This window comes from Ornithorhynchus anatinus, chromosome 4 (genome assembly GCF_004115215.2).
Source record: "Ornithorhynchus anatinus isolate Pmale09 chromosome 4, mOrnAna1.pri.v4, whole genome shotgun sequence".
Taxonomy (NCBI): Eukaryota; Metazoa; Chordata; class Mammalia; order Monotremata; family Ornithorhynchidae; genus Ornithorhynchus; species Ornithorhynchus anatinus.
In genome coordinates, this window is record NC_041731.1 from 105443922 (window position 1) to 105516010 (window position 72089).

Here is a 72089-nt window from a genome sequence, read left to right on the forward strand (position 1 = left end):
TCAAAGCTCCCAGGAGTAGACAAAAGAAAAAAAATGGAGACAAAATTTGTAACATTTTTCTTTTTCAATTTAATTTTAAAGAATTTTTTTTTTTGTTTGGGAAAGCTCTTCAAACTTAAATCATAGACTTGTGACCCTCATCCCTCCCAGTCCCCTCCCATCACCTTCAGTCATTCAAACTCTTGTTAGACCATTAGATCTTGATCAACTCTAGAGAGAACTATCTCTGGAAAAATATAGGTAAAAAGAAAACTTACCCTTGTCTACTAAGAGTTAAAAGTCAAAATTTGAAATCCTTACCATTTTACTGCCCATTTAATTGTTTTTCTTTTTAACATGCTGGCTTTTTCTCCTATGAAGATCAGATTTTACTGGAGATGAAGAACTCTGAACAATTTGTTTAGAGAATGGGTAATCCCTGGTCTGGTTCCACAGTGGATTGAAGCATTTTGTGCTACAGCATGTTAATCAGGTAAAATCCTTCAAGATGCTCCAAAAAATGAGCGTGTTTATATCTGCTCCTGATCAATTGTCTTCAAACTTCAAATTACAAAGTTGCCCAATCTTTCTGTGAAATTCCAGAGGAAGGGACCCAGGCCAATCATATCGGGTGTGGATATCAGGGAGCAGCGCCAACAATGAACTGAAGGTGAGGAGGGTAGAGAAAGTGCAGGCAGGTAAGATAATTTAAAAATATTTAAATTATGCCCTTCTCCCATTGAAATTATTTAAAAATTAATAGGAAGCTATCTCCTTACGATATAAATCAATTGTATTTATGGAGTGCTTACTCTTCACAGAGCACTAAGTGATCGGGAGAGTACAATATAACAGAGTTGGTGGACATGTTTACTACCCACAAGGAGATTACTTCCTAAATGGAGCGGGGTGGTGGGGCGGGGAGGGCTAGCAGTGTGGCTCAGTAGAAAGAGCACCATGGCTCAATGGAAAGAGCACAGGCTTTAGAGTCAGAGGTCATGAGTTCGAATCCCAGATCTGCCACTTGTCAGCTGTGTGATTGTGGGCAAGTCACTTAACTTCTCTGTGCCTCAGTTGCCTCATCTGTAAAATGGGGATTAAGACTGTAAGCCTCACGTGGGACAACCTGATTACCCTGTATCTCCCCCAGAGCTTAGAACAGTGCTCTGCACATAGTAAGCGCTTAACAAATACCAACATTATTATCTCTTACTGGACCCTTCTTCCAGATCTCAGCCCCATAGTGAGGGATAGGGAGATGGAGGCTCTGGTGCTCAAGGAGTGGACTGTCTGGTGGGACACATGTGTGTGATCCCTTTGGACTTGACTTGGGAGTGGATCTGGGAGGGGTTTTATGGGTGGAAGAAACAAAGAGGTCATTCCAGCTGGATCGAGGGGGGCAGAATGGGGGGAGGAGACAGAGTCTGTGGTGCACAGACTGACCGGGGGCAGGTACCTTACTGCTACGGGCTCTCGTTATATCCCGGCTAGACTACTGTGTCAGCCTTCTCTCTGACCTCCCTTCCTCCTTTCTCGCCCCGCTCCAGTCTATTCTTCACTCCGCTGCCTGGCTCATCTTCCTGCAGAAACTATCTGGGCATGTCACTCCCCTTCTTAAACAACTCCAGTGGTTGCCTATCAACCTCTGCTCCAAGCAAAAACTCCTCACTCTAGGCTTCAAGGCTCTACATCACCTTGCCGCTTCCTACCTCTCCTCCTTTCTCTCTTTCTACTGCCCACCCCGCACGCTCTGCTCCTCTGCTGCCCACCTCCTCACCGTCCCTTGGTCTCACCTATCCCGCCGTCGACCCCTGGGCCACGTCCTCCCACGGTCCCGGAATACCCTCCCTCCTCACCTCTGCCAAACTGATTCTCTTCCCCTCTTCAAAACTCTACTTAAAACTCACCTCCTCCAAGAGGCCTTCCCAGACTGAGCTCCTCTTCTCCCTCTACTCCCTCTACCACCCCCCTTCACCTCTCCACAGCTAAACCCTCTTTTCCCCCCTTTCCCTCTGCTCCTCCCCCTCTCCCTTCCCATCCCCTCAGCACTGTACTCGTCCGCTCAACTGTATATATTTTCATTACCCTATTTATTTTGTTAATGAAATGTATATAGCCTTGATTCTATTTAGTTGCCATTGTTTTTACGAGATGTTCTTCCCCTTGACTCTATTTATTGCCATTGTTCTTGTCTGTCCATCTCCCCCGATTGGACTGTAAACCTGTCAAACGGCAGGGACTGTATCTGTTGCCGACTTGTTCATTCCAAGTGCTTAGGTACAGTGCTCTGCACATAGTAAGCGCTCAATAAATACTATTGAATGAATGAAAGGTATCAGGGTGCTTCACATGACTGGAAGATGTCAACCATAAGGGATGTGGCCCCATGTTAGGACATAGTTCAACCCCTTCTACTAGGGTTTGGTAGATTTGGTAGGATGCCCAGACACACTCATAATCCAACCAAGCACTTCTTATGCAAATCACACCCCTCTTGCATATCCCCTGGTCTCAGTGTCACTGGGGAGAAAGTTACCAAAGATTTGAACATCCTATAATGCTAGAAGAAAAAAAATAGATAATAATAAAGATAATGGTATTTGTTAAGCACTTCTTATGTGCTAGGCACTGTCCTAAGCACTGGTGTGTATACGAGCAAATGGGGTTGGACACTGACCCTGTCCAATGTGGGGCTCACAGTCTCAATCTCCATTTTATAGATGAAGTACTGAAGGCATAGAGAAGTGAAGTGATTTGCCCAAGGACATGGCAGACAGTGGTGGAGCGAGGATTAGAACCTAAAACCTTCTAACTCCCGGGCCCATGTCCTATCCACTGCAACATACATACAGATAGTAGAAAAATGAAAGAAAGAACTGGACAGCATGATTTATATTAAATCAAGATAATTGTTGATCTTTAACTGCATTTCATTATAGACTGTAACAATGTAAATTATTTCCAATATTTAAAATATCTCTGTCTTCAAAAGTAAGGTGAGTGAGCAAAACAAATCCCAATTATAATGTGTAAGTTGGCTAAGATGAGGTTAAAAGAAGGCCCTTGGGCTGCAGAATCCAGGATCCCATCTCATTTCATTTTTTGAGCTCCACGACAAAGCATGTCAAGAAATTGCTGACAGCAGATTAACAGCAGTATAAATGAAGTGAGTGGCAATGAAGAGCTTATTGTGAATGAAAGAGGGCAAGGAGGAGTGAAAAAGTACTAATGTGCCCTTATCCACCCCTTACCACAGTTTTTTTATATCTCAACTTTCTGAAAACCATCTTCTAAAATAGCTTTTTCCTAACATAGATAGGGTTATCAAGAAGTGGATACTGATCCGTTTTCTCCAATTTCATGAGGAATAAATCAGATGAATGGAACTTAAATAAGCAAGAGTCAAAAGGGAAGGCTTCTTTACTGACACAGGCTGGAGGTAAATTAAGAGATTGTGCCTGTTCAATTTCTGAAGCATTTTTTTTTATTTTTAAGGGTCACCAACCATCTGCCTTGGATTATTTACAGAAGCAGAGGACATGGACCAGTTGACCCTTTAGGAACTGCCAGATTGAAGTTTCTATAAATCTAATAATAATAATACTAATAATAGTGGTTTTGCTAAGCTCTTACTATGCACCAAACAATGTGCTAAGCACTGGGGTGGATACAATACATGAGATCAGAGTCAGACTCTCTCTCATAGGTGGCTCACAGTCTAAGGAGAAAGGAGAACAGACTCCCCATTCTTTATGCTATTGATGCCTGTCTACTTGTTTAATTTTGTGGTCTGTCTCCCCCTTCTAGACTGTGAGCCCATTCATTGTTTGGTAGGGATTACCTCTGTTGCCGAATTGTACTTTCCAAGTGCTTAGTACAGTGCTCTGCACACAGGAAGCGCTCAATAAATATGATTGAATTAATTGATTGAATTAATTGAATGAATGAATGAATGAATATGAGGGAGCTGAGGCCCAGAGAGGTTGAGGAACTTGTCTGAAGCTGTGATTAGAATCTGGGTCTCCTGACTCCAAGTCCTGTGCTTTCTCCCATAGAATTCAAAAACAAAAATTATAAAAACCAGTGAGCCTGAATGGTTTTTCCAAAAACCTCTTAATTGTATTATATTACACAGTCTAAGGAAATTCTGTTCTACCTGTCTGGAGCTGTATAATGCCAATTAGGCAGAGAGGCAAATTCTGAGAAGCGTATTAGTGCTTCAGGTCAAATCCGAATGTGTGGCAAAACCAATAAAAAATATTTCTTTCTGGGAAATAAAAGAAAATATCTGAGTACTTTTCATTACTTAGACTGTGACTTACTTGTGGGATAGGGAGAGTAGCTACCAGATTATCTTGCATCTTCCTCAGTGCTTAGTACAGTGATATGAACAAAGTAAGCACTTGGAGAAGCAGCATGGCTTAGTGGAAAGAGTATGGGCCTGGGAGTCAGAAAGTCATGGATTCTAAGATGTTTAGCATTTGGGAACTAATCCTCACTCTGACTTTGCTATGTGACTTTGGGCAAGCCACTTAACATCTCTGTGCCTCAGTTACCTCAATCTGTAAAATGGGAATTAAAACTGTGAGCCTCCCCTTGGGAAAACCTGATTACCTTGTATCTACTCCAGCGCTTTGAACAGTGCTCAGCACATAGTAAATGCTTAACAAATACCATAATTATTATTATTAACAAGTACCATAAGATAATGCATTTAATGGCTATGATACATGTCCAATTACATAAGCAAGGTGGAGCAATCAATCAATTGATCATACACTGGGAATTTACGAAGCACTTACTCTATGCAGAACATGCTGGAGAAAGAATAAAGAGATGTGATCCCTGCTTTCAAGCAGTTTTCAATCAAGAGAGGAGCTTACGATATGGCCAGGGAAAATAAATTATAGGTAGGGGGAAGCAACAGAGTATAAAGATGCATATATAAGTGTTGTGAGGGTGGGATGAATACCTAGGTGATTAGGGAGGGAACAGAGTAAGAAGAGAAAATAGGGTGGAGGGGAGGAGAGTTTTTTTTATTGTATTTGTTGAGCACTTAGCAAGGTCACACAGCAGACAAAGTCAGGGCCAGTATTAGATCCCAAATCCTAAACAGTGTGGCTTAGTGGAAAGGGCATCGGCTTGGGAGTCAGATGACATGGGTTCTACTCCCACCTCTGCCATTTGTCTGCTGTGTGACCTTGAGCAAGCCACTTAACCTCTCTGTGCTTCAGTTATCTTATCTGTAAAATGGGGATTAAGACTGTGACCCCAATGTGGGACGACCTGATTATGTTGTATCTACCCCAGGGCTTAGAACAGTGCTTGGAACAGAGTAAGCACTTAACAAATACCATCATTATTATTATCATCTTCTAGGCCATGCTGCTTCTCAATTAGATTAGTTAGGGAAGGCTGATTGGAGGAAATGTAACTTAAATAGGGCTTAGAAGATGGGGAGAGTAAATGATATGTCAGATGGGTGCAACCTTATGGTAAAGAGCATGAGTCTGGGAATCAGAGGACCTCAGTTCCATTCTCAGCTTCTCCATTTGACTGTTTTGTGACCCAAGCAAGATTCTTAACTGTTCTGTGCCTCAGTTTCCTCATCTGTAAAATGGGCATTTAATATCAGATCTCCCTCCTATTTTATCGTGGACACCACGTGGGGCATGGACCGTAGAAGAAGGAGGAAGGGACAAGGGAAAAGGGAGAAGGGAGGAGAAAAGAAGAAGAAAGAAGGAGAAGTGAGGGGGAGTTCCATGCAAGACAGAGAGGTTTGGCAAAAAGAGATCATCTTTGCGAAGATGGGAGACCATTTCTGCTTTCTGCAGTGTGGGAAAGATAGCAAGGCAGGGCTAGGATCCAGTGGAAATTTCCTGGTCTTGGAAGAGGGTAATGGGAGTTAGAAAACAATAGCCAGACTAAAGTAAATGAATGGAGCTTATTCTCCTGAATGTTTTTCCTATCTCTGCTAGAGGGAATGGTGACCTGCATTCTATTGTTCTCAGGCGGCAGCTAACATGTGGAGTGCATCTGTGGCTTTCTGCAGTTCCACTGAAATGGAAAATCAGACCTCCCCATTTGCTTCCTAGCACAAGTTAAGTTTATTGCCCACCCCTTCCCTACCCTGGCTCCACTGCCTGGGTGACAAGTTACCACCATGGACCCTTCCTCCATCTCATAAAGGGCCAAGTTCCACAGGGGAAGTTCTCTTCATGTAGGGCTTTTGATTGGTCTTAAAATATGTGGCATGAAGAGGATCTTCTGATCACAACCGTCAAACCAAAAGACCTAGTAGCACCATCATGCTAGTAATTTCCAGATTCAGATCGATTTTAAAGTGCACCCCTCAGAATTTCTTCTATGCAGGGAGCTGGAAGTTGGCATAGAAACCTCTTTGTGAAGCATCCTCAAGTAGACCGGCTGTCTGAAATACCTTTTATGCTCTGCTGGCAGCTTTTCATTTTCATGGAAATGAAGCAAAAATCCTGAAGGTAAAACCCTTGGACAAAGGATCATACTCTTCATAAATCCCTTTTTGTCTTGGAAAGATGCTGCATTTGTGTCAACAATCCCTTAATGGTTGATGGTATCCGTTTTGCATTTGTTCAGTATTAGAAGTAAATCACACACATGCAACAGTACGATAGTTCTATTCCCAAGCACTATACCACATTGGTAGTTATTAAGCTCTTAGAAATAGAGTGCTTTTGAATCAACCTATTATTAACATCTCTATTCTTGATTCTATTTATTTGCTATTGTTTTAATGAGATGTTCATCCCCTTATTTCTATTTATTGTTATTGTTTTTGTCTGTCTGTCTCCCCCAATTAGACTGTATTGCCATCAAAGGGCAGGGACTGTCTCTATCTGTTACCAATTTGTACATTCTAAGTGCTTAGTAGAGTGCTCTGCACATAGTAAGCGCTCAATAAATACTATTGAATCTCTAAAGGAGAGCATCTAGAGAACAGGTAAATTATTTGGGAAATCATTTGGCATTTGATCATGGTATGCACACTAAAGTTTCATCATTGTTTACTAGAAAAGGAAGGAAAAAAGCATTATGGATAAAGGTGTCTTTTCCATTGCTTAGAACAGTGCTTGGCACATGGTAATCACTTAACAAATACCATTGTTATTATTGAATTTGAAGAAGACACCATTGATTGGAAATTCACCTGAGTCTATGAGTGCATATGTAGCTGAAAAGGCCAAAGCTGGACCCCAAAAGTACACAGTGTACACCAAAATAACTTGTTCATTGTTATGTTGTTAGATTTAATGCTTACAGCACTTGATGCTGTTATTACTTTTGTCTCCTAATCTTTTATTCTTTGTGAACTGTTTGGTCAAAGAGTCAAACCTCTTTTAGAAGTGCACCAGAACGGAGCTGACTTTGACTAGCCTGGGAATCTCCGCTTCTCAACCACCTCTCCCTACTAGTGCTGGAAGAAACACTAGTAGTAATAAATTTGTCTCTGACATACCCTTTTCAAACACAGTGATATTTTCATTACCCTATTTATTTTGTTAATGAAATGTACATCGCATTGATTCTGTTTAGTTGCCATTGTTTTTACGAGATGTTCTTCCCCTTGACTCTATTTATTGCCATTGTTCTTGTCTGTCTGTCTCCCCCAATTAGACTGTAAGCCCGTCAAACGGCAGGGACTGTCTCTATCTGTTGCCGACTTGTTCATTCCAAGCACTTAATATAGTGGTCTGCACATAGTAAGTGCTCAATAAATACCATTGAATGAATGAATGAATTCATTAAGTTTTTCTTCCACACTCATCACATACCCCTACTTTACTCCTCTGGCAATGGGTAAATAGATCAGGTAGAGCACCCTCGACTCTGACCCAGCCAGCTATGCTCAGAGAGGAAGTTGATGACCCAGCCAGCTATACCTTTTTTTTTAACAGTATTTGTTAAGTCCATACTATGTTCTAGGCACCATTCTAAGTGCTGGGGTTGACACTAAGTAATCAAGTTGGACACAATCCATGTCTTACATGGGACTCACGGCCATAATCCACATTTTATTCATTCATTCATTCAATAGTATTTATTGAGCGCTTACTATTTGCAGAGCACTGTACTAAGCGCTTGGGATGAACAAGTCGGCAACAGATAGAGACAGTCCCTGCCGTTTGACGGGCTTACAGTACTAAGGTACAGAGAAGTTAAGTGGTGTGCTCAAAGTCACAAAGCAGATCAATAGTGGAATTGGAATTCCAAACGTTTTTGACTCCCAGGTCCTTAGTCTATCCACTAAGTAACCTTCACGAAATAGTCTCAGGACTTAGAAGAAGTTCTTAGGGAAGTCACACTTGTTTAGTGATTTCCAGAAAGACTAACGTAACAAGGTCAAACAAATGAATAGCCCCTTGGTGAGGGGAAGGTATATTAGTAAGTGTCCTTAGGTTCCTACTTAATGATCCTTTCAAATGGAAGAGTGAGAAAATGAAAGAGTTCAACAATCCCTTTGCTCACTTCTCCTCTCTGAGCATCTGAAGGAGTACTCAAAGTGCTCAGGCTCAGGCTAAATGTTTCCAGGGCAGCCTATAATTATCAGTGGGGACTAAGGCCAGATTTAACTGACCATCAGTCTGCTGGCACCAGCATAAGATGTCAATATGTCTTTTCTTTAGGTAACAACATATTTCAGGCAGCCATTATAATCAACAGAATCATTGACTACATCAGCATGGGGAATACATCTTGGCAGGTGGCAAATGATGCACAGAATCCACTTGCATTTTATGAATCCTAATAATCATTCAAAAATATCCCTCCAGATTTGAGTTGTAATCAAATTAGGGAATCTTTTATCAACTTTGCTAAAATCCTCCCTTTTCTTTCCATCCAAACTGTTACCATTCTGATCCAAACACTTATTCTATCCTCCCTTGATTACCACATCAACCTCCTCACTGACCTCCCTGTGTCCTATCGCTCCACAATCCCATCCGTACTTCAACCTGCTGCATGGGTCATTTTTCAAAAAAAAAAAAAAAGTTCAGTCTATGTTTCCCCACTCTGGAAGAACCGCCACTTCTGCCTATCCACCTCTACATCAAACAGAAACTCCTTACCACTGGTTTTGGAGAATTCAATCACCTTGTTACCTCCTACCTTACCTCACTGATCTCCTACTGCAGTCCAGCCTGCATACTTCACTCCTCTAGCCCCAGCTTACACGGAGCCCCAATTTCATCTTTTTCACCACTGAATCCTTTTGCACATACTTCCCCTAGCCTGAAACTCCATCCTCCTCTGTATATTCCAAACCACCACTCTCCCCAACTTCAAAGACTTATTAAGGTCATATCTTCTCCAAAAAGCCTACTCCTATTAAGCCTTCTTTTCCCCAGCTCTCTCTCCCTTCTGTGTCATCTATGCATTTGGATCTGTGACCTTTGAGCATTTAATATTCACCCCACCCTCAAACCTACAGTACTTAGGTGCATATCTATAAGTTATGTATTTATATTAATGTCCTTTTCCCCCATTAGACTGTAAGCCCACTGTGGACAGGAACATGTCTACCAACTCTGTTGTACTGTACTCTCCCGAATGCTTAAAACAATGCTTTGTACAGAGTAAGCACTCAATAAATACCAATGATAATGGTGATGATGGCAATAGTAATAAAAATAGTAATATGTTTATTGAGTTCCCACTAGGTTCAAGACACTGCACTAGACATTTGGAAATTACAGTGGATATATCAGACATGCTTCCTGGCTATAAGGGCTTACACTATAATAGGAGAGACAAACACAAAATTTGCCAAAAGGGTAATCAAATAAATAATTGACTGTGCAATTGATTGATTAGCCATATACAAAGAAGTGCTAGGGAAGGATACAAACAATTAGGTAAGTGCTAAAAGTGCCTGGAAATGTGCAAATGGGATTCCATAGTGTTTGGTTTAATTTTATTTTCATAAACAATCACAAGATGAAAGTACACGACAAAACCTCCAAATTGCATATGACACCAAGTTCTTCCTGGTGTTGAAAGGCTATGTTGAGAGGAATAAACTGTAGGAGAATCTCAAAGAGTTAAACAGATGAACAAAAAAGGCAAATCAGTAAAAGCAATGGAAGGTAAAAGGCATGTAGGGAAACATAACCAAATAGTCTAAAGGATCGTTGATTGATCAGCTCCATCTTATTATTACGGTATTTGTCAAGCATTATGTGTTAAGCACTGTTCTAACCATGGGAGTACAAGCAAGCAGTGTAGTCTAGTGGACATAGCACAGACCTGGGAGTCAGTAGGACATGGGTTCTAATCTTGGCTCTTGGTACTGGTCTGCTACACGATCTTGAGCAAGTCACTTAACTTCTCTGTGCCTCAGGTATATTAAATGTAAAATAGAGATTAAGACTGTGTGAAATGGACTGTGGTGGGTTTATTTTTATGGTACATGTTAAGCACTTTCTATGTTCCATGCATGCTACTAAGCGCTGGGGTAGATATGAGATAATCGGATAGCAACAGTCCCTGTCCCACATGGAGCTCAGAGCCTAAATAGAAGTCAATAGGATTTAATCCCTATTTGAGGAAACCAAGGCACAGATACATTAAGTGTCTTGCCCAAGGGCACACAGCAGGTAACTGGCAGAGCTGGAATTAGAAACCAGATCCTCTGATTCTCAGGACCCTGCTCTAAACACTAGATTACACTGCTCCTCTTTGGAAATGGATTTAGCAGGAGACATTGTTGTAGTAGTAATATAAATGACAGTGATTATCTCTTTAGAGTGTAAACAACCTTTACTAAGTGTTGTGGAGGGAAATAAGAACATTGATTTAGACATGATCCCTGGCACTTGGACTAGAGAAAGAGCGTGAGCCTGGGAGTCAGAACTATCTATGAGGATAGATGCCAATCAATCAATAACATTTCAGTGGAGCTTGGGGGAGTTCAGCACAACAGTATAACAGATACGTTCCCTGCCCACACTGAGCGTACAATCTAGAGGGATCTTACAGACTAGTTGCCAAGACAGGCACAGACAGACATTCTTTGTAGACAAAATGCCCGCCTATGAATAAAGTACCATCTAGTAGGGAAGACAGACATTAAAATAAATTTCAAGTCAGAAGTAGCAACAGAGCTTAAAGATATGAATATAAATGCTATGGCAGGAGGGTGCGGAGTGAATACCCAGGGGTTTAGTTCAGTGCCCCGCACACGGTAGATGCTGAATATATTATTATAATTATTACATATTATATATTAGTATAATTTATTGTATATTATTGTAATATATAATATTATAATATAATATATTATTGAGAAGCAACGTGGCTTAGTGGAAAGGCCATGGGCTTGGGAGTCTGAGGTCATGGGTTCAAATCCCAGCTCTGCCACTTGTCAGCTGGTGACTGCGGGCAAGTCACTTAACTTCTCTGTGCCTGTTACCTCATCTGTAAAATGGGGATTAAGACTGAGAGCCTCACGGAGGACAACCTGATTACCCTGTATCTACCCCAGCACTTAGAACATGCTGTGTACATAGAAAGCGCTTAACAAATACCAACATTATTATTATTGATTTATTGATGCACATCCCAAGATGTTTAAAGACATGAATCTATCCAGGTTTTGAACCAATCTGGGAAATCTGATGTCAGTATTTATGCCTGTTAGAGAATTTCAGACTTTACCACTCCCTCATTCTTACCCTTCCCCAGCTACCACTTTGGGTGTCTTCAGGGGAGTCCCCAAATTTAAGAGTTGGGAAGGAGAGAGAGAAGGAACCAGAGCCTAAACGCCATTGTGCGGCAGCTGCCAACTGGATATACTCCCAAGCCCATTAGGAAACACACATGAGGCCGTTATATCACAGCCAAAAACTCTGACTGCACAAACTCAGCATAACATCTTTCAGGCCTATTGTGCTGAACGGTGGCAAGAAGAACCAGTTTGATGGCTACCCAGTCAGATACTGTTGGCTCTGTCAAGATACAGATGGAATCCATGAAACATTTTCAAGCTGTCATCAGGTTTGCTCATTCAGCTCTCTCCACGAGTGTAAGAAGGGAGGTATGTGTCAGTGTTCCATATGTTTCCAGAATTTCTGAAATCGTTTATCACCCAGAACCCTCTTTATGTAGGACTCTGCCCCACAACTTACATCCGGAGGCAAAAATCTCAGTCATTGTCTTGCCTTTATCCTACAAGAATTCCCAGAGTGGATTCTGCTTGAAACAAGTCGGGTGGTTGACATCCTCCTAAAGCATCAAAAGCTTTCTAAAAATCAAGATGTTAATCCAGTTAAGTGGAGATGGTGCTTTCCTCAAGGGAGTACGGCATGATGGCTAAGAATTTCGGTCCCAGTTAGACAATCCACTGGGTGCTGACTGTGTGGAGAGCACACAGTAGTGTGCTTTTGGTAGTTGGTAGTCACCAATAAACTATCAACAGAGTTGGTAGTCAAAATCCCTATTCACAACGAGTTTACAGGTTCAGCTGATGATCATCCCACAACCTAGGTGCATGGGTTCAATGCCAATCTCAAGAAGAAAACTGAGTTACCCCTTTCTATCCTGGGTGTAAATTTAGGTAAGTTTTTTATTGTCATTTGTATTTCAATGGCAGTGAAAACTTTACTTAACCGCTTTACTGCCACACTAGTCACGAAGCCTGGGGCCGGCAATAAAGATGTTAATTTAATGAATATTCATAATCAATAAATATTCATTAAACAACATTTACGTTCCAGGCATGCTGTTGCTCCTGGCAGGTTCCGCCTGCATGGCAGAGTGCACTTGTTAAATGAGTGTTGCTCATCGCAGAAACACCTTGTGGGATTTCACTAAAGAAGCTACATTCATCTGCAGAACACGCAGATGTACAAGTTTGAATCAAATTCTTTAGGAAAAAAAAATTCCCCTCATTACGATACTCATGCATGGGAATGCCAAATGGGTCATTGAATGAGTACTCAGGAAATACATGCATGAAACCACTATGCATCGAAAAGGCTCTAAGCAAATCTTCACGGGTCAAATACAGAAAAGAGAGAGGAGGGGTTTGGAGATTGAAAATGATAAATCTGTATATCTTATATCTCTTTATCCCTTTTTGTATGAGACAATGAACCTTTAAACATTTTAATCTGGGAGATTTCCAACATGGCCAGATAAAACAATTCTGCAAAAGCAGAAAATGTTCCCCGGAAACATTCCTCTTTCCTAGTATCAAGTGGGCCAGGGACACAGATCCACACAAAACACTGCCAATTGTTGCCTCTGCCCTGATTAAGGACTATAATTGTATAATGTCGAGTGAATCTCTCTGGTTTCAGAAAAGTCAAGCCCGTTCGTGAAAGCTGCACAAGAGAATGGGCTTTCATTTCTCTCTCCTTCTTTAAGACACTGAAAGCCAAGTATTGTCTTTTGTTGGTTTTACTGGCTGCTACAAAGAACAAATCCTGCTCTGTTGCTGCTGTCTTTCAGAGCAAAGGGAAAAGAGTTTCCAAGTTTGGCCATGGGATGCGATAACCTTAGCTACTCAAACGTGCCAGTTGTCCCATTCTCCCAGGCATATCTCTAATTGGACAGGCTTCTTCCAGTACCACGTTGAGCTGGAGAAAAAATACAAACTCCCATTACATCCCTGTTACCGGTCCCAGGCTGGCGAATGGAAGTTTAGCCTGATCAGAGGCTACATTAGTGAGAAGCTCTGGGCTCAATTTAGGAAGGAAGCCAGGCAGCTGGGAGAACAAGGCTTCAGGCTTCTCATGGCATGGCTTCTAGCAGTTTAAACATGGGTTTATTTATTTATTTATTTAGGTTGTGATGGGAAGGGAGTGGAGGCCCTCCATCCTAAGGCAGCGCAACCTGCCAAGCTGGATTTTTCAACACTCACACGTCTCCACCTCTCTTTTTTCAAATCTTTATTCTTTGATTAATACTTGCTTATTTCTGGTAAAGTACTGGGGATCATGATTCAATAAAGATGGCATTTACTGCCATCTGTCTTGACAGTCTTTGAATAGAAAATGTGAAAGGTGAAAGGTTTACTGGTCGGGCATACTGCCTCAAGCATACAAATGGAATATGAGGTATTAGATATGGTACACTGTAATCCGAAGGAAAAATGATCTTTTTCCGTTTTTCCATCTTTTTCTTCCCTGCTGAACCTTTCCTAAACTACTTGCTTTCGAGAACCCAAAAATACATCTACTGCAAGCCTGTAACTGCCGAAATAACTGCCTGTCAAAGCCGGGTCACTAATTAGCCATATCATATTGCTCACAAATTCAACCACTACTCCCGAGCTATTGGGCTATTGCAATTCAGCGGGAGGAAAATGAGAACACTCTAATGGTGACCCTATTACTTATGCAATTTTAATTGCATCATATAGTATTGCCGTGATTTTACTGGAGAATTACTTAAGGTTACCTTTGGAGAATAATTGTGCAAGCACAATAAATTCAGAGTACAGAAAACGAGTGCGAAGGAGAACTACAGTGAGAGAAAATGTCCAGCCAATTGCCCTCAAAAAATGTCACTAAAAATTGGGCTGGAGTTCCCTAAAGTTAATTTTCTTCATTTCCCACCACTTGAAGGTTAAAATATGTTTTGGCCATCAATCGACTCCATTCACAAATAGAAAGAAGTCGGAAGGACCCTGTATGGAGAGGGTACTTGGTTTGGTAAATGCCATGCCAGACTAACACACTGAGCTCTGGGTTGCTAGGCAGACTAGGTAAAAACTGCAGCACATTTCTGTACCTAATCACAAACTCTTGGGGTGGGGACAACTATCCTGCCCACAGATCTGGCACTGGAGACAGTATGATATGGGGACTTGCTACCTCTCCCCTCTCAAGGGGCAAATTGGAAGCTGGAGTCTTATCAGGATTTCTGGCCGTGGCTCAATCCTATCCCCGACTTCAAGCTCAGAATAAGTTCTGTCCAGCCCCAGCCTCAGCAGAGAGCAGGTTCCCCACAGAGCCCTGACTGACACCTGCAGGCTCCTCACAAAATTCTGACATCTGCAGCAGTCTGTACTAGGTACTTAGTATTATCATTAATTATTATTATCTCCCTTTCTAGCCTGTAAGCACACTATGGCAAGCGAAAGTGTCTGCTATAGTTTTGTGTTTTATTCTCGCATATGCTTAGTCAGTACCCTGCACAAAGTAAGCACTCACAAAATAAGATTGATTGATCATTATCATTATTATTGCATCTGTTAAGTGCTTATGGGTATGGAACTTACAGGCTAATTCTGTTGTATTTTAATAATAATAATTGTGGTATTTGTTAAGTGTTTACTATGTGCCAGGTACTGTACTAAACTCTGAATACAAGCAAATTGGGTCAGAAATAGTCCCTGTCTCATATGGGGCTCACAGTCTCAATCCCCATTTTACAGATAACTGAGGACTAGTGAAGTAAAATGACTTTCCCAAGGTCACACAGCAAAGTGGCAGATCTGGGATTAGAACCCCTGACCTTCTGACTCCCAGGCCCGTGCTCTATCTACTAGGCCATGCTGCTTCTCTATAATGAAAGTGGGGAATAGCTGTATGGGCCATTCATCCAGAAAGCTCTTTTACTCTCCCACGAGATTGGTACAGTTCTCTGCACATAGTAAGATCTCAATAAATACCACTGATTGATTGATTGATTACTCTTTTATTTATATTAATATCTATCTCCCCCTCTAGAATATAAGGTCCTTGTTGGCAGGGAATATGTCAGCTAATTCTGTTGTATTGTCCTCTCCCAAGTGCTTAGTACAGTCCTTCGAACATAGGAAACAACCAATAAATACCACTGATTGATTTATCAGTATGTGCTGTTTTCAGATCCTGCTGGGGTAGATATAAGTTATTCAAGTTGGATATAGTCCCTGTCCCACATGAGGCTCACAAGCTAAGTATGGAGAACAGGCATTGCATCCCCACTTTACAAATGCAGAAGCTGAGGCCCTGAGAAGTTAAGTAACTTGCCCAAAGTCACCCAGTAGGAAATTGTCAGAGCCAGCATTAGAAGCCAGGCCCTCTGACTCTCTGGCCAATGCTCTTTCCACTAGGCCACGCTGCCCAACAGTGGTTGGCACTGGATGATGTAGATTCCTAGGGGCTCTGCTATGAATAGCTGCAGTCACTATACTAATATCCCAGAAACTTTTCTAGCTCATGGCACCAACCAACTTCAAATGCAATTCTCCTCTCACATACCGCACAATCCAATTATAGGGAACATTAAGAGAAATATATCTAGGCCTATATTCTCTTGGTGATTCATTTGGTAATTCCTAAGGCCATATTGTTATGTTTAGGTTTCAGATCCAACAAAAAGGTCTATAAAATCATGCTGTCCAACTTCCTCTTCAGCTGAAAAACTCAGACTCTACACAGACCTCACACTTGAGCCCTTGAGCAGTTTCATTTTTGCCATATTACAGCTATATGCCACATTAAATGGCAAGGCAGGAGCACAAATGATGAAGTCTTAGAATAAAGTCAGTTTCTTAGTTTTGGTGATAGCTTCTCTTAGCACAGCCAAGCTGGCTGGGACACTCAAGATGATTGGATGACAGCAGGATACCCAAGGAATAGCTAAATGGTGAGCTTAAATTAGGAAACCAAAGTAAGCTTGTTGTGGCCAGGGAACATGTCTATCCAACTTGTGTTGTATTCACCCAAGCTCTTAGTTCAGTGTTCTGTCCGCAGTTAGTATTCAATAAATACCATTGATGATGATGATGAGAGAAGAAATATTTTAAGGAGGAAGTTAAAGCTTCAAACATTGTTGATAGATCAGTATGGTGTCATGCAATCAGAGACAGAGCAACACTTTTTGAGGAGAAATTTGTTTGCTTTTTTTTAGTGGTATTTGTTAAATACTCCCTATGGTCAAGTACTGTTCTAAGTGCTGGGACAGGTTAGTGAAGCTCAAATTAGAACTTAGTTCCTCTGATTCCCAGGTCCATGCTCTTTCCATTATGCCATGCTGATTCTCTTTCATAAGAGATGTTTAATGAAGATATTTGAAACAAGGAGGTTAACAGCACTAGGCACTGCAAAGAATTAACAAATGAGCAGAGCAATCTTTTGTGTGTACACAATGATGCCCTCACTATGGGTCAACATTAGCCTCTTCAGTCACACATGCACCCATAGGTGACTTCTACTATCAGTAGTACTTTTTTCAAGTATGACTGCTGGATATTCATATAAAATTAATTCACCCTGATTTCCACTTCCCAGCTCTGATACAGTCATGTCCTCCACAACTACAAGGGGAAAATCAGGGTCATTTCATTTTAGAAGTGAATAACAATATACTTAAAAAATATATTCTGTAATAAAATATAGTTACTTTTATCCTTCTATCCAAGGCCTGAAGTGTTTCATAAACATCACTTGAGTTTCTCTATGATTCTGATTCATTTAATAACTTTTGTCCCTTAAGTTAAACAGAGACTCAGAACCGCCAAAGCACAGAGTTTGGACTAGAGTGTTTACTATAGTAATTAAATAAATAAATAAATAAATGGTTCAAAGAGCAGCGAATTGTCACTAACTTTTTTTAAACCATCTAAGCACTTAAGGACTCACAGCCATCTGCAGCTCTGATGTATACGTTTTTATATTCTATTACTTCCAACTATCTATAATTTATTTTAGCTTCTGACTTCCCTACTAGATTGTAAGCTTCTTCAAGGCAGGGATCATTCTACTAACTCTATTATCTCCCAAGTGATTAGTATAATGCTCTACACATGGTAGGAATGTAATAAATATTACTGATCTTATACTCTCACTTTTAAAAGTGCTTAACCGTTTGTATACCTTCTTTGGAAGATGAGTTTCCATTGTGATGACTATCTTCATGAAGTCATTCATTTCCAGTGCTCCTGGTTGTGTCATTCCACCAGTCTCCTTTGGTACTTATATAGTGAATTAATTATATAATTATAATTATGATACTTATAATGCATCTATCCAATATTATTTTAATCAAAATAATAACAATAATAATAATAACTGTGACATTTGTTAAGCACTTACCAAGAGAAGCAATACAGCCTATTGGAAAGAGCATGGACCTGGGAGTCAGAAGGACCTGGGTTCTAATCCCCTTTCTGCCACTTGTCTGCTGTGTGATCTTGGGCAATTCATTTCACTTCTCTGAGCCTCCATTCCTTTGTCTGTATAATGGGGATTAATACTTTGAGCCCCATGTGGTACATGGACTGTGTCTAACCTGATTATCTTGTGTCTACCCCAATGTTAATCCAGTGCCTGGTACATATTAGGCCTTAGCAAATACCATTAAAAAAAAAAAGAAAGAAACACTGACCTAAGCTAAGAGACAAGATAATCAGGTTGGACAGAGTTCCTGTCTCAAATGAGGCATAGAAGTTTTCCATATTTTTGCTTTTACCAGTAACAGCTTTATTTTTCCACCAGATCCCCTGTGAATATATATAATTGTATTCTTGTATCTCCTATTAAATTACAAACTCCTCAAGGAGTAATTTTACTTCTAGTGCACTCAAGCAAGCCAACCAAGCACTATAACAGTACCTTAACCTCACCAGATTCTCTAGCAACACTACTGAATTGAATCGAGGGACTGGGGCCTTCAGGTGCTGCGGCCCCTTCGACTCCAGAGTCCCAGCAGTATGGGAGCTCCAGAGCAATTCTGCCTGTCCCGTTTCCCCTTGCTCTTAAAGAGTTTGTCAGGAAGATAATTCAGATGAGTATTTATTCACCACATCAGGCCATTTTGAGTGAGTCAGAATAATGCCAATCAACTTAGACTCCATCAGAAACAGAACATTTCAATCTTCTTTTCTGTAAGGTTTCTAGATCACTTTCTTTCCAAATCAGTTGTTTTGATTTAGGAAGCATAGTGCTTTAGTCATAACAATGCTCAAATTGAATGCACTTGAATTGATTGGACTATGAATGTTCCTTGTGGGCATTGATCCAATGGCTCCTACTCCATTCTGATCCTCCTTGACCTCTCTGCTGCCTTTGACACTGTCGACCATCCCCTCCTCCTCCATACCTTATCTCACCTTGGCTTCACGGACTCTGTCCTCTCCTGGTTCTCCTCTTACCTCTCTGGCCGATCATTCTCGGTCTCCTACGCTGGAGCCTCCTCCCCCTCCCATCCTTTAACTGTTGGAGTTCCTCAAGGGTCAGTTCTTGGCCCTCTTCTGTTCTCCATTTACACTCACTCCCTCGGTGAACTCATCCGCTCTCACGGCTTTGACTACCATCTCTACGCAGATGACACGCAGATCTACATCTCCGCCCCTGTCCTCTCCCCCTCCCTTCAGGCTCACATCTCCTCCTGCCTCCGGGACGTCTCCACCTGGATGTCGGCCCGCCACCTAAAACTCAACATGAGCAAGACTGAGCTCCTCATCTTCCCTCCCAAGCCCGGTCCGCTCCCAGACTTCTCCGTCACCGTGGATGGCACGACCACCCTTCCCGTCCCGCAGGCCCGCAATCTTGGTGTCATCCTTGACTCGTCCCTCTCGTTCACCCCACACATCCTATCCGTTACCAAGACCTGCCGGTTTCACCTCTACAATATCGCCAAGATCCGCCCTTTCCTCTCCACCCAAACGGCTACCTTATTATTACGGGCTCTCGTTATATCCCGGCTAGACTACTGTGTCAGCCTTCTCTCTGACCTCCCTTCCTCCTCTCTCGCCCCGCTCCGGTCTATTCTTCACTCCGCTGCCCGGCTCATCTTCCTGCAGAAACGATCTGGGCATGTCACTCCCCTTCTTAAACAACTCCAGTGGTTGCCTATCGACCTCCGCTCCAAACAAAAACTCCTCACTCTAGGCTTCAAGGCTCTCCATCACCTTGCCCCTTCCTACCTCTCCTCCCTTCTCTCTTTCTACCGCCCACCCCGCACGCTCCGCTCCTCTGCCGCCCACCTCCTCGCCGTCCCTCGGTCTCGCCTATCCCGCCGTCGACCCCTGGGTCACGTCCTCCCGCGGTCCTGGAACGCCCTCCCTCCTCACCTCCGCCAAACTGATTCTCTTTCCCTCTTCAAAACCTTACTTAAAAATCACCTCCTCCAAGAGGCGTTCCCAGACTGGGTTCCTCTTCCCCCTCTACTCCCTCTGCCATCCCCCCTTTACCTCTCCGCAGCTAAAGCCTCATTTTCCCCTTTTCCCTCTGCTCCTCCACCTCTCCCTTCCCATCCCCACCGCACTGTACTTGTCCGCTCAACTGTATATATTTTCGTTACCCTATTTATTTTGTTAATGAATTGTACATCGCCTTGATTCTATTTAGTTGCCATTGTTTTTACGAGATGTTCTTCCCCTTGACGCTGTTTAGTGCCATTGTTCTTGTCTGTCCGTCTCCCCCGATTAGACTGTAAGCCCGTCAAACGGCAGGGACTGTCTCTATCTGTTGCCGACTTGTTCATCCCAAGCGCTTAGTACAGTGCTCTGCACATAGTAAGCGCTCAATAAATACTATTGAATATCACTAGTCTATGTTGAAGCTTCCCAAGTTCCAAGTACAGTGCATTTCACCAAATAGGTGCTCGATCAATCCTGTTACTATGACTGGGTTGCTCCCGACTTCTCCAGGGAGCCCACTCCAATTAATTCACAACATCCCAAATCTTGTCAACTCAACAGCTACCTTTTACACTTATATGTTTTATGTTCATCTTCAAAACTAATTTAAGCATATATGAATATTCAACTACTTAGTCAAGTGTCTCATCCTGACATATTCTTCGATTCCCTCTTACATCCTTATTATTCCTCCTGATCTCAGTGGTATAAATACATCCGTCTGTCTGAATGTCTGACTTTCACTGTACGCTCCCTAAGCCCTTAGAGGAGCTCTTACTATGTGCCAAGCACTGTTCTAAGCACTGGTGTACATTCAAGCTAATCAGGTTGGACATAGTCCCTGTTCCACATGGGGTTCACAGTCTTAATCCCCATTTTATACATGAGGTAACCGAGGTACTGAGAAGTGAAGTGACTTGCCTAAGCTCACACAGCAGTCAGTGATTAGAACCCATGTCCAGTAGATCCTATTGATTGAGTGAGAAAAAGCCCGGGCTTGGGAGTCAGAGATCATGGATTCAAATCCCGGCTCTGCCACTTGTCAGCTGTGTGACTTTGGGCAAGTCACTTCACTTCTCTGTGCCTCAGTTGCCTCATCTATACAATGGGGATTAAGACTGTGAGCCTCATGTGGGACAACCTGATTACCCTGTATCTATGGAGAAGCAGCATGGCTCAGTGGAAAGAGCATGGGCTTTGGAGTCAGGGCTCATGAGTTCGAATCCCAGCTCTGCCACTTGTCGGCTGTGTGACTGTGGGCAAGTTACTTAACTTCTCTGTGCCTCAGTTCCCTCATCTGTAAAAATGGGGATTAAGTCTGTGAGCCCCACGTGGGACAACCTGATTCCCCTATGTCTACCCCAGCGCTTAGAACAGTGCTCGGCACATAGTAAGCGCTTAACAAATACCAACATTATTATTATTATTATTATTACCCCAGCACTTAGAACAATGCTTTGCATATAGTAAGTGCTTAACAAATGCCAACACTATTATTATTATTGATTGAATGTGTCTGCTGGTTTGAGGAGGTAGTGATGGTAGGATTTGCTTCAGATCTCCAAAATAGAGATCAAAGGACACTTTCTTGGAACAGATTGGGTGGAACTAAAAGCTGTTTGCTCTGAAATCGGGATGGGGCAAGGTGCCTGGGTTTATCTCAGTACCAAGAAATGCAACCCAACTGAATGGAGTCATACCCCTAAGATAGTTGACTAGTTAGGGAGACTATTTAAATTTCTTTTAGTCTCTGCGAGGAACTGGAAATCTGTCAGGAAATCTTTCCTGTAGAACTAGGTACTTCCTAATTGCTATCATTACAAATTTACTGATACAACACATGACTGCTATCAGCCTATTATGACTGTAGTGTATGTAATGAGAATACTTATCTGCCTCACCGGGAGCCTTCATTAATTAGTGATTCTCAGTTGCAAGGCATTACACAAACAATGTCCCCACACCTCTTTGAGATTTGTATGAGTCATATTATCTTGGTTTGGCTTACCAAAGCCACTGAGAGGAAGAGGTTAAATGATTCATTCAAGGACACAGAAGAGGCCAAAGAAAGAAGTCAAAATTTCCTGTCTATTACATCTGTCCTCAGACAGCTGTTTCTTTGCCACTGGGGCCAGTGAAAGCAAAAGACTAAAAGGTCCTAGGGACACACTGTACATCCGTGTTTATTAATCACAAGAAACAGATGTATAAAACCAGCTTGTAGTACACAGTCCGATATCCTCTGAACATCAGAATGCTTAAAAAAACAACAGGTTTCTTGCCTTTCCCCCACCCCAAATATAAATACATGTAGATAATCACAATACCAAGCTCTGGGAATTTTCTACCAAACCCAAAAATATTTTGGAAAGATGAACTGTGCATGTCAGTTTGCAAAACAGCATGAATATGTTAGCCTTTGCTCTCTTTATCTTGTGCCAAAAAATGTAGATCCGATAGCATCTGTTTCCACTACCCACGCTATCCCAATCATAAAAAGCTCTCAAGAGTTGGGAAGGAAGTTCTGAAAGCTTTCACAGGGCTGTCCTTACCAAGGAAACCACTTTCTTCAGCCTGCTTCCCTTTCTATGTGTCTGACACGGAAACAAAGTCAACTGGGAGGTGACACTGTGGGAAAGTCAAAGGTAAAGATCAGGAGGAAGTCCTTTAAAAAGATGCACGTTTTAAAAAAGAGTGATTTGAAGTTACTTCAAAATTCTGTTTAATCAAGGATTGGTCTTTAGAAAAAAACAAAGAAAAAGATTTTCCATTACTCTACCTCAGTTTGAAATTTCCAACCTATTAGGACTGACAGCTGGGAGTGGATTCAGGGAAAACTACCAGTGACAGTCTGAAGACCTTCATATCCAGCACAGGCAGAAAGAGGAGAAAGTAGCTCATTTCCTTCTAATTCTCTGTGAAAAATGACTTGTAATCTGCAAAAGCAATTATTTTCTCTATCTTTGCTACAATATGGAAAATAGTGACTAGGAAGGGTCTCTAATTTGGATGGACAAAATTTTAATTACTGAACCAAATCATATTTAGAGTAAATACATGCTGATCTGCTCCACACATCAGAATTTCTTCCTGCAACTTGAGGGGATATTTCTGAGCTACGATGATAGAGTGGATCTGATTCAGCAAATTATCAGTACCATTACAATAGGTAAGAAAAATGGTCCATTCTACCTAGTATAGAATATAGCTTGCTCACTGTAGGCAGGGAATGTTCTAACTGAATCTGTTATATTATACTCTCCCAAGCACTTACAGTGCTCTGCACATGGTGAGTGATCAATAAATATGATTGACTGATTGATTAGAGGAAGAGGGAATAATTTCCTTTCAAGGAATCCATCCTCATGGTTACATCATCTAATATCTCTAATTTTTCCTCTGTACCCTTCTCCTTGCCCTGTAATGAGCTATGGTAGAGTGAATGATTTATTTTGCCTATTTTAGTAGTCAAATAGCATCAATTATCTATATTTCTTAGGGGAAAGTGCTGTTTTGCCTGGACTATATTAACAGCTGAGGCTAAAATGTAGTTTTGAAATGAATTACATACATAATTTGTTGTGTTTAGTGTTTGTTTTCTAAGCCTGACACTCCAAGTCTGTCTCCTATTCCCACAAATATGACTCCAGACTCTGGGATGACCCACTGGATAGTAATCTACATTGAGAAGTTCCCCAAACTTTAACATAGTAAAGAGAAAAAGACATCCTGACCCATTTTTCTGTTTTAAAGAACCCTGTTGAAACAGTGTCCTTTCTTCAACTGCCTTCATTCAGGCGTTTGCTGTATAACAGAATAGTTCCATTCTGAATGTAGAAATGACAAAACAAACATGGTTCAGGTTTTCAGTATTTTCTCCTCTAAAGGGGAAGAGCTGGGATGTTCCAGCTGTTCTCCCAGACAACTGTCAGTCAGAAAGGCATGAAGCCAGTCAGGAGCTACATTCAAGAACACACTAGCAATGGTATTTATTGAGAGTTTACTGTGCGTGGAGCATGGACTAAATGTTTAATCTCACAGGACCTGCCCTCATCCGTGTCTGGAACATCTTAGCCCAGTGCCTCTCAGACTTCATATCACACTCATGATAAAAGTACTAGCAGTAAAACTCCTCCTTCAGTTTAGAATAAAGATGTCTACATTCCTGCCATCAAAAAACATTTGGATTCAGACTTTTTTAAAGGAGATAATTATTTTGCCTCCTTGTGATGTGGCCTCCAAATGCTGATATAAATAATAGCGAGCACCACATAGTGTAAAGGATGCTTGCTTTCAACCTTCCCTATTGGTTCAATTACTTTTCAAAAATGAAATAATATTATTCATTTTTCTGTAATTTAACTAATTGATTTGAAGGAATTAAAAACTATAATCATTTTTGATTTCATATTACGATCTGCCACAGAGGCGAGAAATTAATCCGCACCTTTAGCACAAACCTGTCAATAGGTTTAGCTGAAAGCTTGCTAGGGTTTAGCTAGAACACTGGCTAGCAAAAAATGCAAATCGTCCCAAGATTTGTTTTTGGTCATTTTCCCAACATAACTGATGGTATTTGTTAAATACCTATGGATGCAATGCACTGTATAGCATGGCTCAGTAGAGAAAGAGTGTGGCTCAGTAGAGAAGCAGCATGGCTCAGTGGAAAGAGCTTGGGAATCAGAGGTCATGGGTTCAAATCCCGGATCAGCCGCTTGTCAGCTGTGTGACTTTGGGCAAGTCACTTAACTTCTCTGTGCCTCAGTTACCTCATCTGTAAAATGGGGATTAAGACTGTGAGCCCCATGTGGGACAACCTGATCACCTTGTATCCTCTCCAGCGCTTAGAACAGTGCTTTGCACATAGTAACTGCTTAACAAATGCCATTATTATTATTATTATTACTAAGTACTGGGAAGGTACAAAGGATTTTGACACATTCCTTGCCCATGCAGAATTTACACTTTATCATCTTAACTATAAGAGACACCTATAACCACTTAGTCTGGTTCACTTACTTCCTAATCTATACATGACATCGCTTGGGAAATATGAGATTAGAAGTAGATTAATGAGGAGGAGACATTGGATGTTAAAAATACAGGAATTGAGGCTTAAATAGATTCAAGGATTTTCTTAAGTTTACCCTTAAAGGCAAATTTATATATGGTTTATCATCCTTTATACCACTGCTGGGTTGTTATGTATTCTGAATTGATTCTGCTGTTATTACTATACTTGCACTTTAGTTGTCTCATATTTACATTTTTGACATTAGAGAGTGGTCCAATCTAATATACAGGATGTTGCTTTATACTTATTATTCACAGCTCTTTCCCTTTGCTGCAAAACCTCAGTAATAAAATTCTTGTTATATGAGCACAATAACTTTGTGACATTAAGCCATCTGTCAAGCCTTATATGTTTAGACTCAATACCAGGCAATCAATGACTTGCTGGAGCAATTAGCAGGAGGTTTCTACCAGGAGTAGAAGGAAAGTTTTGCTTAATTGTAGTATTTTCAGTAGTTAACACCCATTAACCTCACAAACTGTACACATTCCCATTATTAGTTTCTCATAAATTGTACACATATCCGTCACTACTCTCTGTTTCACTGTCATAGCATTTTAACATACAACCTCAGTGACAGATAGTCTCTTTGGAAAATATATTCAGATTAACTAAATAAAGTATAGAGGATTGGGTGGAAAATCCATTGTATTCACATTGGGTGCAAAAGCACTTTTTAAATTCCTCCAATCTGTATATATTTAAAAGAAATTAATTTCCCTATCCTTTACACTCCTATTTGTAGCCCAGAATTTTATTCTCCTTTATTTCCCAGGGTTTCAACCACATAATGCTCCCAAAATTATAGTATGAATGTCTAGAGCCTTTCTCTGAAACCTAGTATGCTAATGGCTGAATGCTGAGAGAAGGGAAGAGTAAAACAGGTTTAGGTTTGAAAAGTGAAAAAGTGATTTCTCGTAATTCTCAAGGCTATCTCAATTCTCAAGAATTACCATAGCGAAAGGTGAAAAAGAGGGAGAAAATGTGACATAGTAATGAGGAAGCAAGAGGAACAGCTGCAAAGGAAAGGGTTCAAGAAGAAGAGGGTGGGAAATGTCAGTTTGGATCCATACCAGCAATATTATCTGGATAATTTAGGACTAAAAATACATTTTGGCCTGAATATTTCAGGCTGAAAATATCTGCTTCCCAGAAAATTCAAATGATTGAGGCTAAATCTAGACTTTCTGAATGATTTAGGTATAGCGTGGGTATGGCCCCGGGTTGAACTGTCATTGTAGAAGCGTTCATGGCAGGTGGAAGAGCACAGGTTGCTCTTCCTTTTCCTCAGATCCTAAACCTATTTCTTTTGTACTACTAATGATAGTAGTAAAGTGCTTACTCTGTGCCTTGTTCTGTACTAAGCTCTGAGGTAAATATAGGATAATCAGATAAATTAATATACCAATCATGTTTTTTGAGAACTTATTATATACAGAACACTGTACTAAGTGCTTGGGAGAGTAAAATACAATGGAATTGTTAGACACGTTCCCTGCTCACAAGGATCTTTCAGTCTGAAAGGGGAGACAGGCATTAAAATAAGTTACTGGTATGTATATGTGTTGTGGGTCTGAGGGTGGGGTACAAATCCAAGTGCTAAGGTGACCCAGAAGGGAGGGGGAAAAGGGGAAATGAAGGCTTAGTAGAGAAAGGACTTTGGGAGGAGATATGATTTTAATGAGGCTTTGAAGGTGTGGAGAGTTATCATCTGTTGATTATGAAGGGGATGGTAGTTCCAGGCCAGAGGCAGGACACAGGCGAGGTCACATCAATAAAATCTGCCCTTTCCTTTCCATTTGAAGTACTACCACGTTAATTCAATCACTTATCTTAACCCACCTTGATTACTGCATCAGCCTCCTTGCTGATTACCCAGCCTCCTGTCTCTCCCCACATTAGTCCATACTTCACTCTTCTGCCCAGATCATTTTTCTACAGAAACATTCAGGACATGTTTCCCCTCTCCTCAAGAAACTCCAGTGGTTGTTATCCACCTCCACATCAAACAAAAACTCTTCATCTTTGGCTTTAAACACTCAATCACCTTGCCCCCTCCTACCTCACCTTGTTACTCTCATCCTACAACCTAGCCCACACACTTCGCTCCTCTAATAGTAACTTTCTCACTGTACTTCAATCTCATCTATCTTGCCACTCACCCCTGGCCCTGGACTGCCTCTGGCCTGGAATGCCCTCCCTCTTCAAATCTGACTGAAAATTACTCTTCTCCCTTCAAATTCTTATTGAAGGCACATCTCCTCCAAGAGGCTTTCCCCGACTAAACCCTCCTTTCCTCTTCTTCCACATCCTTCTGTGTTACCCTGACTCGCTCCCTTTATTCTTCCCCCTACCTAATCCCACAACACCTATTACATATCTGAAATTTACTTATTTATATTTATCTGTCTCTCCCTCTAGACTGTAAGCTTGCTGTGGACAGGGAATGTGTCTGTTTATTGCTATATTGTACTCTCTGAAGCATTTAGTACAGTGCTCTGCACACAGTAACACTTAATAGATATAAGTGAATGAATGAATGGGTCAGCAGTGAGATAGATGAGAGTGAGGTGCAGTGAATAGCTTGGTGTTAGTAATGTGAAGCGAACATTTTGGGTTAAAGTAATAAATCAGTGAGTTGAAATAGGAGTGGGGCAAGGTAAGTGACAGCTTTATAGCAGATGGTAAGGAATTCTTTTTAATGCAGAGGTGGATAGGCAATAATTGGAGGTTCTTGAAAAGTGGGGAAAAATGGACTGAATGAGTTTGAAGAAAACTAATTCAGGCAGCAGAGTGAAGTATGGACCGTAGTGGCGAAAAACAGGAAGAAGGGAGGTCAGCAAGGAGGCTGACGCAATAAGCAAGACAGGTAGAGAAGCAGTGTGGTCTTGTGAAAAGAGCACGGGCCTGGGTTCTAATCTCAGCTCCATCACTTATCTGCTGTTTAACCTTGAGCAAGTTGTTTGACTTCTCAGTGCCTCAGTTATCTCATCTGTAAAATGGGGATTAAAGCTGTGAGTCCCAAATGAGACATGGACTATGTCTAACCTGATTATCTTGTATCAACCCCAGAGCTTAGTACACTGCCTGGCACACTATTATTGCTTAACGAATACCATTTTAAAAAAAAGTGCTTGAATTAGCTTGGAAGCAGTTAGGATAGAGAGGAAAGAGCAGATTTTATCAGTGTTGTGAAGGTAGCACCAACAGGATTTGGAGACATCAAATATGTGGGTTGAATGAGAGAGGATAATGCAGGTTACAGACTTGTAAGACAGGGAGGATGGTGGTGCTGTCTACAGTGATGAGAAAGTCATAGGGAGGACAGGATTTTGGTAGGAAGAGGAGGAATTCTGTTTTGGACTTATTAAGTGTGAGGTTTTGGACATGTTATAAGGTGTCAGTGGGACATCCAAGTAGAAATGTTCTGAAGGCAGGAGGAAATGTGAGACTGTAGAGAAGGAGAAAGATAAGGCTGGAGAAGTAGATTTGGGAATTATCCACATCAAGTTGGTATTTGAAGCCATAGGGAATGAGTTCTCCAATGGAGTGGATGTGAATGGAGAACATGACGGGATCCGGGAACTGAGCCTTGAGGGAAAAACAGGCTGAGAATGAGATAAGAGGAGAACCAGAATAGGACAGCATCAGTGAAGCTAAGGTTGGATACTATTTCCAGGAGAAAGGGGTGATCAAAAGTGTCAAAGGCAGCTGAAAGGTTGAGGAGAATTAGGATGGAGCAAGGCTGTTGAATTTGTTAAGAAGGACGGTCCTCCATTCGATAGTATTTATTGAGCGCTTACTTTGTGCAGAGCACTGTACTAAGCACTTGGAGACTGCAAGCTTATTGTGGGAAGAAATCTGTCTGTTATATTGCTATATTGTACTCCCCTGAAACAGCAGCTTAGAGAAGCAGCATGGCTTAGTGGAAAGAGCATGGGTTGGGGGGTCAGAGGACGTGGGTTCTAATCCCAGCTCTACCACTTCTCTGCTGTGTGACCTTGAGGAAGTCACTTAACCTCTCTGTGCTTCAGTTACCTCATCTGTAAAATGGGGTTTAAAAGTGTGAGCCCCACGTGGGGCAACCTGATTACCCTCTATCCACCCTAGCACTTAGAACAGTGCTTGACACATAGTAAGTGCTTAACAAATACCACAATCATAATTATTATTATTACTCTGCACAGAGTAAGCACTCAACAGATATGACTGCCTGATTGACTGACTGACTGTTATCCCTGCTGACCACTGAGAGGGCAGTTTCCATGAAGAGATTGGAGTGAGTCAAGGAGAAAATTGGTGGGGGAGGAAGTGGAGACAGTATTTAAGGAATTCACCCAAGGAATTTGTAGAGGTATCGGATCAGATATAGTCATTGCCGCATATGGAGGTCATCGGCTTACTATGGAGGATAATACCCATTGAGCCGTCGTTTTACAGATGAGGAAACCAAGACAGAAAAATCAAATGTCTTGTCCAAGGTCACACTGTGGACAGGTGAGAGAGCTGGGATTAGCACACAGGTCCCCTAACTCTCAGGCCCATGCTCTTTCCATTTGGCCACACTTCCTTATGTTTGTAGTGGGTTGAGAGTACATGCACTCCCCTCCATTTGTGTCCCTCTCTCTTACTCCTCCCACCCCCAAAAACCTTCAACTGAACTGGAATCATATGGAAGAAAAGAGACACCTTCATTCTTTGCCAGCTGCCCTGGGAGCTGCCCAGATATTTGCTTTCAGAATCATTTAAAGATATTCTCCAAACTCAGATCACTCAAAAACAGTTGAACTCTTGAGGTTGAAATTTTACATATGCCTGCCTTTTAATTGAGACATTTCATGGATAATTTTGAAAAATCACTATAGAGTGCTTGAAAATTGCTTTTAGATCTGATTGATACCAAATTTTGATGTCTGAAGTTATGTACCTGTTATAGGAGTTTTTTGCGATGAATAGTCATATAGATAAATGGTTGTGGTTTGGGGTTTCTTTGAATGTGAACACTGATAGATTTCATTTTAAAACATTTTTCTTCCTTTTTTTTAATCCAGAGAGAAAATGAAGGAGACATCAAAGAATGTACATGCAAAATACTCTAATATTGAATCTCATAACTAGAAAAAAAAAATAAAAAAACAAGGACTATCAAAAAAGTAGCATCATATATACCACATTCATAGAGAAAAAAAGCATAGTTTAAAATGTCTACAATAGACCTCTTAGCATGTACATTGTTGTGATAAGAACACAAGAATCTATAAGGATCTCAACTTTTTCATTTCCTGACTTCTGTGCTTTTACATTTGTAATCTTAATGTGGCATTAATGGAGTTTTAAAATTTTAATTTATAGGAGAAGACAGCAAAGGCAAGCAGCTGTTCCACTGTTAGTGATTATGTGCTCCAGCTTTACTGCATATTACAAATAGAAACGTCATGTTACACTTGGGGTCTCTGGGGCTGTGGTTAGGAAATAATGGGGACCTAAAATGCCATTGTGACAGCTTAGTTGCTGAACTCGTTTCTGACTAGTGCCAAAATGCACTGTTTTGCTTGGGAAATTGTTAAAATGGAAAGCGTTCCAAACTACTAAGGTTTTTCAATAATTTTCAAAAAATGAAACTGGATAGATTTTTACAAAATCTTCCCATGATTATTATTTTGGATTTTTTTCATGGAGAGGTGAAAAAAAGATGATAATAACAATAATAATAATAATAATTGTGGTATTTGTTACTATGGGCCAAACACTGTATAAAGCACAGGGGTATTGCATTCAATCAGATCATACACAGTCCCTGTCCCACACAGAGCACCAGAGTCCCAGTCTAAGATGGGTAGAACAGGTATTGAATCACTTTTTTACAGAAAGATGAGGAAACTGAGTCACAGAGACTTTAGTGACTTGCCCAAGATCACATAGCAGGAAAATGATTAAGCAGCATGGCCCAGTTGACAGAGCATGGGACTGGGAATCAGAAGGACCTGGGTTCTAATCTCTGCTCCACTACCTGTCTGCTGTGTGACCTTGGGTAAGTCACTTCACTTCTGTGCCTCAGTTCCCTCATCTGTAAAATGGGTATTAAGACTGTGAGCCCCATGTGGGACTTAGGACTTAGTACAGTGTCTGGCAAACAGTAAGCACTTAACAAATACCATTAAAATAAATGCAGGCATTGGAACCCACTCTCTTTATCTGGATGACTATGTAAATATGTGTGGTCCAGCTGCATTTATAAAAGTCTTTATAGAGGAAATTCCCCTTCCAACTGAAGTTGTAAGAGTCTTTAAAAAGTTTGTCAGTATTTGTCATGGAGAATGTATTCTGCACTTGCTGAGGCAAAAATCTTTTTTTTTTTTGGTGGTATTTGTTAAGTGCTGTATACCATGGGACTCACAGTCTAAATAGGAGGAAGAGCAGTTATCCCCATTTCACAGGTGAGGAAACAGGCACAGGGAAGTTTAGTGGCTTGCCCTAGGTCACACCGCAAGCGATTGGCAGAGTCGGGATTAGGCCCAGGTCCGTCTGACTCCCATGCCTATGCTTTCTCCAATATGCCACACTATTTCCCCCTTCTCCCCTTTTCCCACCCAAGCATTTAGGTACATAGTTTTGAAATCAGTTGCTTTCTCCTCCTGTAATTTATTTTAGTGTCTATTTCTCCCGCTAGATTAAGAACCCTCCGAACAGGTATTGTGTCTGCTCATGGTTTAGTGGATAGAGCACAGGCTTGGGAGACAGAAGGACTTGGGTTTTTTTCCAAGTGCTGCCACAGGTCTGCTATCTGACTTTTGGCAAGTCACTTGACTTCTCTGGGCCTCAGTTACCTTATCTGTAAAATGGGGCTTAAAGAGCGTGAGTTCCATGTGGGACAGGGACTGTGTCCAGCCTGATTAACTTATATCTACTCCAGCTCTTAGAACAGTGCTTGGCACATAGTAAGTGCTTAACAAGTACCATAAGTATTAACTGTACTCTCCAAAGTGATTAGTATAGTGTTCTGGAGAAAGTGCTCAATAAATATTATTGATTTAAAGATTATAAACCCTTAAATGGTACAAATTTACAACTCCATCATGTTTTGTAGCAAATAAAATCAGGGGAAAAGAATTATTTTGTCACCCTGGGAAGCTGGTGAAATCTTGTTACAAAAACATCTAGTTTAAGCTGGCCATACGACAGCAGCAAGGTGATAATTTTTTCTACATTTTCATGGAAAGTCTTCTGCCTCTTCCACCTGTCACACCCATTTGGTAGTTGTGTGAATGGATACGTGCAAACCATCCAAACACATATACATATTTAGTCAACTTTGCCTTCTTAAGTTTAAAATTAACAGAAAGATGGTTTATGCTGAACCAAATTGCTCTGAACTAGGACCAAAGAAACGACAACTGGGTAGCTAATAGAGGCACATTATTCTTCCTTAAACTTTGTTAAAATGACAGACACCAAAATGACTTATGCGTGTGAGTCTCTCTCTGTGTGTCTCCCAAGATGATGTAGTAGTCTCAGAGATAGCGTGCGATGTGGTAGTTGCTATAGTAACAAGATGTTTTTCATTGAAGAGCAAGTTAAAATGGTGGCGTATAAATAACATATGTACAATACACTGTCTTTGAGTGGGTGACCTCTGCCCTGGCACTGTAAGAACATGTTTTCTTTTTTGCAGATTCTTGTATATTCTGGATGTGCATATGTATCTAATAGAATGGTGATCAAACTTCCCTCTTTGAAGCTGCACAGGGCACAGACCTATGGTGAGGAAATGAGAGGTGACTCAAAACTATACATATGGTTTCAAAGAGTTAATGGATCGGCAACAAAAGTACTCCTATTAAAACATAAATGCTGAAAACTGAATTTCACACTTTATAAGCATGGCTCTCAATCAATTAAAACGTGTTTGACTGCATATGTCTTTTGATAAATAAGGTAGGGGAGGTTTTCGCTCAGCTTTTCTCAATCAAAATAAGAAATGTGTGGTGACAAAAGGCATAGAATACAGGAAATCTTCAGCTCTAAAAAAAAAAAGTATGTATTTTTTATATATGGGAATGGGACACTTTCCCCCAAGGCTTTGTTGGACTATTTTACAGATTTCATAGAAGCTGAAGGAGAATTGAGCAGCCCTAGAACCACAGGCAACCACCTACCAGCTGCTTAGCACCGTAAGAGTCCTCGGTTCCACAAACGTTTGCACTCTGATGTAAAATAAAAATGATATTTAAACAGTAAAAAATATGCATAAATCTTTTACATATTTTCATGATTTGCTAGGGAAAATGTTAGCACCTAGTTCTTCTGTGGCAGAGGTGAGGTAAAGTAATTGCTCCCTTCATTCACTGACTACAAAAGAAATATTTCTCTATGGTAAAGCTACCACAACTCCTGATTTCCCTAGGACTGTCCTAGATTAAAATTCCATTTCTCATTTCAGGTGGGTCACACCCTGAATATTGGGCTTCACTGCAATGGAAGTGAGTTGTGTGAACTAATTTATTTTTTTTGATCATACATGCTTGAAGTTAGGGCCCCTTGAGTGTGACAAGTAATGTAGGCAAGCAGCACTACCTAGCGTAAAGAGCATGCGACTGGGAGTCAGAAGACTAGGGTTCTAGTCCCAGCTCTGCTACTTGTCTGATGTATGACCTTGGGCAAGTCATGCAATCTCTGTGGGCCTCAGCTTCCACATCTGTAAAATGGGGAAAAGTGAGATTGTTGGTCCTTTATGAGATTTCTATTTCTATTCTACCTTAGCACTGTTTCTAATCTACCTTACCACATAGCACCCAAAAAACATTTAATAAATGTTATAAATTATATATATACTGGGATGAGACAAATAGAATAGCCTCTTTCTGAAAGGATGGTGATAGATATCTGTAACTCTACTTTTGGCCCAAGAATACTCTTATAAATAGGCAGTAAATTTCTTGAAGACAGGCATTGTGCCTGCCAAGTATTTTGCAGTGCTCTCTTCCAAGTTCTTATTAGATATTAGTGCCTGTCTCCCCCTCTAAACTGTAAGTTCTTTGTGGGCAGGGAAAATTTCAACCAACTCTGTTGTACTGTATTCTCTCAAGTGTTTGATATAGTGATCTGTACACTGTAAGTACTTAATAAATACCATTACTAATGATGAAACTCTGAGAACAATAAGCATTCAATAAGTGTCATTGGTTGATTGATTCATATTTGATGTTAGAATCACACCATGAAAGAAGGAAAAGCCAAAAAAGGTCACCATGCTTGTGTTTTGTCACTTCCTAGTCCTCAACACATTTTGGGGGTTCCTCTGGGACCCTGTCCTCTTCCTCAACATTACTTGCAAATTGATTTTTTATGGTATTTGTTAAACACTTACTATGTACCAGGAACTCTACTAAGTGTTGGGTAGATACAAGATAGACTGGACACAGTCCACGTCCCATATGGAGCTCACAGCTTAATCCCCATTTTATAGATGAGGTAACTGAGGCACAGAGACTTGAAGTGATTTTCCCAAGGAAAGTAGAACAGTAGTAGAGCTGGGATTAGAACGCTTGTCCTCTGATTCCCAGCCCCATGCTGTTTCCACTAGGCCACGCTGTTTTTCCAGTGGCAGTTGACACTGACTGAATAAGTGACTGCTGGAGGAGTCATCAGAGTCCTGGTCCCCTGTGCTGCAGTGTTCTCTCCCTCCCATCCTCTTTTGGGCTTGCTAGAAAACTGGATTGTAAACAGACATCATTTAACTGAAATATTTTGACATGCCACCCAATAAATTTATTCCACTTCCACACTTCTCTACAGTCTTAAAGATAGCAAGTGACAAGCAGTAGTCCCACAGCCAGCATGCAAACATCCCAGAAGTACAGAACTCTCCCAACCACCCAAAAATCCAGCATGCTTTGCCATAAAATGTTGCACAACTCTGACCAGAGGCCATCGCTGTTACTTTCCTCTGGAAGAATGAAGGTAAAGTAAAAGAGTCCCAAAATAAATGTGTCTCAGAGACCCAGAGATACTAAGAAGTCTTGACTATGGTTATAAGGTGCAAGCCCTCAGACTCCCGTGACATCTTTCATTAGTCGTCACAGACAAGTTTACTAAATAGAGAAACAAAGTAAGTTGACCCAAACAAAGTCCAATTCTAAATTTAGCTTTATCGTATCTTATCTGGGTACTAGTTGCCAAGGGCAACATTCAACTAATGGATAATGGGATGACACACATTAACCCACACTTTTACTAAATGAGTTAGCAATTCCATTAATATCATCAGCAGCAGGGCATTAAGGTCTGAATCAGGTGCACAAGGGTGCATATGAGTGTACCTTTAGGGAAAAACCTAAACCCAGTGGACTGATTGGATTCATAATAAGAACAGAAGATATTCCTGTCTCTGCTTCATTTATCTCCACTGTCTTTAACTTCTCAGGAATCTGTAATTGTTCAGATAATTCCCCTTTCTCTCTTGAAGGCTATGCCCTCTAACAAATAAAAACAAGCACTTTCAAGCTTCATATTTTGTTGTATGGCTGGTGTAGCTTATATTTGAATATGTGCAAGTTATTTGTATGATATTTGTTAAGCACTTATTATGTGTCAGGCACTGTTCTTATAAATACAAGTTAACTAGTCTGGACACATCCCTGTCCCCTATAGGGCTCACAGTCTAAGTAAGAGGGAAAACAGGTGTTAAATCCCCATACAATATTACTACTAATAATAATTCTGGTATTTGATAAGTGCTTACTGAGTGCCAGGCACTGTACTAAGTGCTGGGGTGGATACAAATAAATCGGGTTTGACACAGTGCCTGTTTCACGTGGGTATCACAGTCTCAATTTAATAGATAAGGAAGCTAAGGCACAGAGAAGTTAAGTGACTTGTCAAAGGTTACACGGCAGGCAACTGGCGGAGTCAGGATAAGAACCCAGATCCTTTGACTCCCAGGCCTTTCCCCTTTTCTGATGCAGTTTTATCTAAGTATACTACCTCATCTACTGAAAATTCTGTTCCTGGAATCCTGCTCCAAGTTATTCTTGCTACTTTTGATGTTCTCTCTTTGACTTCCTAAGAAATGATGAAAAATAAGTCCCATTTTCCGTTTCCAGCTTTCCATGAGAAATCATAGTTTCCTCTTCCTCCCTCAGTGTATGAATTGGGAAAGACTGGAAAACAGAACACATAGGAAACATATTGCACATTTTAATATACTCGCAATGAATAAAGAGTTTTGTCCTGTTTGACCTTGAATTTCTTTTTTTGTTTTCTGATGGTATTTGGGAAATGCTTACTTTGTGCCTGTTACTGTACTAAGAACAGGGGTAGATACAAGCTAATTATGTTGGACACAGTTCCTGTTCCACGTGGGGCTCACAGTCTTAATCCCCATTTTACAAATAGGGTAACTGAGACACAGAGAAGTTCAGTGACTTGCCCAAGGTCACACAACAGACAAGTGGAAGGCCTGAGATGAAAATTGCTAGGCCTATGCTCTATCCATTACACCCTGCAGCTTCTCTTCAATCTGAACTTTAGATTGTGTTGCTTTTCAAAAAGTCTTCAGACATACTGAGATACCCTCTGAGTTTTTCACAACATTGATTAAACTGGAAGGATTCAAATAAGTAATTATGACAATAATGTAGAAAATTTAGAGATATATCCAAAGGAGTTACTTTATATGTTAGTGGGGGGTGTAAATCTTGCATTAGTTATCTTGCAACTTTGGAAAGATACTCCTTTGGTACTAAAAAATCTGAGCCCCATGTAATCAAGTTGATAGAAAAGACAAAAATATTAGAGCTTCACCCTTGTTGAACAGAACAGATTTTAATGAGTCCCATTTAGTTTTATTCAGATCTACTAATGAAGATTACTATCCAAGTACTTTTACCATAACTTTCAACTATAAAGAAAATTATTTTCTTCATTATGGTAGACATACTTAGATCCAGACGTAGATATAAAGGATTCCCTTTTATCTTACCCATAAACTCATCAAATCCTGTCCCTTCCTTCCTTCCAATAATTCTTTCATGATATTTGTGGCTGAAATTTTCATCTATACTATGACCAAATCCTACCTCACTTTTGTAACTCTCTCTGCTCATGTCTCCTTATTCTCCTCTTATTATTTCATTCTCTTTGGAATAAATATGCAAAATCATTTCTCATTATATCTACCACATTTTTTGAGGTCCACTTAGTTGCTCTTGTAAAGTCTCTGTCTCTTTTCTTTACATCAAGCCTGCCGGTGATCTAAGTAAAGCACAGCATAAAAGTATCTTATCTGATACCACGTAGGAGAGTTATGTAGTGAGATGGAATTGTGGCTCTACGGGCAATGCAATGGTCTGAGATGCAGGAAACCTGGATTCTGATCTCGGCTCTGCCACTGACCTACTCAATTCTCTTTGTTCCTTATTATAATATCTGCCTCTCTCTATCTCACAGCAATGCTATGAGGATAAAATGAGATAATTGATATGAAAGCACTTTAGAAAGCTGCAAGTGTCACTCAAATTTAAGATATTATTATTAGGATGATGATTATGATTATATGAAGACAAGCCTCTCTCTCTGGCTTAATTTTGGCCCTACCACCTTTAATTTTTTCTGTTAGGTGAGTATTTTATATTACTGCAAGTCTTTTAAAGTAATTAGCCTGTAAGTCATGTTGAAATATTTATTAATTGTTAAAGCAGTTCAAATTGGTTATAAGAAATGGCACCTAGAAATAAAGTGTCTGACCATAATTATGATGTATGCTAGGTGTAAAGAGCAAGATAACAAATACCTACTGAATGCATTTTTAAATTACCCATTTATAACTCAATTATAATACTGATTGGGTAGCAGTGGCAGAGAATTTCAGTGATCATCATATTTGTTTACCTGTTAAAACTTCTGAAAAAGATCCCTCCCTCATTTACCTTCATTAATCAGTTAGAATTTGGTCTTGAGAGTATTTCAGTCAATTATGGGTCTGTTTCAGAAAATTTTACTGGGCAACATTTCATTGTGAATTTATTTTATGTTTTTTAATCTTTGAACAACATGCTTTCTATGAAACACACTGGTAAAGAGTTTAGTCTAAAGGTTACTAGGAAATGTGAAAGCTTTCATCATTATATCTGTTAATTATCCAAAAGATAGGTTGTGCTTTTATCCAAAGATCAGGAATATTTTGAAAGAAGATTTTAAATAATTTTCCCTCAGGGGACACCTATACCCCAGTTTACAAGCACCTGAAATATGTGCGATCTGGAGATCAATCAGTCAATCAATCAATGGTATTTATCAAGAGCTTACTGTATGCAGAGTACTGTGTACTAAGTACTTAGGACAGGGAATATATCTCACATTGTTTGTTGACTTAACCCAGCATTCATAAATTATTCCTGCTATTTCTAATTGCTACCGGTAAATCGATCCCCCCCATCCCACCTGGAATGTCCTTCCTTCTCAAATCCAACAGTTATTCTCCTCCACTTCAAAGCCTTATTAAAGGCACAGCTCCTCCAGGAGGTCTTCCCTAACTAAGCCCCCATTTCCTCTTCTTCCACTCCCTTCTATGTTATCCTGCCTTGCTCCCTTTGTTCTTCCCCCCTCCCAGTCCCACAGCACTTATGTTCATATTTGTAATTTTTTTATATTAATGTCTATCTCTCCCCTCTAGACAGTAAGCTCATTGTGAGCAGCAAATGTGCCTGTATATTCTTGTACTTTACTCTCCCAAGCTTAGGACAGTGGTCTGCACACAGTAAGCAGTCAATAAATACGATTGAATGAATGAAAGAATGAATGAATGAACCCCACCTCCCATATTCTCTGCTGTTTCCCTCCCTGCACCTCCCTCTGTGCTCCTTCAGTGCTGAACCGTATGTATTCTGTAATACTGCGATTGAGTTTTTTCTTTCGCCTTTGACTGGCCTTGACACATGCCGCATAAACTACCCCTGGCCCTTGCTTCCCCTTTGCTGCCTGCTTCACAACCCCAGCTAAGGCTGTAGAGGTGGAGACAGAGACTGACAAGATGGAAGACTATGTGGCCACCTACTTAAGTAAGAAAATTGACACCATCAGGTGTGACCTCCCTAAAATCGCCCTGCCCCTTCCTTCCCGCCCCCTCTTCAACTCTCCCATCCTTTCCAACAGTATCTCTAGAGGATATCTCCAGCCTCCTCTCAAAAGCCACCCCCCCACCTGTACATCCTGACCCAGTTCCTTCACACCTTATCAAAATTCTCGCCTCCTCTCTTCTTACCTCCCTAATAACCTTCTTCAACCAATTGCTCTCCAGTCCATTCATTCATTCATTCGTATTTATTGAGTGCTTACTGTGTGCAAAGCACTATACTAAGCACTTGGAAAGTACAATTTGGCAGTGAATAGACACAATCCCTACTCACAGTCTAAAAGGGAGAAGACAGACCACAAGACAAAACAAGTAGACAAGCATCAATAGCATCAATATAAATAAATAGAATATAGATATATACATGTCATTAATAAAATAAAAAGAATAATGAATATGCACATATATACACAAATGCTGTTGGGCAGGGAGGGGGTTAGAGCAGAGGGAGGCAGTCGGGACGATGGAGTGGGGAGGGGGAGCAGAGGAAAAGGGGGGCTCAGACTGGGAATGCCTCCTGGAAGAGGTGGTGAACTTTCAGCAGGGCTTTAAAGGGGGGAAGAAAGTTATCTTGGCAGTTGTGAGGAGGAGGGCATTCTAGGACAGAGGTAGGACATGGGCCGGGGTCGAAGCCGGGATAGGCAAGAACAAGGCCTAGTGAGAAGGTTAGCACCAGAGGAGCAGACTGTTCATTCATTCAATTGTATTTATTGAGCACTTACTATGTGCAGAGCACTGTATTAAGCACTTGGAATGTACAATTTGGCAACAGATAGAGACAATCCCTGCCCAACAATGGGCTCACAGTCTAAAATGGGGAGACAGACAACAAAACAAAACAAGTAGTCCGGCGTCAATATCAGCAAGATAAACAGAATTATAGATATATACACATTAAATAGAGAAATAAATAATATATATGAATATGCACAAGTGCTGTGGGGAGGGGAAGGGGGAAGAGCCAAGAGAGGGAGAAGGGGAATGGGGAGGGGAGGAGGAGCAGAGGGAAAGGGGGCTCAGTCTGGGAAGGCCTCCTGGAGGAGGTGAGCTCTCAGTAGGGCTTTAAAGATGGGAAGAGAGTTAGTTTGGCGGAGGTGAGGAGAGAGGGCATTCCAGGTCAGTGATAGGATGTGGGCCAGGGGTTGATGGCAGGACAGGCGCAAACGAAGGACCGTGAAGAGGTTAGCGGCAGAGGAGTGGAGTGTACAGGGCAGTTTGTAAAAGGAGAGAAGGGAGGTGAGGTAGGAGGGGGCTAGGGGATGGAGCTTTGAAACCAAGAGTGAGGAGTTTTTGCTTGATACAAAGTTTGATAGGCAACCACTGGAGATTTTTGAGGAGGGGAGTGAAAGATAATCCGGGCAGTGAAAGATAATGAGTAAAGTATAGACTGATGTGGGGAGAGGCAGGAGGTTGGGAGATCAGAAAGGATACCGAACTACCATTTCCATCATGCCCTGCGGCGGAGCTGCGGCAATTTTATGGCGCATGGAAGGTGTGGGAGGCAGATGTTCAGGGGATTTTCCCATTTATAATGATCCTAATTATGGAATTTATAATAATGATGGTATTATGGTTTCTTCTCCACTGCTTGCAAGCATGCCTATGTTTCCTTATACTAAAAAAACCCTCCCTTCAGCCCCACGGTTCCCTCCACTTATAGCACCATCTCCCTTCTACCATTCCTCTCCAAACTCCTAGAATAAGTTGTCTACACTCACTGTCTCAAATTCCTCTCCTCCAATTCTCTCCTTGACCCCCCCTAAATCTGGCTTCTGTACCCTTCACTCTACAGAAACTGCCCTCTCAAAGGTCACACATGATCTCCTTCTTGCCAAATCCAACAGCCTCTACACTCTCCTAATCTTCCTCAACCTCTCAGCTGCCTTGGACACTGTGGGCCACCCTCTTCTCCTAGAAATGTTATCTGATCTTGGCTTCAATCTGTCCTCTCCTGGTTTTCCTGATCTCTCTGGCCGTTCATTCTCAGTCTCCTTCATGGGCTTCTCCTCTGCCTCCAACCCCATAACTGTGGGGGTCCCTCAAGGTTCAGTTCTTGCTCCCCTTCTATTCTCTATCTACACCCACTCACTTGGATAACTCGTTCAATCCCATGGCTTCAATTACCATCTCTATGAGGACGATACCCGAAACTACATCTCCTCCCCTTATCTCTCTCCCTCTCTCCAGTCTCATATCTTCTCCTGTCTTCAAGATATCTCTACTTGGATGTCCTCCCATCACCTCAAGCTTAACATGTTCAAAACAGAGCTCCTTATCTTCCCAACCAAACCTCCCCTTCCCTCTGGTTCCATCACTGTAGACGGCACCACCATCCTTCATGTCTCACAAGCCTTCGTTTCCTGATTCTCCCAATTTGACTTCTGAATGTTCATGTCTTTGTTCCCGTGACTTTGGCCCCATCACCCAACTAGCTCTACAGGCTGTTAGTGGGGAAGCAGTGTGTTGAGGGAATGTCTTGGGAATGACTTTGGCGGCTGCCATGTCAATTGTAAGGGTTGAGATCAAGGGGAAAGAAGCCATCAGGATGCCGTGCTCTAAACTGCAGTTCTGGGAAATGGTGGACATGTAAGTTCAGGCTTTGTGGAGTAGGTCTGGGAGCTACCAGGAGTGGGGGAGGTGGGATGGGAGTGGGAAGGAGGAAGGAGGAAGGAACTACTTGCTAATTCAGAAGCATGTGACGGGTAGCATGCTCTGTGAAGGGTTCAGAGGTACAGTTTACACTAGATTGTAAACTCTTTGTGGACAAGGATAATAACTCAATTGTATTGTACTCTCCCAAGTTCTTTGTAGAGGGCTCTGCACATTGTAAGCACTTGATAAATACCAATGGTTGATTCGCTGATTGCAGCGATGTCCAGAAGGCATTAGTTTTACAAGACAGGTTATGAAGGAAAGACTGCTGTTCAATCTGTCTCCCTCGATTAGACTGTAAGCCCGTCAAAGGGCAGGGACTGTCTCTATCTGTTATCGATTTGTACATCCCAAGCGCTTAGTACAGTGCTCTGCACACAGTGATCGCTCAATAAATACTATTGAATGAATGAATCTAAATTGGACAAATTCTTCACTGGTTGAAAAAGTCAGAACAACAAGCTTCTGTGTCTGTAGCTCTCCAGAAAAATCCAATTATAATACAATTACTTATTTAATTTATCAATTGAGTGATTACTATGTGCAGGGTACTGTACTAAGTGGTTGGGAGAGTACAATTCAACAGAGTTGGTAACTACTTTCTGTGCCCATAGTGAGCTTACAGTCTAGCTATGCAATGTATAACTTAAAATTAATTTTATATGATTTATATTTTTCCAGAATTCAGGTATAAATCCTAACTTTCGTCATGAATGTCTGTGGGAAAGCCTACCCAACAATACAGCTATGGATCATGTGATCCCCCCGGGAAACCTGAAGTCATGAAGACTCCTCATACCCTTGGCATATATACCTCTGTGAACCATAAAGAATTTCAGGTATCCTGGCTGAGCCCCCTCAGAACCCAGGGCCACCACGGCTTCAGGTGTGCTTTGAGGATGTGAGTGCTCTGAGGCAGTGATGAAGCCAAGGGATTTACTCTGGCTCAGAGATGTGTTTGGCTGTCTGTATGGATCCTGGGCTCTTTTTGGTGATCCAGATGATTCCACAAGACCATGAATTCTGATTCATTTGGAAAGCAGCCAGGAGATTAGTTCACACAAGAACCTAAACTATAAGAGGGGATCACATCTATCAACTCTACTGTACTTTCCTAAGCATTTAGTACATTTCTCTGCACACAATAAGCTCTCATTAAATTCCACTAATTGGTTGATTGGAATCAATCTTCCAGATACATGCTAGTTTTGCAGCTTGCAGTATGGACTGGTGGATAGAGCACAGGCCTGGGAGTCAGAAGCCCATGTGTTCTAATCCCGGCTCCACCACTTGTTTGCTGTGTGACTTTGTGCAAGACACTTCACTTCACTGGCCTCAGTTACCTCTTCTGTAAAATGAGAATTAAGAGTGTGAGCCCCATGTGGGACAAGAACTGTGTCCAACCTGATTATCTTATATCTACCCCAGCGCTAAGAACAGTGCTTGTCACAAAGTAAGTGCTTAACAAATACCATCATTATTATTATTATTGTTAATCTATGACTCCCAAAACAAATGAAAGACTTCTGGGAAATATTTGTTGCTCCAATTCTTCCAAATAAAGCATTAGTTTACAATTCACTCCCACCATTCCCTCCTCTGGTTGGTTACCCAAGTAAGATCTGAGTGGTGGGAAACCTTCCTGTTGAGTGCTCACCATGCCTTGCCCAGGTAGGACTGTGGGGAAATCTGCCTGTTTAGTCTTCCTCGCCAGTGACATAATTCCCTCTGTTTTAAACCCCGGGAGGGTAGGTTCAATAGGCACTCAGAACCCAGTATATCTTGTCAGCCAGGTAGTCAGTAGTATTTATTGAGCTCATACTGTGTGCAATGCATTAAACTAAGTGATTGGGAGAGTACAGTATAACCATATAACCAACGCATTCCCTGCTCACATGTTTTCAGGTCCTGACTATCAGTCCTGTGTTTTTTCCATTAACAAAAAAAAACATTCTGGGAAAGAGGATATCAGAAACCATGGCAGGAGAGGGAAGGGGGGAGTGCAATGTGGAAGGACAACTTGGAGGGTTTCTGAACTGTCACACTAGCTCATTTGAGATACCTCCAGGAAACTTGGGGGTAAATGGATGGTCTCCAGGGTGGCAGGGCACTGGGTCCTACCCCAAAGCTGTCTCCTGCTTGCTCACAAATCCCCACATAAAGCCCAGGCACAACTCTGATTCATTCAATCATATTTATTGAGCGATTATTGTGTGCAGAGAACTGTACTATGCACTTCTCCCTGCTGCTCCCTCTCCACTACCCCTTCTTCAACAGCACAATCAAAATTGAGCCTCAGTGGGTTTGTAGCTTTGTAAAGCACTTCAAAAATAATCAACCTTTGGGGAACTCACCATTCATGAGAGTCTCGTCCACAAAAAAAGATTAGCTCTACGGTACCAATCTGTCCTCATGAGTTATGTCCGAAGGGTTCAGATGTGCACAGCCAATGTTGGTCTGGATTTCGTTTATTACTGTTTATTGTTGTCAGTGCTGCCACCCACCTCTCTGGCCTCTCCATGTCCCTCCTCCCTCCCTCCCCCCTCCCGCCCCTTCCTATCCTCCCCTTCCCCTTCCCCTCTCTTGCTCAGCTCTTTCCCGCTCTCTCTCTGTCTCCTCCCCCCCTCCTCTCTCCCGCCCTAGAACCCCACTTTACCAGCGCTACCCCTCTTCCCCCTCCCCCTACTCTTCCCCCCACCAAACCCCCTCTTCACCCCCTCCCCCCTTCTCTCTTCCCCACCCATGCCCCATCCCAGTCCTCTTGTCCCACCGCCACCCCTCATCCCCCTCTCCTCGTCCAGGGCCCCGCCACCTCCTTCCCATCCAAACCCTCCCCTCCCCCCACCCTTCCCCCCATCCTCCCCTTGCACCCACAGCTACTTTCAAGTGTGGCCTCTGGAACCCCCGCTCTATTACAGGCAAGCTACCTTTCATCCATGACCTTTTCCTCTCCCGCTCTCTCCTCCTCCTCGCCCTTTCGGAAACGTGGCTCTCTCCCGAAGACACGGTCTCCGCCGCCGCTCTCTCCAGCGGAGGCCTCTCCTTCTCCCACTCCCCCAGACTCACCGGTAAGGGAGGAGGCGTCGGCTTCCTCCTCTCGCCCCGATGCCGCTTCCGCACTATCCCTCCTCCCCCCTCCCTCTCCTTCCCCTCCTTCGAAGCCCATATCATTCGCCTCTACCACCCACTCCAGTTACTTGTCGCCGTCATCTACCGCCCTCCCGGTCCCACCTCCGACTTCTTCAACCACCTTGACCCCTTTCTCACCTTCCTCCTCTTCTTCTCTCTGCCCACTCTGATCCTTGGAGACTTCAACATCCATACGGATGTACCTGACGACTCCTCTGCCGCCCGCCTGCTATCCCTCCTCGACTCTGCCGACCTCCTCCTCCACCATACCGTGCCCACTCACCGACTCGGTCACACCCTCGATCTCGTCATCTCCTACCGCTGCACTATCTCCTCACTCACCAACTCTGAAATCCCTCTCTCTGACCATAACCTTCTCACCTGCCTCATCTCTCACACTCCCTCCCCCTGCAAATCTTCGCTACTGCCCCACAGAGACCTCCGCTCTCTCGATCCCATCCGTCTTTCCAATAGCATCTCGCCTCACCTTGCCGCCCTGTCCTCTCTTCCCACTCTCGACGAGCGGGTCTCCGCTCTCAACTCCACCCTCTCTACTCATCTCGACTCTCTCGCCCCCCTTTCCCTCCGCTGCTCTCGCTCCACTAACCCACAGCCCTGGATCACCTCCTCCATCCGCCTCCTACTCTCCTATGCTCGAGCTGCTGAGCGCTGCTGGAGAAAGTCCAAGCACCAAGCTGACCTCACACACTTCAAATTTATCCTTTCCTGCCTTAACTCTGCCCTCTCCTCCGCCAGGCAAAGCTTCTTCTCCTCCCTCATCGACACCCATGCCCGTCACCCCCGCCGATTGTTCCGGACCTTTAACTCTCTCCTTAGGCCCCCTGTTCCTTCCCCTCCCCCATCTCTCACCCCTAATGATCTGGCCACCTATTTCCTCACGAAAATCAACACGATCAGGTCTGAGCTCCCCAAAGTCACCCCTCTGCCTCTCCCCTCCCCCCCAACAACCCCCTCCCCTACTTTCCCATCCTTCCCTGCAGTATCCTCAGAGGAGATCTCCTCCCTCCTCGCAAGTGCCACCCCCTCCACCTGCGCCTCGGACCCCATTCCCTCTCACCTTCCTAAAGCCATCGCCCCTGCCCTCCTCCCTTCCTTAACTTCTATTTTTAACCACTCAATCTCCAAGGGCTCCTTCCCCTCTGCCTTCAAACATGCCCACGTCTCCCCCATCCTAAAAAAACCCGCTCTTGACCCCACTTCCCCCTCCAGTTATCGTCCTATCTCCCTACTACCCTTCCTTTCCAAAATCTTAGAACGAGTCATCTACAATCGATGCCTAGAATTCCTTAGCTCCCATTCTCTCCTAGACCCCCTCCAATCTGGCTTCCGTCCCCTCCACTCTACTGAGACTGCTCTCTCTAAGGTCACCCGTGACCTCCTTCTTGCCAAATCCAATGGCTCCTACTCCATTCTGATCCTCCTTGACCTCTCTGCTGCCTTTGACACTGTCGACCATCCCCTCCTCCTCCATACCTTATCTCACCTTGGCTTCACGGACTCTGTCCTCTCCTGGTTCTCCTCTTACCTCTCTGGCCGATCATTCTCGGTCTCCTACGCTGGAGCCTCCTCCCCCTCCCATCCTTTAACTGTTGGAGTTCCTCAAGGGTCAGTTCTTGGCCCTCTTCTGTTCTCCATTTACACTCACTCCCTCGGTGAACTCATCTGCTCTCACGGCTTTGACTACCATCTCTACGCAGATGACACGCAGATCTACATCTCCGCCCCTGTCCTCTCCCCCTCCCTTCAGGCTCGCATCTCCTCCTGCCTCCGGGACGTCTCCACCTGGATGTCGGCCCGCCACCTAAAACTCAACATGAGCAAGACTGAGCTCCTCATCTTCCCTCCCAAGCCCGGTCCGCTCCCAGACTTCTCCGTCACCGTGGATGGCATGACCATCCTTCCCGTCCCGCAGGCCCGCAATCTTGGTGTCATCCTTGACTCGTCCCTCTCGTTCACCCCACACATCCTATCCGTTACCAAGACCTGCCGGTTTCACCTCTACAATATCGCCAAGATCCGCCCTTTCCTCTCCACCCAAATGGCTACCTTATTATTACGGGCTCTCGTTATATCCCGGCTAGACTACTGTGTCAGCCTTCTCTCTGACCTCCCTTCCTCCTCTCTCGCCCCGCTCCGGTCTATTCTTCACTCCGCTGCCCGGCTCATCTTCCTGCAGAAACGATCTGGGCATGTCACTCCCCTTCTTAAACAACTCCAGTGGTTGCCTATCGACCTCCGCTCCAAACAAAAACTCCTCACTCTAGGCTTCAAGGCTCTCCATCACCTTGCCCCTTCCTACCTCTCCTCCCTTCTCTCTTTCTACCGCCCACCCCGCACGCTCCACTCCTCCGCCACCCACTTCCTCGCCGTCCCTCGGTCTCGCCTATCCCGCCGTCGACCCCTGGGTCACGTCCTCCCGCGGTCCCGGAACGCCGTCCCTCCTCACCTCCGCCAAACTGATTCTCTTTCCCTCTTCAAAACCTTACTTAAAAATCACCTCCTCCAAGAGGCGTTCCCAGACTGAGCTCCTCTTCCCCCTCTACTCCCTCTGCCATCCCCCCTTTACCTCTCCGCAGCTAAAGCCTCATTTTCCCCTTTTCCCTCTGCTCCTCCACCTCTCCCTTCCCATCCCCACAGCACTGTACTCGTCCGCTCAACTGTATATATTTTCGTTACCCTATTTATTTTGTTAATGAATTGTACATCGCCTTGATTCTATTTAGTTGCCATTGTTTTTACGAGATGTTCTTCCCCTTGACGCTGTTTAGTGCCATTGTTCTTGTCTGTCCGTCTCCCCCGATTAGACTGTAAGCCCGTCAAACGGCAGGGACTGTCTCTATCTGTTGCCGACTTGTTCATCCCAAGCGCTTAGTACAGTGCTCTGCACATAGTAAGCGCTCAATAAATACTATTGAATGAATGAATGAATGAATTTGCATTGCTGTAGGCTGGGTAACAAACTGGACTCGGGGAACAAGGATGAGTCAAAGGGCAGAGTGAATATTTTGCAGCATTTTCTGGATCAAAATTCCCATGCTCCATCTGGGTCACTTAAGGAGTCCTAAAATGACATTGCAATTTGGAGTCAGAATTTGCAACCAAGGAAAAAACTCTGTAGAAAAAACTCCATCATAACACTATTATGACTCTTCGTAAGAGAATAAATGGGCACCAAGGAAATTTTGTCACATAATAGAAATCTTTTTGATGTACAGGAGATCATAATGAGGCCATCCATCAAATCAGTTCGGCCACTGACTCTCTTTATCACTAATTTGAGCTCTATTGTAAATTAATTTAACACTCAATTTATAAATTTAAATCTTAGTACTGTTCAGAGTACTACAGCTCACTTGCCTAACAGAATCACCCCTTCTAGTACCAATAATGTACCTAATCAGTCTGTTAATGTGCACTTCTCAGACTTTCTGTTTTCAGCCATTTACTTGTGGGGATACGGGTGTAGTGATTTTCTTAAATCTGAATAATAGTGTCGGGACAGATTGTTTAAATCTGAAGCCTCTTAAGCCAACTTCTTCATTAATAAGTCAGGCAGTAACTGATATTTTTAATTCAGCACTCTTTTCTGGAGAATCCCTATCAATTGGTAGATCTGTCAGGGTCATCACCCTCATAAAAGTAGAACAGGAAGCAGGTTTGAATCATGAAAGTCTCGAAGGGAGAGGAATATATTTGAAGGCTCTTTTTTCTAAATCAAAGTGTTTTCATTTGAGAGGGAACCATTACTCAACCCAAATCTAAATGGTCTGGAGAATGGGGGAGGGCAGGAAAAGTGGTTCTGCTGCCTCTACTTCCTCTCCTCCAATTTTCTCCTTGAACCCCTCTAATCTGGTTTGTGTCCCGTTCACTTCTCACAAGCTGCCCTCTCAGAAGTCATCAGTGACCACATTCTTGACATACACAGTGGCCTCTACTTCATCCTAATCCTCTTCAACTTCTCAGCTGCCTTCAAAATTGAACCACTCCTTCATCCTGGAAATATTATTCAACCTTGCTTCACTGGCACTATCCTCCTCTGGTTCTCTTCCTTTCTGGTTGTTCGTTCTCAGACTCCTTCGCAGGCTCCTCCTCTGTCTCCCACCTAAATGTGGGAGTCCCTCAAGTCTCTGTTCTGGGTCCCTTTCTATTATCCATCTCCACCCACTTCCTTGAAGAACTCACTTGCTCCCGTGGCTTCAAATACCATCTCTATACAAATCTGCATCTCCAGTTCTGATCTTTCTCCTTCTCTGCGGTGTCATATATCCTCCTGCCTTCAAGGCAGGACAAATCTATTGGGATGTGCCACCATTTCCTCAAATTTAACATGCCTAAAACAGAACTCCTCATCTTCCCACCCAAACCCTATCTCCTTCCTGACTTTCCCATCACTGTAGACAGCACCACCAGCCTCCCTGTCTGACAAGCCCCTAACCTTGGCATTATCCTCATCCCGACATATTTAGTCTGTCACCAAATTCTGTCAGTTCCACCTTCATAACATTGTGAAAATCTGCTCTTTCCTCTGCATCCAAACTGCTACCATCTTAATCCAAACACTTTTCTTATCCTGCCTTGATTACCGCAGGCTCCTTGCTGACCTCCCTGCCTCCTGTCTTCCCCTACTTCAGTTCACACATCACTCTACTCTCCAGATCATTTTCTGCCATCCAAGTTTCCCCACTCCTCAGTAACCTCCAGTGGTTGCTTATCCATCGCTGTATCATACAGAAACTCCTTACCTATGACTTTAAAGCACTTAATCAGATTTCCACCCCCTCCATACCATTCTGATTTCCTACTACAACCCAGCCCTCACACATCCCTCCTCTAATGCAGATTTGTCTAGAGAAGCAGCGAGAGGACCTGGATTCTAATACAAGAATGTCTGTTTGTTGTGTGGCTTGGGCAAGTCACTTAATTTCTCTAAGCCTCAGTTACCTCATTTGTTAGATTGGAATTTAGACTGTGAGCCCTATATGGTACAGGGACTATGTCCAACCTGATTATCTTGTATATATATCCCATCTCTTATTGATTCAATCATATTTAGTGAGCACTTACTCTATGCAGAGCACTGTACTAAGTGCTTGGAAAGTAGTACAGTGCTTGGCACATGGTAAGTGCTTAACAACCATTTATAAAAACGAAAACAAAAATCTACTCATTGTTCCTCGATCTTGTCTATTAAGCCACCAACACCTTGCACACATCCTGCTTCTTGTCTGAGACTCCCACCTCGGACAGACAATCACTCTCCCCACCTTTAAAGTCTTATTAAAATTACATTTCCTCCAAGAGGCCTTCTCCAACTAAGCCTTCATTTACTCTTCTCCCAATCCCTTCTACATCGCCTTAGCATTTAGATTTGCATCCTTCATTCACTCTTCCCTCAGATCCAACAGCACATATCCGTATCTGTAATCTATTCATTTGTACTGAAGTCTGTACACTCCTTGTGAGAAGGGAGCACATCTAGGACCTTGGTATATTGGACTCTCCCAAATGTTTGTACAGTGCTCTGCACACATAAGTGCTCAATAATATGACTGAGTGATTGAAAAGATTGCTTGCCAGTAGGGGAGAATGAAATAGAAAACTACTTTAGGTCATGAAGAGAAATTTCTCTAGAGAGGCAGGGAGGGAGGACTAACCTGGGGCAAACACCTCCACAAAGAGCTGTTGGCCTGCACTCTTAGACATGTACATATTATTCCAGGCTAGAGTCTCACCCCACCATCCTTCCCCTCAGCCTTGATTCTGCTTCCATGGATAAGGTTTCACAGATCACCAAGGGTAGAAGTCAAGAATTTATTGCCTGACTTTTGCACATCCTGAGTTTTAATCCTGACTCCAACACTTGCCCTTCTTTGTGGCCTTGGGCAAGTCACATAAAGTCTTTGTGCCTGTTTCCTCATCTGAAAAATGGGGATTCATTCCTGACCTCCCTCCCCATTCGATTAGACTGTAAGCCCATCAAAGGGCAGGGACTGTATCTGTTGCCGACCCGTACATTCCAAGCGCTTAATACAGTGCTCTGCACATACTAAGCGCTCAATAAATACTATTGAATGAATGAATTAGATTGTACACCTTAAGTGGAATAGGGACTGTGATTTGACTCTTTTATATCTTCCCCAACACTTAGCTCAGTGCCTACCACATACTACGTGCTTAACAAACTTAACTGGACCTCAGTTTCCTCATCTGTAAAATGAGGATTAATACTGTGGGACAGGGACTGTGTCCTTCTTGATTAACTTGTATTTATACCAGCACTTAGAACATAGTACATAGTAAGCACTTAGCAAATACCAATAAAAAATTGTTAGTATTATTACTATTATCTCTACATATGTAGTCTATTATACAATTCTCTGGTAAAATTTATGATGTATTTAATCTGAGAGTTTTCTTTGCTCTATTCCTTAACAGCTATTCACTAAAATCAATCTCTCCCCTCCCCACCCACTGCCCCATGTCTGGTAGTTATAGATCAGAATGGGAAGACCCCCAGAGCAAGGAGAGGAGGGAAGGATAGAGTGAAGACCAGGGCTGCAATGAGGCTAAAATAAACCCTGGACTTGAGTTGATGCTGTGCAAATCAACCCTCTTCCTTTTCTTCTCCCATTATTAAGGTCACACCTTAAGCATTATTACTTCTTATGCTCTTCAGAAGGTCACAGGAGAGAGAAAGAGACAGACAGGCTGATACTGGATGTGGGAACCTGCCTTCTCAACCTATGTACCCCACCTCCTGCATTCCTCTTCAAAAGCTTGGGAGAGGTGAACAGTGGAAACACCTCCACTGTAGGTTGTGCCTGTTTTTCAGACCATTAGCAAGGCACAGGTTCCATCCCTATCATTACGGCTCCCTGCTCTCTCTCCTCAGCAGATTTAACCTATAATGCATTGCAATTGGAAAAGAGGGAGGATGGAACTGGTAGAGAAGGGTGATGGGTTGGAAAAGTGAGCCATTCCTTATGTGTTGGCTGGCCTTTTTAAGTACAAGGATCTCAGACAGCTTAATTGGCAGGGTGGTGAAAGAGATGGTGAAAATGAGGAACAGGAGGTGAGAGGAGAGGGAAAGAACGAGGGGATAAGAGGAAAATAGGAATACTTCTATTCAAGTTTAATTCTCCAAGGCACAAGCCTCAGAACACCTGACCCACTAACCCTGAAGTGAAGTCCTTTAGCTCAGCCCGGAACTGCTAACTGTCCAGTTTGGCCCGATCAAGATTGTTAGAACCCATGGATCAGTCCTGTAGCAAAACTGGGGTCCACAGTTCTCTAAGACATGGAATGAACTTTACACTTATTTCCTACAAAGGACATTGACCTTCCTATGGAAATCAACAGACAAATGCAGCAATTGTATATGAAAATGATGGCTGCTGTACTTGGGAATCAGCATGAAGCCTCTAAGACTTAAGGAAAGGGTAGCAGGAAGAATGATAGCTTTCAGTTTAACAATCTGTCACTGTCTAATTCATTTAATTTCATGGAAATGTGGGCAGTGGGGTCACCTCTTCTCCGGTAGAACCACAGAGGGAGAAATCCCTGTGTGTTCTGGGTGCATTTGGTGGGATTTTCCACCTCATGGAATATTAGCAGCAACATGGTGAGAAGTAGCATGGCCTAGTGAGCGCGGCTCAGCGGAAAGAGCCCGGGCTTGGAAGTCAGAGGTCATGGGTTCGAATCCCTACTCCGCCACTTGTCAGCTGTGTGACTGTGGGCAAGTCACTTCACTTCTCGGTGCCTCAGTTACCTCATCTGTAAAATGGGGATTAAAACTGTGAGCCCCACGTGGGACAACCTGATCACCTTGTATCTCCCAGCACTTAGAACAGTGCTCTGCACATAGTAAGCGCTTAACAAATACCAACATTATTAGTGGAAAAGCATAGGCCTGGGAGTCAAAGGACCTGTGTTCTAATCCCTACTCTGTGATTTGTCTATGTGACCTGGGACAAGTCACTGAACTTCTCTGTGCCTCCATTTCCCCAACTGTAAAATAAGGATTTAATACTTGTTCTCCCAACTACTCAGACAGTGAACCCCATGTGTCCATAACCTGATTAAATTCTACCTACCCCAGTGCTTACTGATACATAGCAAGTGCTTAACAAATATAATAATGATAATAATAATTGTACTCTGTATCTCAGAGTAAGTCACCCTGAAAACATCCTGGCTGTTAGCATTGAGCTTTTGGATTTTGTGACTTAAAAACCTTTGCTCAGCCATCAGGTAACTCTACGAGGATCAGTGAGAGATTTCCACAGCACAGTGAGATGATTCTTCCCCCCAAATTCTAAAAGTTACTAATGGTAGTCTGAAGTGGGACTTATCAGAATAATAACAATAACAACAACAATAATAAATATTTGTTAAGCACTTACTATAGGTCAAGCATTAAGTTCTGGGATAGACAAATATTAATCAGGTCAGACACAATCTCTCTCACATATGGGGCTCATAATCCAATTAGGGGGAATAAAGGGTACTGAATCCCCATTTCACAGTTGAGGAAACTGAGGCCCAGAGAGGTTAAGGGAATTACCCAAGGTCACAAAGCAGGAAAGTGGCAGACTTGGGATTAGAACCCTGGATTCCTGACTCCCAAACCCATGCTTTTTTCACTAGGTCACGCTCTTCCCACGACAAGCAAATGGAGATGTCACAACTTTAATATTAAGCACTCATGAAAGTAACATTGCACTTAAAGATAGAAAGTAGGTCCTAGCTCCTTTCAGATGTCTAGAACCTTTAGTCTGAGTGAAGCCTGCCCAGGTGAGGTGCCCAGCTTCCTGAAGATGAAGCCTGTTATAATAATTGTTTGGTGAGGTGCAACCAGCAAAACAATTGTTTTGTTTTTAGGTTGCACCTCAACAAACAATTACTGTAACAGGCTAGTGCTGCTGACAGTTTCATCATCAGAAATAATTGCATAGTTATGAAACAAATAAATAGAGGAACAGAAGGAGGCAGTATTTGTGAACCCATTTTGTTTGGCCTTGTAAGTAGGGATCTTGTTTGGATTACCTATTTATTTCCTCCAAAGTAATGGTCTGTCAGCTCTGGGTTATCTTCATAAATGCTCTTTCCTCTCCATAGCCACTAAAAGTCTACAGTCTGACTTGAGTCTGGAAGGTGGTGATACTATATTAAGCTAATATTAAATGACACAAATCCCAAATTAATCCTCTGGAGTCCACCTCACACATTACATAAACTGACTTTTATAAGAATAATTGCCAAAATCTCACAGAAGATCATCTCAAGGAGTTTTGACTTGTTTTTACTCTTTACTTTTAGTCAGCTTGTACTGTATTATGTTAGGGGCCAAGAACGAGTTCATTGTGCGAATCAAGAACTAGGTGTGAATCTGTTTTCAAATAACTATCGTTTATCCTCCAGTTATCTGAAGCTGTGCTGCCTGATGCAGAAATTAGCAATTAGTGGGAACTGCCACACATGCATGCTTCTTTGTCGGCGTAGAAGGAATCCAGAGTCGATTTTGAAAAACATCACGTTTGTCAGCTTGGCTCTGGCCCTTCCCAGCCACAGCCGCTTTCTACCTCCCCAGGCACAGTTAGACCCAAGCCCTGTATTTCTGCATTCCACTGAGGGATTAGTGCTTTCCTAATTAAATCCAAGGGGGGATTTATCTTCTGCCTTCCTGGTCATTCCAATCAACTAGCCCCTAGGTCTATCCAATTAACTAACACCTAGGGATTATTAATAACTATGGCATTTATTAAGCACTTATGTGCTAAGTACTGTGCTATGTGTTCCATTAAAGCCTATAAGCCAATCGGAGAACAGTCCCTATGCCACTGGGGCTCACAGTCTAAGGGGTGTGAGAGAGAAAAAGTGTCTTACCACCATTTTACAGATGACAAAACCAAAGCCCTGAGAAGTTGAACAACTTGTCTAAGGTCACACAACAAGCAATGCTAGGAAGAGAACCCAAGTTCAATAAATGTGCTCAATGAATGAAATTCAACTGAATTTAATTCAATTGTATTTATTGAGCGCTTACTGTGGGCAGAACACTGTACTAAGAACTTGGGAGAGGACAGTATGATAATAAACTGACACATTCCCTGCACACAACAAGTTTACACTCTAGGGGTGGAGAGACAGATGTTAATACAAGAAAATAAATTACGGATATGTAAGTAAGTGTAGTGAGATTGGGAGGGGGAAAAGAACAAAGGGAGTAAGTCAGAGTGATGCAGAAGGGAGTGGGAGAAGAGGAAAGAAAGGGGAGCTTAGGGAAAGCCTCTTGGAAGAGATGTGCCTTCAATAAGACTTCAAAGGGGGAGATATTAATTGTTTGTCGGATATAAGGAGGGCGGGTGTTCCAGGCCAGAGGCAGGATAAGGGGTAGGGGTCAGTGGTGAGATAGGTGAGATGGAGGCACAGTGAGAAGGGTAGCATTAAAGGAGCAAAGTGTATGGGCTGGGTTGTAGAAAGAGAGAAGCAAGGTGAGGTAGGAGGGGACAAAGTGGTGGAGTGCTTTAAAGCCAATGGTGAGGAGTTTTTGTTTGATGCGGAGGTGGATGGGCAACCGCCTGATTTTTTTGAGGAGCGGGTTGACATATCCTAAACATTTTTGCAGAAAAATGATCCAGGCAGCAGAGTGAAGTATGGATTAGAGTAGAGAGAGACAGAAGGCTGGGAGGTCAGCAAGGAGGCCAATGCAGTAATGTAGGCCGGATAGAATGAGTGATGGTATTAACATAGTAGCAGTTTGAATGGAGAGGAAAGGGTGGATTTTAGTGATGTTGTGAAGGTGGGACCGACAGGATTTAGTGATGGATTGAATATGTGGGTTGAATGAGAGAGAGAAGTCACGGGAAATGTCAAAGTTATGGGCTTGTGAGACAGGAAGGATGGTGGTGCCATCTACAGTGATGGGAAAGTCATGGCTAGAACAGGGTTTGGGAGGGAAGATAAGGAGCTCTGATTTGGACATGTTAAGCTTGAGGTGATGGGAGGGCAAGTAGAGATGTCTTGAAGGCAAGAGGAAATGCAAGACTGCAGAGAAGGAGAGAGATCAGGGCTGGAGATGTAGATTTGAGTATAATCTGCATAGAGGTGGTAGTTGAAGACATGGGAGTGAATGAGTTCTCCAAGGGAGGAGGTGTAGATGGAGAATAGAAGGGGACTCAGAACTGAACCTTGAGGGACCCTCATAGGGGATGAGAGGCAGAGGAGGACTTCCAGTTCAGTACAGTGCTCTGCATACAGTAAGCACTCAATAAATACAGTGACAGATTTTTCCAACAGGACACATCCAGATTTCTCTCCCTTGCATCCTCTAACTCATCTTCACTAGAGGCCTGAGGGTTTGTTTGCAAACAACACAGCCCAAAACATACCTGTTTGTTTGTCATTTATGTTTATGCTCTTTCCCTTGAAGCTATTTGACATGATGTCTTCTTGACTCCTTCATTACAGTGAAGGACAGAGATGGGTCTTTGACTCCTATCTGTGCTTTGTCAGGTAGTTCTAGTGCTCTGTAGTGGGGGTGCTCAGTGGCACCACTGATAGAGCACAGGCTTAAGAGTAAGAGGTCGTGGGTTCTAATCCTGGCTCTGCCACTTGTCAGCTGTGTGACACTGGGCAAGTCACTTCACTTCTCTATGCCTCAGTTACCTCATCTGTAAAATGGGGATTAAGTCTGTGAGCCCCACGTGGGACAACCTGATAATCTTGTATCTTCCCCAGGGCTTAGAACAGTACTTGGCCCATAGTAAGTGCTTAACAAATGCCATCATTATTATCATTATGAGGAGGGGAAAAAGGAAAAGGCAGATAAGCGATCACCTCCTAACTTCCCATCATTCAATTCTGCCTCCCAGTAAAGGTGGGAAACTGGGAAGACTGTCGAAGATTTAGAAACTGCAACCTGAAATGCGAATTGCTTTGTCCTTGTGAAGTAGGCAAATTGATAATTCCTTTAACACTCCAGATTTTCACAGTGACCTCTTCACTCAACTTCCTAAAATAGACCAATCAAGCTTAGTGGAGTCTGTTGAATTCTTGACTAGTCTGTATCAGCAAATTGCAACTCCATCTCTAATTTTCAACTATGGGAAGTCAGATTTTTGCAATCTGACTTCCCAACTGGCCTCAATACAGAGTTGTAAATGTACCATTAAAATAGGCACCTTATCCTTTTCCAAGCTTTGCAAGTGGTCAGGAAGCTACAAATGCAGTAGAGTTTTATTTGAATTAGACAGTATAGCACTGCATTTAGACTATGAGCTTGTTCTGGGCAGGCAACGTATCTACCAGTTCTTTTGTACTGTACTCTCCTAAGAACTTTGTACTGTGTCTTCTGCACAAAATAAGCACTCAATAAATAGGATTGATTGAAGGACTGCAGTTAGAGGGTGGATCTGGTCAAGCTACTGAAATAATATTGTTTGATGCCTATGACAATGGAATGATTAGATTAGGGAAACAAGATGTATATCTCAAGAGGCTACCCCAGGGAACAGCATTTGTGAGGAAATACATACTTTAGACTGAAATAGAATCATCTCCTTCCTATAACTCAGTGGCAGAGTTGATTCAGTCGATTGTGGTAGATCCTAATAGAGCCCTGAATGAAAAATACGCTTTAATCTTTCATGGCATCTTCTGAGGAGGAGGGCTGGGAGAAGGAAGGAGTAGTGATTAGTAAGAAGAAGATCTCATTTTAGAAACAGTCTGTCATCTTGCAGTCAGAGAAAACAATTAGGATGTTGAATGGGCTAGCAGTGGGTTTGCAAAGGATATTCTGTTACCTTAAAAAGTTTGGAAACTGATAAGTTCCTTCTATTACAGTAAGCCACGGTAAAGTAGGTATTTGCTTGTGCCTCTTTTTTTTTTGAATCAATTAAGCCCAACTCTGGTTTATGTGGTCTACCTATGCAACAAAGACTGATGAAAAAGTTTAAGTAAAAAAAATGGCCACTCCTGGTTATTACTAAAATGTTGCAGAGTCGGTATAAATTAACGGTGTTTAAATATTTTCCTCTGTGACTTTACCTCATTCTATGGGGAGAAAGACACAGCTCTCTAGGAAAGTAGTTTTTTTCTTTTTTTTTTTTTTTGCTTGAATTGGATTTTTTTTCACTAAATGCTTTTCATAACACAAAACAGCACTCAGTGATCCATGCAGGCTTCCATTTATAATATTAATACAAGACATGTTCCATGCTAATCCATCTCATTAATATTAAAGAAAGAACTGTAAGACTGGTGAGCACTTAATCATTTGCAATTAGCACCTCACTGCTAATTCTTTGGAGGGCTCTTAAAGAGAAGTGGAAAAAGTAGCCCCAGTTTGCTAAATGTTAGTTGATTTAACTTAGCGTATTTAATACTATGAAAACTCAGTAATTAGACCAATTCTTGTCACCAGACAACTTTAATTGATCATTTGAAAATAAAAGGATCCCCAAAAGAGACGAACTGCAGAATATACAATTTGGAGATGTCCACAGTGTGGCTATTCTCTTAATTTATTTTATTAGATCCTACTCCTCCTTGGCTGGTGGGTTTGGCATCTGAGCTGAGGTGAAAAAGGCCCCGCGTCAGGCTGCTACAGCGGTGATCTCCAAATCCAATTAGCAGGGTGGGCAGGATGTTTGGTTTAAGTCCAGCTAGAGCAGATTGCTTTTACTATGCTGGCTCAGGCAGAGGACAGCAGAGAATGCCTGGGAGGGTCCTGCTTGAAGAATTTAAAACAGTTCCAAGATCCCAAATCAGAGTAATTCTGCCAAAGACTTAGGGCAAAAGAAAGTCTCATACTGTGGTGTTGCCCCTTTGCCTTCCCTCTGCTTTTCTCCTCCATTAATTGTGCCATTTAACTGGCACCTGCTTCCAATTCTGGATCTTCCAGGGGCAGCACTTCTTCTTTCACTCCTTTCCTGGAATGGCTCTGGGAGACTCGATTACCAGGGCTCAGTGGAAAGAGCATGGATTTAGGAGTCAGAGGTCATGGGTTCTAACCCCGGCTCCGCCACCTGTCAGCTGTGTCACTTAACTTCTCGGTGCCTCAGTCACCTTATCTGTAAAATGGGGATTAAGGCTGTAAGCCTCACATGGGACAACCTGATTACCCTGTATCTACCCCAACTCTTAGAACAGTGCTTGGAACATAGTAAGCGCTTAACAAATACCAACATTATTATGTGTTAATGGCAGGAGGTGGACACAGAGAATGGATGGATTTAGGTGAGAACCTGGTTAACTAAATTCCTTTCTGTCTTCACGTCATTTCTAAAATTATTTTTCCCACTTAACCTGTTAGCTCTGTGTTAGGCAGGTACTGAGTCTGACCTGTTTGACTCATAACTGTCCCAGGACATACTACAGTGCTTGATTCTATTTATCTATTTGACTGACTACTTGTTTCATTTTGCTATCTGTCTCCCCCTTTTAGACTTCGAGCCTGTTGTTGGGCAGGGATTGTCTCTATCTGTTACCGAACTGTACATTACAAGCACTTAGTACAGTGCTGTGCATGCGGTAAGTGCTCAATAAATACAATTAAATGAATAGTAAGCCACTAACAAATACTACAATTATTCTTCACCTTTCCTTTCCTGGCCACGTCCTCCCAACTACCACTTCAACACCCTAACGACCTTTGCTGTACTTATTTCAGTACTCTACTACCCAAGCACTTATTTCTTCACCTATCCATCTTTCTTTTCCCTGTCTCTTCCAATTTGTCATTTATCCTATGGGTTCTCCCCCAGTTATCCTGTAAACGCTTGTCTGTAATTTACTTTAATGTCAGTTTCCCCCATAGACTGTAAGCTCTCTGTGGGTAGGGATCTCACAACTGTGAAAACAATAATAATAATAATAATAATTGTGGTTGTTAAGTGCTTACTATGTGCCAGGAACTGTACTAAACCCTGGGGTGGATACAAGCAAATTGGATTGGACACAGTTCCTGTCCCTTGTGGGGCTCAACAGTTTCAGTCATCATTTTATAGATGAGGTAACTGAGGTACAGAGAAATGAAGAGACATGCCCAAGGCCACACAACAGACAAGTGACAGGGCCAGGATTAGAAGTGGTGCAGCCTGGATTAGATTTTACTATATTGTACTTTTCCAAGCCCTTAGTAGAGTGCCCTGCAAACAGTTGATGCTCAATAAATACAAGTGGGGGCAAGGATTATATCTTTTATTGCAAAATATTCTCCAACACTTGATATTATGCTCTGCATACATGAGGAACTCAATCAGAATAATTGATTGATCATGCTCACTTTTGTGTAACTCCACTGAGTATCTACTTGCAACAATTCTTTCTGTTGGATTTTTTAAGGGAGGAAAGGTGCGGCCGAGCTCTGCCAGCGGTAGGATTCTGTTAGAGCTGGCACAGGTCCGAGAGAAAATAGTGGCTGGTAATGGATGGAAGACCCTTGGCCTCACTCTCTGAAATATCTACTAATATCAATCAATCAACTGTATTTATTGAGCACTTACTGTGTGCAGAGCACTGTACTATCAGTCAATTAATCATGAGTGTGTATTTATTCAGTGTCTAGAGGGGATAAGATATACTCTGTTCTACTATAACATGTGTTTTCTGACCTATTTTGGCTACAATGCTGATAAGAAGGAATTAGTGAAGTTTTATCTGAGCCTGAGCCTGTTTAGGTAAGACATACCACAATGGTTGAAGATACAGTTTGTGGGAATAGGCGCAGACACAAAGAATCGGACAAGGTTATGACTTTGAAGCATGTTTTTTGATTCTTAATTCCAAAACTATTTAGAATTACTGGGTGAATCCTAAAGGATATTTAATATGGAAATATTATTGCTACTGTTGCCTGACAAAACACCCAAGTTTTTATTTATCAATGCTTCCTTTTTCCTGAAGGAACTAGTTTTCCTTTTCTATCTATACAGCATTTATTCATGCTCTCCCTGCCAATTCTTCTGTTTTGACTATGCGCTCCCTCTTGCATTTCTTTCCTTCATATCCCTCTCCCTTGATGTCTTTTTTCCTGCTCTGACTACTCTTTTCCAAGTCTTTTTGACTTCTAACTTGGACTTCCAGTTGTTTCAGTGTAGTTTTATTCACAATTGTCAAAGGCTCCAACCACTGCTATTGCCAAATCAGAGTGTCCCACAGGTATCCTTCAGAGGATCAACTTTTGCTGCCTCAGTAGCCTCTGAAACTCTACCTCTGAACTCTTTCCAGGCAGGTTACATAAAGTGGGCCCAGGCCCTACTTCAGACATGCACATACATACCCCATTCCCTCCTTTCCTCCTCAGCATTCTTCAACTTTCAGCATCCCAAACTCCTATCCTTTTTCAATTCTCCCTGACTTTCCCCATCTTTCTATGCCCCTCCAAGCCAAATCCATTCACCCCAGTAGTACTATTCATGTTGTATCATGTTGCTATATTAGCACTACCGTATTGTATCATACTGTATCATGTTGCTATATTACCGATTTCGTTTATTACTGTTGATTGTTGTCAGTGCTGCCACCCACCTCTCTGGCCTCGCCATGTCCCTCCTCCCCCCCTCCCCCCTCCCGCCCCTTCCTATCCTCCCCTTCCCCTTCCCCTCTCTCGCTCAGCTCTTTCCCGCTCTCTCCTCTGTCTCCTCCCCCCCTCCCTCTCCCGCCCTAGAACCCCACTTTACCAGCGCTACCCCTCTTCCCCCTCCCCCTACTCTTCCCCCACCAAACCCCCTCCTCACCCCCTCCCCCCTTCTCTCTTCCCCACCCACGCCCCATCCCAGTCCTCCTGTCCCACCGCTACCCCTCATCCCCCTCTCCTCGTCCAGGGCCCCGCCACCTCCTTCCCATCCAAACCCTCCCCTCCCCCCACCCTTCCCCCCCTCCCCCCCCTTGCACCCACAGCTACTTTCAAGTGTGGCCTCTGGAACCCCCCGCTCTATTACAGGTAAGCTACCTTTCATCCATGACCTTTTCCTCTCTCGCTCTCTCCTCCTCCTCACCCTTTCGGAAACGTGGCTCTCTCCCGAAGACACGGTCTCCGCCGCCGCTCTCTCCGGCGGAGGCCTCTCCTTCTCCCACTCCCCCAGACTCACCGGTAAGGGAGGAGGCGTCGGCTTCCTCCTCTCGCCCCGTTGCTGCTTCCGCACTATCCCTCCTCCCCCCTCCCTCTCCTTCCCCTCCTACGAAACCCATATCATTCGCCTCTACCACCCTCTCCAGTTACTTGTCGCCGTCATCTACCGCCCTCCCGGTCCCACCTCCGACTTCTTCAACCACCTTGACCCCTTTCTCACCTTCCTTCTCTCCTTCTCTCTGCCCACTCTGATCCTTGGAGACTTCAACATCCATACGGATGTACCCGATGACTCCTCTGCCGCCCACCTGCTATCCCTCCTCGACTCTGCCGACCTCCTCCTCCACCATACCAGACCCACTCACCGACTCGGTCACACCCTCGATCTCGTCATCTCCTACCGCTGCACTATCTCCTCCCTCACCAACTCTGAAATCCCTCTCTCTGACCATAACCTTCTCACCTGCCTCATCTCTCACACTCCCTCCCCCTGCAAATCTTCGCTACTGCCCCACAGAGACCTCCGCTCTCTCGATCCCATCCGTCTTTCCAATAGCATCTCTCCTCACCTTGCCGCCCTGTCCTCTCTTCCCACTCTCGACGATCAGGTCTCCGCTCTCAACTCCACCCTCTCTACTCATCTCGACTCTCTCGCCCCCCTTTCCCTCCGCCGCTCTCGCTCCACTAACCCACAGCCCTGGATCACCTCCTCCGTCCGCCTCCTACGCTCCTATGCTCGAGCTGCTGAGCGCTACTGGTGAAAGTCCAAGCACCAAGCTGACCTCACACACTTCAAATTTATCCTTTCCTGCCTTAACTCTGCCCTCTCCTCCGCCAGGCAAAACTTCTTCTCCTCCCTCATCGACACCCATGCCCGTCACCCCCGCCGATTGTTCCGGACCTTTAACTCTCTCCTTAGGCCCCCTGTTCCTCCCCCTCCCCATCTCTCACCCCCAGTGATCTGGCCACCTATTTCCTCACGAAAATCAACACAATCAGGTCTGAGCTCCCCAAAGTCACCCCTCCGCCTCTCCCCTCACCCCCACCAACCCCCTCCCCTACTTTCCCATCCTTCCCTGCAGTATCCTCAGAGGAGATCTCCTCCCTCCTTGCAAGTGCCACCCCCTCCACCTGTGCCTTGGACCCCATTCCCTCTCACCTTATTAAAACCATCGCCCCTGCCCTCCTCCCTTCCTTAACTTCTATTTTTAACCACTCAATCTCCAAGGGCTCCTTCCCCTCTGCCTTCAAACATGCCCACGTCTCCCCCATCCTAAAAAAACCCGCTCTTGACCCCACTTCCCCCTCCAGTTATCGCCCTATCTCCCTATTACCCTTCCTTTCCAAAATCCTAGAACGAGTCGTCTACAATCGATTCTTAGAATTCCTTAACTCCCATTCTCTCCTAGACCCCCTCCGATCTGGCTTCCGTCCCCTCCGCTCTACCGAGACCGCTCTCTCTAAGGTCACCCGTGACCTCCCTCTTGCCAAGTCCAATGGCTCCTACTCCATTCTGATCCTCCTCGATCTCTCTGCTGCCTTTGACACTGTCGACCATCCCCTCCTCCTCCATACCTTATCTCACCTCGGCTTCACGGACTCTGTCCTCTCCTGGTTCTCCTCTTACCTCTCTGGCCGGTCATTCTCGGTCTCCTTCGCTGGAGCCTCCACCCCTCCCATCCTTTAACTGTTGGAGTTCCTCAAGGGTCAGTTCTTGGCCCTCTTCTGTTCTCCATTTACACTCACTCCCTCGGAGAACTCATTCACTCTCACGGCTTTGACTACCATCTCTACGCAGATGACACGCAGATCTACATCTCCGCCCCTGTCCTCTCCCCCTCCCTTCAGGCTTGCATCTCCTCCTGCCTCCAGGATGTCTCCACCTGGATGTTGGCCCGCCACTTAAAACTCAACATGAGCAAGACTGAGCTCCTCATCTTCCCTCCCAAACCCGGTCCTCTCCCAGACTTCTCTATCACCGTCGATGGCACGACCATCCTTCCCGTCTCTCAGGCCCGCAATCTCGGTGTCATCCTTGACTCGTCTCTCTCGTTCACCCCACACATCCTATCCATTACCGTGACCTGCCGGTTTCACCTCTACAATATCGCCAAGATCCGCCCTTTCCTCTCCACCCAAACGGCTACCTTACTGTTACAGGCTCTCGTTATATCCCGGCTAGACTACTGTGTCAGCCTTCTCTCTGACCTCCCTTCCTCCTCTCTCACCCCGCTCCAGTCTATTCTTCACTCCGCTGCCCGGCTCATCTTCCTGCAGAAACGATCTGGGCATGTCACTCCCCTTCTTAAACAACTCCAGTGGTTGCCTATCGACCTCCGCTCCAAACAAAAACTCCTCACTCTAGGCTTCAAGGCTCTACATCACCTTGCCCCTTCCTATCTCTCCTCCCTTCTCTCTTTCTCCCGCCCACCCCGCACTCTTCGCTCCTCCGCTGCCCACCTCACCGTCCCTCGGTCTCGCCTATCCCGCCGTCGACTCCTGGGTCACGTCCTCCCGCGGTCCTGGAACGCCCTCCCTCCTCACCTTCGCCAAACTGATTCTCTTTCCCTCTTCAAAACCCTACTTAAAACTCACCTCCTCTAAGAGGCCTTCCCAGACTGAGCTCCTCTTCTACCTCTACTCCCTCTGCCACGCCCCTTTACCTCTCCACAGCTAAACCCTCTTTTTCCCCCTTTCCCTCTGCTCCTCCACCTCTCCCTTCCCATCCCCACAGCACTGTACTCATCCGCTCAACTGTATATATTTCCATTACCCTATTTATTTTGTTAATGAATTGTACATCGCCTCGATTCTATTTAGTTGCCATCGTTTTTATGAGATGTTCTTCCCCTTGACTCTATTTATTGCCATTGTTCTTGTCTGTCCATCTCCCCCGATTAGACTGTAAGCCCGTCAAATGGCAGGGACTGTCTCTATCTGTTGCCGACTTGTTCATCCCAAGCGCTTAGTACAGTGCTCTGCACATAGTAAGTGCTCAATAAATACTATTGAATGAATGAATGAATATTCATTGTGTACAGAGCACTGTACAAAGCACTTGGGAGTTAACACCCAGTAGAATTAGAAGACTCCTCAAAACCTTAACTGAAAGCACATCTCCTCCAAGAAGCCTTTCCCAACTAATCCCCACTTTTCCTCATCTTTCTCTCCCCTCTGCCTTATCCTGACTTGTTCCCTTTGCTCTTCCCCTGCTTCCCACCCCACAGCACTTATGTATATATCTGTAATTTTATTTATTTATATTGATGTCTGTTTACTCGTCTTGATGTCTGTCTCCCCCCTCTAGACTGTGAGCTCGTTGTGGGCAGAGAATGTCTTTACCATACAGCAATTAGGACTTTCCCAGGTGCTTAGTACAGTGCTCTGCACACAGTAAGAGCTCAATAAATATGATTGAATGAATGAATGAAATGAAAGGAGACACAATCCCTGCCCACAAGGAGCTTTTTCCCTTTCACTTCCTCACTTGCTCCATGTCTACAAGTTCAGGGGCTCAGGCCAGGGAATGTCATAGCCAGACAGAGGAGAATAGGCAGCAGTGATGTTGGAAGGAGGGACAGAAGTGGGGCCCTAAACCACCCCGTTTTATCCCTGGACCGCTCTGTTCAGCCTTGTTCTCCTAATTTTGTGGCCCCAAAAAGTGAATATCTCAGGTCAGGAGGACAGTGGCTGTGGCAGTGAAAGCAACAGAGCAGGGCTCCTACCCAGGGCAATTTCCTTCAGATGGATTCAAATGAGGGGAAAAATAATTTCTATCCCACTGACAGCAAACCTGTGCTTCTTAGTTACAACTCCCGGCTGAGAGACATTGAATTTATTAGCCAAGTTGCAAAGGACAAAATCCAATGCTAGTTACAAAATTAAAAAAACTGCTAACCTCCATGTTCGATGTTCCTCGATAGCTCAAAGAGCACCGCTCTTTTTTCATTCACAAAAGCAGGCTACGTTTTCCCCACTGTATTTAGGGACAAAACACGTTATGGTCATTTCAGATTGTCAGAATTGCTCCACCCATGCACAAGTCCAATTTTGACCATATGCTTGGGTCCTCCCACATGTCTGCTGATTGGCTGACTGATTCTCATTTCATGATTGCCGTTGCCTTCAGGAAAGTACAAGTAGCAAAGATGAAAACATAGTTTTATAATTTGAGAAGCAGTGTGGCTCAATGGAAAGAGCATGGGCTTGGGAGTCAGAGGTCATGGGTTCAAATCCTGACTCTACCACTTGTCAGCTGTGTGACTGTGGGCAAATCACTTAATTTCTCTGTGCTTCAGTTACCTCATCTGTAAAATGGGGATTAAGAATGTGAGCCTCATGTGGGACAACCTGATTACCCTGTATCTACCCCAGAGCTTAGAACAGTGCTCTGCACATAGTAAGCACTTAACAAATCCCAACATTATTATTATAATACACTGTATCCAAAGGACAGCATTTTTCCACAGGGATCTTTAAATGAATCCCAGAACCAAACTGGACTATACAGGTGGGAACTCTTTACCATGTCAAGATATTTATTACCCTCATTTTATCCCTCTCTGATTCTTCCCCATTCCCATGTGGAGATGCAGCACAAAGAGGGAGGAAAAGATTCCAGAACAAAAAGTCCTCAGCTAAACCTTCAACAAGGAGCAGAGCACTTGCCATCCAAAGTCACAAAGCGTGAGCACTCTGACCACAAGACTGGCTTGTTGGGCTCAGGGGTCCAGAAGCAGATCTGGAATTCTCACTCAGTGTTGAATTGGTGCCAAATTGAATTTGCCCTATACCGATTCAGACTGAAAGGGACTTTATCAGTAGGAAAACATATTCCTCAGACTTGCTTGTCTGGTGCACTGCCCAGTAGCAACAGTGCGAGGAGTCCACCGCTTCCTTTACCATATGACTCATGACACTATAGAGTTCCTATCAACTTTTTCCAGATGATTCCTAAATCTACACCTCTACAATTCTACAAATCTAGACTTGATCTTTCTGCTCTGCAGTCTGCTATTTCCTCCTGCCTTCAAGACATTTCTATTTGGATATCCAGCCAACACCTCAAAATTAATATGTCCAAAACAGAACTCCTCATCTTTCCACCTAAACCTTGTTCTCCCCGTGACTTTTCAATTGCAATAGACATACAGCCTCACAAGCTTGAGCACCTTGGCATCATTCTCAGCTCATCTCTCTCATTCGTCCCCATCAATAAAATCTACCTTTTCCTCTCCATCCAAACTACTCCCATTTTGATCCAAGTGGTTATCTAATCCTATCTTCACTACTGCAGCAGCCTCCTTGCTGACCTCCCTGCCTCTTGTTAGTCCTTTCCTGTCCACATCACTTGTATATATTTGTATATATTATTTATTACTCTATTTATTTTATCAATGACATGTATATATCTATGATTCTATTTATCTATTTTGATGGTATTGATGCCTGACTACTACTACTTGACTACTGTCTGTCTCCCCCTTTTAGACTGTGAGCCTGTTGGGCAGGGATTGCCCTATCTGTTGCCAAATTGTACATTCCAAGCACTTAATACAGTGCTCTGCACACAGTAAGCACTTAATAAATATGATTAAATGAAAGGGAGGAATCCACTTATGTGTTAAATCCACTTAAGCGCTACATACTCATAGCGAAGCCCCTACTTCCCACCCGCAAGCACTCCCACGCAAGAGAAATCTACTTATGCATTACATACTCACTCATTCATTCATTCATTCAATCATATTTATTGAGCGCTTACTGTGTGCAGAGCAGTGTACTAAGTGCTTGGAATGTACAATTCAGCAACAGATAGAGACAATCCCTGCTCAACAACAGGTTCACAGTCCAAAATGGGGAGACAGACAACAAAACAAACAAGTAGTCAGGCATCAATTCCATCAAAATAGATGAATAGAATCATAGTTATATATACATCATTAATAAAATAGAGCAATATATAACATATACAAATATACACAAGTGCTGAGGAAAAAGGAAGAGGTTAGAGCAGAGGGAGGTAGTAGGGGCAATGGGGAGCAGAGAAGGGGCAGAGGGAAAGGGAAGACTCAGTCTGGAAGGCCTCCTGGAGGAGGTGAGCTCTCATTGGGCTTTGAAGAGGGAAAGAGAGTTAGTTTGGCAGAGGGAGGGCATTCCAGATCAGTGATAGGACATATCCATGGTGAAACGCCCGGCTTCCAGCCCCACGAGCATTGAGCAGGACGGGACACTCACCCATCCCATGGCTCCTCACTCGGTGCAGGCCGAGCGGCCTCCTCATGCTCTGGATAGAGGGGACCTGCAGCCAGCTGCTGCAAGTCTCCATCCTCTGCACAGAAGGTTAGAGTCTGCAGATATTTATCACCTGTACTCTTAGGCACTCCAGCTTCTGACCTCAATTTATCGAATATCAGCCCTCCCCCCTCCTCCATAGCTAATCTGACTGGCACGGGGGGCGAGGAACACCTTCTGTATTCCCGCTTGGGCTGTCAATCTGGCAGTTTGGATGGTGGAGGCGGTATCCCACCCTCACTTCCCAGTTCCGCCTGCTGGCTCAGGAGGTCACGAGGTAGCATTTGACCTTGAGATGGTGTGTACCCCCAGAGTCACCTTGGGACATACCACCCCTTGGCCCTTGCCACCCGTGCCCACCTGACCCCACCCCTTCCTGTGTCCCCTCCGGGGTGGCACTGGAAGCCATGCCCTCCAGCGCTGTCCCTCCCCTGACCGTGTAGACTGATAATTTCCCTGGCTTGCCATGGGAACCAGGAAAGCAAATCCATGGGTCGGGCCAGAGGATGGTTCCTATCCCATGGCCGGGGCAACAGAAGGTGGCCCCACTGCCACCATTCAGGGTGTGCCAATAGGAGATATGGAGGTATGGAATGTGGTTGGTGGACCACCATGAGTTTGAGGCCCTGCACTGAGGTAAGGGGCCAGGGATGGTTAAAGTGTCTGCTGCACGCAGATAGAATGGTGCAGCAGTGGGACAGATAACAAATGCCCTCCCCCACTAGCATACCTTCAGTTAATAGTAAAAGGTCTATGCAACCCATGGATTAGGGACCTGCCTCAGTTCTCAAAGGAGGCCTTAAAACCAGTCCCAAACTCCTTCTGTGGTGTGGGTTCCGCATCAGCCACATGGTACATTGCCAGAGATGATCGTATCCAATGGTCCAAAATTACTGGGATGAAGGGGCAAAGGGCGCTGGTCGTGTTGAAACAGGTGGTCTGGGTCTGGTGGAAACAGGTTCCCTTCCCTGCTGCTGTCACATCATGGCTAAGACTGAAGACAGGCTCTCTGGGAGGCAGTTCAGTAATGATTCCTTTTCTGGATTTGTCTGGAAGTCAGTCAATCCTAACCATAGAAATGTGAGGCAGAGAGGTACCCAGTAGCATCATATAGACAGATACGATCAATATACTTTGAAATAATAGCTTTATCCTGATATTTAACAATTATTCTTAACTCATTCTTAAAAATATTATTGACAATTTAACAATTTTTCCACTTATTATCCTTCTGTTGTTTTCCAAATCCTTGGGAAATGATGACTAAACCTTCCCAGTCCTTTAAAGGAAACAATCACAAAGACAAAGTAGACATCCAGATCTGTACATGTGTATGATACCAAATAGCATACATCTGCCCTTACCCCCCGTAGCTACGCTATAGCAGAGACAACATACAGAACTTGCGTTGTCAACCCTTCACATAATGGAAATTTTATATTATAGACCACTTGAACCACTTTAACAAGCAAGAATGAACAAATAAATCCCATGTTTAATGCATTCAATCTGTAATATTCTGCAATTAAATCTGTACTTTGCATGCAGCTGTGAACTTATTAGACTCCTCAAGATCAATGACTGACAAAGTTTCTCAGTCTAACCCCATTTTAGTTAACTTCTTAAAAATCCATTTAAGGAGAGGAAAACTCCAGATTCAATTATCATTCCAAGTTTACCCTTCTAATCTTTACTACCTTTACCCCAACAATATTCCTTTATACCAGCCAGATATATATATATATATATCAAATATATCAAGATGACTTTTTGTATTTGATTTGCCTTTTACCTTTTACCAATTTAGCAAAAGTTAATGCAGTAGAATTTCAGAAATAATGATTAAACCACCACACCTAGTTATTCCTAGGCTGTGAGAATAATGGCAAATTCACTCCCAATTACTGCCACAGTAGTTTTTAGAGGGAGGTGCCTTAGATTGAGGAGGGCAACCATTCACTAGAGGGAGGCAATCCTTTGCTAGAGGGAGATGCCTTCTCTCAAAGGAATTTCCTTTTGATCTTCCAAACTGATAGCTCTGGACCTGAAGGCGAATTGGTTAAGTTTCCTACCCCCATGCCTTAACCTCAAATTTCTTGCAAGATAACTGGGTGATTTAATGGATAGCTGAGAGAAGGGAGAAGAATTAAAAACCCCAGGCTAATAAGATGACTATCAATCTGCGGAGCTACCCAAATTCAGTTAGGAATTTCTCTGCAATGAACACACGTTTTCACAACACTGGCCAGTTCATTCAAACATAACTCATCTTAAACACACTTTCACATAAACATAGGGATAAAGCCAATTCCCCCTTATCAAACAAAATGTTAATTTCCGCCCACTTCAGGACAAAATGTCAAAATCTTTCTTTGTTCCTGCTCACCCATATCCATATAACATAATCTTGCTATAGGCATCACCTCAAATCTCCACTATTTGACTTTCTCAGAACGTCCTCCATTCAATGCACACAAAACACAAGGGGGACACGTTCTTGCAATCATTTCAACCTTCAAAGCGGAACACTCTGCACATTCATGCTCTTACTCAAAGTGGAGGGTACGCCCAATCCCACATTCACACAATGTTTTTGGTACTTAGAACGGAGATGATTTCTTGTCATCATCAGGAGTTCCTTCATCAGGGGCATTAAGAATCAGGTTCCAGCACACACTGATCTCATGTAAGAATGCTTTGGTTCCTGCAACTTAAAACTAGATAAACTTGGTTAATGCTGGTTTAATATAGTGGGGTTAGTCCACTGGAGAGCACTAATCCTTCCCTGCTGGCTCCGGTGGAGCCAAGTGCATCACGAGGTCCAGAGATCATGACCTTGACCATGAGTATGGGTCAGGTCCACCCCCTGGCCCAAGTCTAGGTGGCTGCTTTCTTGTGGACTCACGCCCACCTGGCCGATTGGCCAACCTCAAGGTTTTCCATCCCTAATCTGCAAAGAATTCAAGCAGCCTTCCAGCTCTCTGTCGCCTATCTTTGATCCCATCCTCGTCGCCATTTATATCACCCGTGACCCGATCGACAGGTGACAGGAATCTCCGGTGGTTGCCCACTCACCTCTATATCAAACTGCAACTCCTTATCATTAGATTCCATTATCATTAGATTAGATTAGATTAAATCTCCTAGCCCCTTCTTACTTCTCGCTGCTCTCCTACTACAACTCAGCCCACACACTTCACTACTCTAATGCTAACCTACTCACTGTACCTCGGTCTCATCTATTTCACCATTAACTTCTCACCCACATCCTGCCTCTGGCCTGGAATGTCCCCTATCATGTTTCTCATCATCTTTGTCTTTTGTATTTTTCTTACCATTCCTGTCTGTAGCCTACCCTCCCTCTCTCCTTCTCAATCTTAGACTATGAGCCCTTTGCGGCCAGAGGCCATATCTACACCTTTTCCATGTGTGTCTTTCCTAGCGCTAGTAAAGTGCATTGCATACATTAAGCATTTAATAAATACTACTAGTACTACTGGTACAGAATGGTGATTGAACAACATTTGGGAGCCTGGAACTGTTCCAGGTCAAAGTCTGCTTGTCCTAAGCACACATTGATTCACTGGATTTGAAAAATACATCTGGGATAATATTTGGATTA